The sequence below is a fragment of the Syngnathoides biaculeatus genome, chromosome 7, assembly GCF_019802595.1.
Source record: "Syngnathoides biaculeatus isolate LvHL_M chromosome 7, ASM1980259v1, whole genome shotgun sequence".
In the NCBI taxonomy this organism is placed as follows: domain Eukaryota; kingdom Metazoa; phylum Chordata; class Actinopteri; order Syngnathiformes; family Syngnathidae; genus Syngnathoides; species Syngnathoides biaculeatus.
Window position 1 is genome coordinate 32,453,372 of NC_084646.1, and position 72,089 is coordinate 32,525,460.

Sequence of the window (72,089 nt, forward strand, 5' to 3'; positions counted from 1 at the left end):
TACGATGAAAACTTTCAGGCCCCTCCACTTCTAAGTGGGAGAACAATATAGCAGGGTGTTCAAATGCTTATTTTCCTCACTGTATGTAGAAGCCACATATTCAACCATTGGTAACAGAAACACATCAACAGCAAAAATGTACACCTTTGTTCTGGCAATAATTCAAACTTGCATATCACAATAAATTGTGTGAACCGTTTGGCTTTACCGTCAGGATGCTAGCCTGTGGCTAGTCCAAACTGCAGCTTCCCTAATGCCGCCCAACGTTGCTGCTTTCTGCTGTGAAGGTGGAATGTTTGTTGCATGGTTTGAATTTGTGCCCGGCCAGCTACCTACAAGCTACACCTAATGCGGCTAAAGACGATGCAGAGCCACAAAGACAAACGGAGCTTAAAACAATGCTGAACTGCAGACATCAAAGAAAGTGTGCATAGGATCTCCTGTCAAGACTTATAACTCACTAATCATCACCTCAATGACAGTTTATAGACAATGTTTTGGCATTTATTGTTATCACAAAGGACAACGTTCATGAGATTGGAGAAAAATAGTGGGAAGCCAATTGATAAGCTCTAATGACTTGGAGTCACAAAATACCAAAATAAGTGATTGGCTGGTACAGTACATTTGTCACATCAGTCTTCCTGGAATGGGAGCGCAGCTCTAGGGTGCCACTTTCAAACCAAGATACAGGATGTTTACGTTCGTTGGAATTTGGGGGTAGAAAATCAAGCAACTATTTTTCCCTTTAGTGTCGTGAATTTTCTTTGTAACTAGAGACAATATTTTTGCGAGGAGGTGTTTCGTAACCTGAATTTTACGTTTCTAGAAACCTACGTATGTAGTCACTGTACAGACTTCCCTCACTACAATGCCGTTAACTTTGTGGCCTTGCAATTACTCAGATTTTCATTTTGTTATTTTTTTACAGTATAGCAGTTTGTTTTTTTTTTTTTTTACATCGTATGATACATTATGTTCTGTATCCTAATTCACTCATGGTAACCCTGGATTGTGTGTCTGTGTCCCGGTTTAGTAAGTACCGGGAGCGGCCGGCCGGCCCTCCGGCATTTCAGCGGAACCTGCACATTCCTTCTACGCTTTGTTGAAAGCCACAACACATTGTGACCATGTTGTGGCGCGGCATGTGTCCTTGTACTAAGGGCGGTCGATTGTGGACTGTGGAGGCACTCCTGTGGCGGCCCCCAAATCCTTCTGCCAGACGAGTGCACCCGAGCTCAGTGCAGTTCGCTAAAGTTCATTGGTAATGGTTGTCAAGCGATCAAGTGTTAGTGCATGCTCCTCCTCTTTCTCAACAATTCTGCCCGCTTCTCCCTTTTCAGCACAAAAGAGCATCACTATCATCTAACAATGATGTAAATTGTGGCTGCGATTCAGTTCTCAAACATAATTGAAGGAAGCATATCTGTTTATAACCATATTCTCACCCAGAAGATAAAAGAGCGCCAATAACAACCCGTAGCGATGTTTTTCACTCTCAAAAAGACACCTGTTCCAAGGACGCAATGGGGGAGGTGCGCCAACCGGTCAGAGGAACTGTAAAATACGCCTGCAGCGCGATTAGTAATTTATTGTGTCCCACCTCATATGTAGTGATCATTAAAATTTTATCAGATTTTTAAAAATATAACGTTTTTTACTTTTTATAGGAAAATGCTTCTACCGGGTCCTGGAAAAAGCAGAACAAAATGTATGGAGATGTTTATATACAGTATTTATTTCTCAAATAAATGTTTTGCCGTCAAAAAGGATTTAAGCTTTGGTTTCATTCTAGAATACTGTATGTACTTCTTTTTTTTCATCTACCAAGGTTCGAATGAGAGAAATGTGAGAAAATATTATAAAGTGTGGGTTTATAAACAGAGGTTAAGCGTGAAAATCTTATATACTGGAAATGAAAAAACATACTATAAATGAAAAAACAAAGCTGGAAACAAAAAAACGTTGCCTGTAAATGAAAAAAAAAACCATCCTGTAAATGAAAAAAATATATAATGAATGATAAAACAAAAAACTACTTTACACAGATTTCCAGTTAGGGGTCGCCACAGCTCCCTCTTGTGCATCCTCTTCTCTAACACCCACTGTCCTCATGTCCTCCCTCACAACATCCATCAGCCTTTTCTTTGGTCTTCCTCTCGCTCTTTTGCCTGGCAGCTCCATCCTCAGCATCCTTCTACCAATATATTCACTCTCTCGCCTCTGGACATGTCAAAACCATTGAAGTCTGCTCTCTCAAGCCTTGTCTCCAAAAAATAAATTTTTGGCTGTCCCTCTAATGAGTTCATTTCTAATCCTATTACACTTGCTCAATCCGAGTGAGAACATCAACATCTTCATTTCTGCTACCTCAAGTTCTGCTTCCTGTGATTTTTTTCAGTGCCATCGTCTCTAATCCGTACATCATGGCCGGCCTCACCACTGTTTTATAGACTTTGCCGTTCATCCTAGCGGAGACTCTTCTATCACATAGAATACCAGAAACCTTCTGCCAACTGTTCCACTATGCTTGGACCCGTTTCTTCACTTCCTTACCACACTCTCCATTGCTCTGTATTGTTGACCCCAAGTATTTGAAGTCATCCACCCTTGCTATTTCTTCTCCCTGGACCGTTCTCAAACATGCCTAGCAGCTCCATCCGCAACACCCTTCTTCCAATATAATCACTCTCTCATCTCTGAACATGTCCAAACCATCTAGGTCTGCTCTCTCTAACTTTGTCTCCAAAACATCAAACTTTGGCTTTCCGTCGGTACATCATGGCCGGCCTCACCACTGTTTTATAAACTTTGCCCTTCATCCTATCAGAGACTCTTCTGTCACATATAATACCAGACACCTTCCACCAACTGTTCCATCCCGCTTGTACCAGTTTCTTCACGTCCTTACCCCAGTCTCCATTGCTCTCTATTGTTGACCCCAAGTATTTGAAGTCATCCACCCTCGCTATCTCTTCTCCCTGAAGCTTCACTCCTCCTCCTCTGCCCCTCACATTCATGCACATATACTCTGTTTTACTTTGCCTAATCTTCATTCCTCTCCTTTCCAGTGCGTGACTCCATCTTTGTAATTGTTCATCCTTCTGCTCCCTGCTTTCACTGCAGATCACAATATCATCTGCGAACATCATGGTCCAAGGGGATTCTAGTCTAACTTCGTCTGTCAGCTTATCCATTACTACTGCAAACAGGAAGGAGCTCAGCCAGATCCACCTCCACCTTAAATTCTTCTGATACACCTACGGCACATTTCACTGCTTTTCTGCTGCCCTCATACATGTCCTGTAATATTCTAACATATTTCTCCGCCACACCAGACTTGCACATGCAGTACCACAGTTCATCTCTTCCTCTCTGTCAGAGGCTTTTTTTATGTCTACAAAAACACAATGTAGCTCCTTCTGACCTTCTCTGTACTTTTACACAAGTATCCTCAAGGCAAATAATGCATCTGTGGTACTCTTTCTAGGTATGATACCATGCTGTTCCTCACAGATATATACTTCTCTCCTGAGTCTAGCCTCCACTACTCTTTCCCATAACTTCATTGTGCGGCTCATCTTTATTATTCCTCTGGAGTTTCCACAGTTCTGGATGTCAACTTTGTTCTTAAAAATGGGGACGAGCACACTTTTCCTCCATTCTTCTGGAATCTTCTCTCCCGCTAGTATTCTATTGAATAAGTTGATAAAAAAACTCCACAGCCACCTCACCTAATTGCTTCCATACCTCCACTAGTATGTCATTGGGACCAACTGTCTTTCTATTTTTCATTCTGTTCAGTGCCTTTCTAACTTCTCCCTTACTAATCAAAGCCAATTGCCGGTCATTCATGCTTGCCTCTTCTACTCTACAGTCTCTCCCATTTTCTTCATTCATTAACTTGTCAAAGTACTCTTTCCATCTACTTAGTACACTCCTGCCACCTGTCAACATATTTCCATCGCTATCCTTAATCACCTTTACTTGCTGCACGTCCTTCCCATCTCTATACCTCTGTCTGGCCAACCTGTAGAGCTCCTTTTCTCCTTCTTTCGTATCCAACCTGGTGTACAGGTCGTCATATGCCTCTTGTTTAGCCTTCGCCACCTCTACCTTTGTCCTACAACGCATCTCACTATATTCTTTACACCTCTCCTCAGTCCTCTCCGTGTTCCACTTTTTCTTCGGTAATCTCTTACCTTGGATGACTTCTTTTATTTTGGAGTTCGACCACCAAGTCTCCTTCTCCCCTTTACTACCATAAGACACCCCAAGTACTCTCCTGCCTGCCTCTCTGAATACCTTGGCAGTCGTATTCCAGTCTTCTGGGAGTTCTTCCTGTCCATTTCGAGCCTGTCTCACGTCTTTCTAGAAGGCCACACAACATTCTTCCTTTCTCAACTTCCACCACCTGATTCTCTGCTCTACCTTTGTCTTCTTAGTCTTCCTACCCACTGCCAGAGCCATCCTACACACCACCATCCTATGCCGTCGAGCTCCACTCTCCCCACCACAACCTTCGAGTCAGTAACCTTCAGATTACACCGTCTGCACAAAATATAATCCACCTTTGTGCTTCTACCTCCGCTCTTGTAAATCACTCTATGTTCCACTCTCTTCTGGAAATAAGTGTTCACCACTGCCAATTCCATCCTTTTTGCGAAGTCCACCGCCATCTGCCCCTCAAGTTCCTTTGCTGAATGCCTCCACTACTCTTTCCCATAACTTCATTGTGTGGCTCATCATTTTCATTCCTCTGTAGTTTCCGCAGTTCTGAATATCACCTTTGTTCTTATCCTCCATTCTTCCTCCATTCTTCTGGCATCAGATTTCACTTAATGTGGGTATTTTTTGGAATGTAACTACATATACATTGTATAGAAATTCAGACAAATTGTTCTCGAACTGTATATCTATATGTTGGCACCTTTGCAGTAAATCAAAAGAAACAAACAACCTGTAAACAAAACATCATGCAATGTAAATAAAAAATATACTGTAAATGGCAAAAATACAGTATATATCCATCCATCCATCCATCCATTTTCTTAGCCACTTATCCTCAAGAGGAGTTCCAAGAGGAAACCCACGCAGGCACAAGGAGAACAAAAAGTCCACACAGGCAGGTCTGAGATCGAACCGGGACCTCAGAACTATGAGGCAAACGCTTTCCAGCTGATCCCCTGTGCCAGCAAAAATATATACTGAATGGAAAAACAAAAAATGACAAAAAAAAATCAACTTCTACGACGCAGATTTCACCTAATGCGTGTATTTTTGGGGAACGTAATCCCTGTGTTAAATGAGGAAATGCTGCTTAGAAATTCAGACAAATTGTTCTGGAAGTGGCAGCTCTGCAGTCATAGCTACAAATACAATTTTACCAATGATTTGAATTTTTTAAATTGGTGAGTTGGAGTTACATATCTTCTTTTTCTTTTAGCTTGTCCCGTTAGGGGTTGCGACAGCGTGTCATCTTTTTACATCTAAGCCTATCTCGTGCATCCTGCTCTGTAGCACCCACTGTCCTTATGTCCTCCCTCACAACATCCATATATATATATATATATATATATTATATATATATATATATATATATATATAGTGAAGAGAATAAGCCTGCTATATTGCAAGTTTTCCCACTTAGAAATCAAGGAGGGGTCTGAAATGTTAATTGTCGGTGCATGTCCACTGTGAGAGAGATAATCCAAAAAGAAAAATCAAGAAATCACAATGTATGATTTTTTTGAACGATTTATTTCTGTGAAATGAATATTTGCAAATGAAAATGCAAATGAATATTTGAACACCTGTTCATCAGCTAGAATTCTGACCATCAAAGACCTGTTAGTCCGCCTTTAAAAGTCCACCTCCACTCCATGTATTATCCTGAATCAGATGCACCTGTCTTAGGTCGTTCGCTGCATAAAGACACCTGTCCACCCCATACAATCCGTAAGAGTCAAACTTGTAACATGGCTAAGACCAAAGAGCTGTCCAAAGACACCAGAGAAAAAAATTGTACAACTCCACACGGCGAAAAAGGGCCACGGAGAAATTGACAAGCAGCTTGGTGAATAAAGGTCCACTTTTGGAGCAATCATTAGAAAATGAAAGAAGCTAAAAATGACGGTCAATCTCAATCGGAGCATAGCCCCATGCAAGATATAACCTCGTGGCGTCTCAATGATCCTTAGAAAGGCGAGGAATCAGCCCAGGACTACACGACAGGACTTGGCCAATGATCTGACAAGACCTGGAATCACAGTTTCCAAGGTGACTGTTGGGAATTCACGAACACGTCATGGTTTGAAATCATGCATGGCACGGAAGGTTCCCCTGCTTAAACCAGAACATGTCAAGGCCCGTCTCAAGTTTGCCAATGACCATTTGGATGATACAGAGGAGTCATGGGAGAATGTTTTGTGGTCAGATGAGACAAAAATGGAACTCTTTGGTCATAATTCCACTAACTGTGTTTGGAGCAGGATGAATGATGAGTTCCATCCCAAGAACACCATCCCTACTGTGAACCATGAAGGTGGTAGCATCATGCTTTGGGGGAGTCTTTCTGCACATGGGACTGGACGACTGCACTGTATTAAGGAGAGGATGACCGCGGCCATGTATTGTGAGATTTTGGGGAAAAACCTCCTTCCCTCAGTCAGAGAACTGAAGATGGGTTGTGGCTGGTTCTTTCAATATGACAATGACCCGAATCACACAGCCTGGAAAACCAAGGAGTGGCTCCGTAGGAAGCATATCAAGGTTCTGGCGTGGGTTAGCCAGTCTCCAGACCTAAACCCAATAGAAAATCTTTGGAGGGAGCTGGAACTCCGTGTTTCTCAGGGACAGCCCAGAAACCTGTCTGATCTAGAGAAGATCTGTGTGAAGGAGTGGGCCAAAATCTCTCCTGTCGTGTGTGCAAACCTGGTGAACAATTACAGGAAACGTTCGACCTCTGTAATTGCAAACAAAGGCTCCTGTACCAAATATTAACATTGGTTTTCTCAGCTGTTCAAATACTTATTTGCAGCTGTATCACACAAATAAATTGTTAAAAATTCATACATTGTGATTTCTGGATTTTTCTTTTTAAAGTATCTCACAGTGGACATGCACCTACGATGATTTCTAAGTGGGAGAACTTGCAATATAGCAGGGTGTTCAAATACTCATTTTCTTCACTGTGTGTGTGTGTGTGTGTGTGTGTGTGTGTGTGTGTGTGTGTGTGTGTGTGTGTGTGTGTAAAATGATTAAAAAGTTGTCAATGCAGGTTGTAACAAAGACTTTACCTGTGTTTGCTCACTGGGACAAAATTCGGTTGTCATCTGTTGTTTTTCGTTCAAACAGATTTTTATTAGAGTTTAACTGATCTAAAGTATGTATGAATGAGATTATGTTTGAATGCAAAAAAAAAAAAGTGCGAAAACACCTGAGCTTTCAAATCGCTGTACAATTAAAACTGATTCTTATCCCACAGCATTAATGACTTAACTGTGCTGGCCGCAGTTCTCAGATAACCCAAAGCCACCTCCTGAATCTGGTCTTTTTGGTACGGGATGTGTGGCTACCTCAACTTTAAGCTCGCCTTGTGGCCTGCTAAAAGACTACTGCTGATCCTTTGCCTTGCTAATGTCCATTTTGCTTACACTGATGGAAGTGCACTCACAGTGAATAACCACAATGAAGATCCTGACTGAAAAAAAATCTCTCGCTTTAGGCTGCAGACACTCCCCTTCCCCTGACAACAATGAACGGACCACAGCAGAGCTTCTTAAAGTGCCGTTTCAATGCGGACTGCTTTGCTCTGCATTTTCGGGCCCAGCTCTTGCTTATTTGATTAAAAAAAAAAAAAAAAATGAAATGATGACTGAGTGCACCTAAACTCTAAATACCTTGATACGATATCCTTTCATTTTATCCTCACCAGCAGATTTCATGAGGCACTTGGATTGGTAGTTAAACTCAGCATATTGTTGAAAAAAAATCCAATATAATTTTTTTATTTCTTTAGTTTTGCCATTTGTCATTTAAGTTGGAAAAACCTTAACATTGAAGTTGTTGACATTTATGGAAACAATGTAACTAAGTAGAGTTGTGGAGAAACTAATTTGATTTAAAGCTTAATCGTTTACATAATGTATGCAATTGTAGACCATGAGATTATTGAGAGAAAATATACATTATAGTTGCTTTTGGAAATTTGCATGTTTACAATTGTAGGTCTGTCATTAAAAAGGTTTGCAAAAAGTAAGATTTGTTGCATCTCACTTCATCCTTCTAATGCCAACATTTGTGATGGACTGTCTTCGGTCAGGCGGCACGGTGGATCAGCTGGTAAAGCGTTGGTCTCACAGTTCTGAGGTCCTGGGTTCAATCCCAGACCCACCTGTGTGTAGTTTGCATGTTCTTCTCCAGGCACTCCAGTTTCCTCCCACATCCCAAAAAGCATGCAATATTACAATAATTGGACACTCTAAATTGCCCCGAGGTGGCATTGTGAGTGTGGCCGTTTGTCTCTACAGTATGTGCCCTGCGACTGGTTGGCAACCAGTTCAGGGTGTACCCCGCCCGTTGACACCTGGGATAGGCTCTAGCACTCCCCGCGACCCTCGTGAGGATAAGTGGCTAAGAAAATGGATGGATTGATATCTCTGGTCATGTGCCATTCTTCTGCTGTCTCAAACATGGTATATTTCCAAATATTACCATTAGTTTGTCTAACATTATTAAAAGGTTGACTGAAAGTTGAAAACATACAAGAACATTGCCATTTCAATCATTTCCTTCCTCGAACTTTTTATGGAATGTTTTCTGATCTGGTTTGTAAGATAAAGCAATATTGACTACAATATGTGCTTTTGTCATGATATATGGTCATGGTTTTCCACATGCTGTGCACAAACACTTTTCTTGTATATTAACTTTTCATTATATGTTGTTATCAGTTTATTGTTTATGCAAGGAATAAATATTTCCTAAATAATGGTCTCTCCTTTTAAGTCAATGTTTTTAAAGGAACCATCAAATGGTCCATTGATATCATTCAAAATTAAGTAATCAAAATGTAATCAAATGTAGTTCTTTGGAGAAAGTAACAGACACACTGACACTAATTTTCATTTTCAAATGGGTAACTTGAAATGATAACCATTGCCAAAGTAATCTTCCTAACACTGTTAATTAACACAACCAAGCAAGTAAGATCCTCCCCTTTTTGTCTTTTGCTTGATAACAGTTTGCTGAGTTGTTTATATCTTTAAATTATGGTTCAGTTTAACTGACGACAATTCTGGGAACTCTTACTTCTTTGTTATGAAATGCAGGAAACCGAACTATCACCAAAGCAAAACGTAAAACATTCATTCCAATTGCCCAACTAACAGTTTTTGTTTGTTGCCTTGAAATTGTTGTCCATTCAGATATTTTCTTTTGTTTTTGTTTGTTTTTCAGCTGCAGCTGTTAAAGTCTTTCGTGTCCACATCAGCCCAGTTGAAACTTAGTGCCACCTGTTTTACTCCCTGACATCTCCTTTATTTCGCCCACATTTAGCAACCCATGTCGATGTGAGCTGATGTGACTCTCGGGATCGGGCGCTGTTAAAAAGACAATAGAGGTCGGGTGCTGCCCTGTCCCAGTCGAAATTCTGCTCCCCTTGTGCTTATCAGCAGTATCGACCTCTACTCCGCGCCTCCAGCGCCCCCAGAGTGCAGACGCACGCCGGGGGATCTTAACAATACTCGATCCTTGCAGATGAGGATGTCATTTGTGGTTAATTGCGAAGAAAAACCCTTAGACCACCACCGAGACTATCCAATCATACTTAACCCAATGCTCAACCACTGTGCGGGATCGCAGAAATGCGAATTGATTTTAGCTGAGGAGAGGGCGGCTTTAAATCGATCAGTGATTGATAGATTGGATGCTTGATCCTCGGGGAAAATGCATTCATTCTCAAGATAGAATAAGGTCGTCGTCCCAAAGCTAATAAACAGAGGATGTTTCTGTCCCATATTATAATCGCCACCTTCAATTAACATTTCATTTTTTAAATTCCGCCCTATATTTTCAGACGACCCATATTTGCTAGTTTTTCGGTACACGACTCGGTTCGGTTTTAAATAAATTGCTGTTGAAATCACCAGCTTGACATAGCCTCCAAAATGTCCATTATTACAATTAAAAACACCTTTCTCTGGCAGATTAAAAAATGCGAATATTATCACCTTGACAATTTAATCTTTTATTATTGATATATAAGGATTTTCGTTATAGATTTTTTATAGACTCCGTCTATCTTAATTTCATTTGTCGTGGTGGGAGTTGCGAAATTATTATCATATGACGTGATAATGAAGTTTAGACAGTAATTGTGCGAGAACCATCAGTTTATTGGCGAAAGACACGAACTCTCTGACTGAACGAAAATGTGTAGAAAATGGCATCTTTATTCAGAATGTCTTTCCATTGTATATCAATGACCAGTGCGTGTTCTAAAATCTGGCAAATCAAATATTTGGATTCGTCACAATTTGTCCCGTGAAATACTTAATGAGCAATCTTTGTCAGATTTTTCCCCGTACGATTAGAACACCCTCGTAACTACAATTTCAAAGCGCTTCTCCCCTTTTTTTTTTTTTTTTTTTTGGGGGGGGGGGGGGCATGCAGTAGCACCTGCTCGGTCACTAGAGGGGGGGGGGTGTCTGCTGCACCTGTTCCCTCTGTCGGTTCAGGCGCTCTCTCGACAATGTTCGGCTGTGCTCGGCCCCTGTCCGTCGAAGTAAATGCTTCATTCAAGGCCAATGCAAAGAAACGTCTGCGGTCCCCTCCCATTGGCCAGTCACACCTCTCGTATGGGAGGATCTCGCTGCCTTTATAAGTGCACATTGGCTTTCAGCACCTCAGTGTGTCAGTGCGCGTTGGCACCGGGAAAAACACAAAGCGTTAGGGGAGCAAAAACAAAGGGGAATTTGTCACGTCCTGCATTCAGTCTCCACGTTAGTGGGATCGAAGCCGTAAGTACAACACTACCTGCATGAAATAGACGGGACCAGACTCTCCTGTCCCACCAAGCAGGAAAAGTCCTCTGAACATCAGACTGAGCCCAAACTTTGGTTGCCTTTACGCGATGGACTTTTCGGGCGCACGTCTACATGAGCGCCACCCGTGCAGTGATTGAACTGTGAGAAAGAAACTTTGATTGCAGTGACTTTGTTCGCGACCAAACACTCACAAACTGCAAAGAACATTTGGCGAAGAAGGATATCTGGGAAATGAATCAAGCGAAGGATTGAGAGGACTGTAAATTGGAAAGAGACAGCGAGGTGAAGCAAGGACACGACAGACTCCAAATTCATCGGCTTCCAGTTTCACCCACCGGGGGGCTCTTGGTATTCAAGTGCGCATTTGACCTGGGATAAGTTTTCAGCGAGTAGCAGCAGCAGACGCAAACTGGCAGGTGGACAAGTTCATTTATATGCATGCGTATATTGACACCGCTATATATAAAAGTTGGGAGAGGGGAGTTTCTCCACCCATCAGCCGGCCCGTACAATAGCAGCTTCGTACGCCGAGCCGCGCTTGCAATATATATATTGGCTATCTATATACCCTTCAAGTATATTTATTTCTCTTCCCAATCTGCATTGGAGAGGCGTGCCTGCAGTCGGTTTGGCTGTGAGGACGGAAGCCGTCGCATGGACTGACATGGCCAGCGACCTCGCCATGAGCGCAGAGCTGCCCAACAGCCCTTTGGCCATCGAATATGTCAACGACTTCGACTTAATGAAGTTCGAGGTCAAAAAGGAGCCCCCGGAGGCTGAACGCTACTGCCACCGCCTCCCGTCTGGCTCCCTCTCCTCCACCCCCATCAGCACACCCTGCTCCTCAGTGCCTTCTTCGCCCAGCTTCTGCGCCCCGAGCCCCGGTGCGCAGCCCAACCAGAGTCTCTCCAGCGGGGTCCCAAGCACCGGCAGCAGCAGCAGCAGCGGCAACGGCAACCACAACGGGGGGAAGGCTCAGCTGGAGGACCTGTACTGGATCCCCAGCTACCAGCACCACATCAGCCCCGAGGCGCTCAATTTGACCCCAGAGGACGCAGTGGAAGCTCTCATCGGGAACGCGCATCATCATCACCACCACCTTCACCACCATCAGTCCTACGAGAGCTTCCGTGGCCAGCAGTACGTAGGAGAAGACCTGTCCACGGCCTCGGCCGGTCACCACCACCAGCCCCATCACCACCACCATCACCACCACAACCACCACACCCGTCTGGAGGAGCGCTTCTCTGACGAGCAGCTGGTGAGCATGACCGTCCGAGAGCTTAACCGGCAGCTGCGCGGCTTCAGCAAGGAGGAGGTGATCCGCCTCAAGCAGAAGAGGCGCACCCTGAAGAACCGAGGCTACGCACAGTCCTGTCGCTTCAAGCGCGTCCAGCAGAGGCACATGCTGGAGACCGAGAAGTGCAGCCTTCAGAACCAGGTGGAACAGCTGAAGCAGGACGTGGCGCGCCTTGCGAAGGAGAGGGATCTTTACAAGGAAAAGTACGAGAAGCTGGCCACCCGGACCTTTAGTGCGCCCGGTGTCCCCCCGAAGTCCAGAGATCCGTCCGGGAAACAGGCGGAGTTCTTTATGTGAGAGACGCATTTATACATAAAAACATATACATATAAGCCTATTCATCGATTCGATTAGATTTTGATGATAGGAGAATTAACCCCGGAACTAGCACTTGATGCACTATACGCTGGAATCCATGAGCCCATTTTGAGTCTTAATACTTTATTATTTAAGCCTACAACTCGTCACTTTTATGTTTTTGTGGGAACACGACACTTATCTGGTCTAATCTGGTCTATTGGTCCAGTTGAATCAAAGTTACATTTAGCATCATCCTAAACGTATATAGAAAGGGTGAGTGACTAATTAAATAAAATTTTAATACTGCGATCTGTTCTCTCATTTTGCAACCCAGCATGCAGGACATGTATGGTAATCTCCTGTTACCCAGACTACTTTCATATGTATGGACAGCATGGTTCTATCAGCCTCGTCCTCCTCTTCCTCCCCCTCCTCATCCCTTGATTTGTAAGGCGTGGGCATGATCTCATGTTTACCTACATCCAACCCGAGTGGAACAAGGACTAAAATGCAACGCAATCTTCTCATTGCAAAAAAAAAAACAAAAAAAAAAACCAAAAAACATAAGATAAAATAAAGAGGGATGCGTATTTAACGGCTATTTTCAATCAGTTTTTCTAAAGAGATTTGCTGAGCCAGATTTTAGACTGTATTTATTTCCAAGTGTACATAAGATGTAGATAAAATAGCAACATGTACTTATTTTACATTTTCCCTTTTTAGAAAGAAATTGCGTTTGTTGTTTGATTAAAATATGTCTTAATTACAAATGTTTGTATGTTACAGCATGCAAATCGTCGTTGTCCACCGTACTGTAATACAGACAAAACGTGTCATATCAAAGACCGCCTACTGCACCGAGAGGAGCCTCATGTTTTCTGTCATAAAACTTCTGAGCCCAAAAAATAGAGTCATTTAATCAATTAACGAGTTTATGTGTGATGATAGTTGATGCTTTCGCGGGTAAAACTCTATCATTAATTCATGATTTGTTTTTCCTTAAATATTTTGTAAACGAAAAAAAGTCTAGTAATTTATCCTGCTGCCTGGTTGTATCAATAAGATTTAGTGTCTGATAATCGGCTTGACCATGACTTTCCGTCAGTTTCGGCGTTTACTGATCTTGGAACAAGTCCACAAATGATTGTGCTAACAATAAAACAATTGTTCGTGTGTTTCATCTGCCTTGATAAATGTATGTGCAATTGTGTAGAAATGTTCGATTGGCTAGGAAAATAAAAGGGTTGGTGTTGGAAAATATTGGGTCAATTAAACGTATAAGATGAAAAAAAAACACGAATTCATTTCAAAAGAATATATTCCTATTTTTCGGATGATTCCCCCCATCCCCCCATTTAATTTATCCAATCAACAACCGCCCTTTCCTTAATTCTTTTCAGGTCTTTTTAATTAGCAATCAAAGTCTTAAAAATCTGAGTCCAAATCCTGACTTGATCAATATTGGAGCGATTGATCGAAAAAGTCAAGAAATCAAAGTTCTGCACAGTGCTGGTAATGTATATCTGTACATATTTTATATATTTATTCAATAAACATGTGCTCTTTTACTGTCGAGAAGTGAAAAGGCAACAAAGTGGAACGTTGTTGAGAATCATGTTTTCATATCTGAGTCCAAATCCTGACTTGATCAATATTGGAGCGATTGATTGAAAAAGTCAAGAAATCAAAGTTCTGCACAGTGCTGGTAATGTATATCTGTACATATTTTATATATTTATTCAATAAACGTGCTCTTTACTGTCGAGAAGTGAAAAGGCAACAAAGTGGAACGTTGTTGGGAATCATGTTTTCATAATATTTAATAAAAAGACGTGTTCCAATTCTATCAGACTGCTGCTGTCGTCATTGTAAAAAAAAAAAAAACTTCAATAGGCTATATATTGCAAATTTAATTGTTTAGGACATTTCTAAATACACTTGAACTATTCAATGTATTGTACCTTGAATTTTATTTTTGTTAAGGCTACATATTATTTAAACAGAATATCCAAACTAATTTCGTTGCATTGCGCTTCTCAGTTATCACGAGGAAATTAAGTCTCTCTACACAAATGCACAAAAATATGACGTATGATCTCGAATTACATTTTTAAAAACAGTAAACATGCTATTAATACAAGACTCGTTTATGAACTCTCTGACACGATCGGTTATAGACAATAAACATTTCTTTCATCAGTAAGGTAATTATGGAATGATTTTAAAAAGCAAAGAATTGTGTTGCTTTCCTTTGGGCTCTTCGGTTATTTTCAAGTGAAAAGAGAAAGTTTTGACGTGGGAAAAGCTTAACGTGGCTGCTACGAGTCGTTTCAATGTTTGTCTTCTCTTTAATCTTTTGGTGATTGCGCTGCTCAGGGATGCTGGCACAAGGCTGTTCTCATTCCCCTGACGCCATCGTTTCAATTTGTTCCACTTGTGCGAAAGAGCCTCCCGTGCTTCACCTGCACTTGAGGTGGACTCAGGCGTTCTCCGGGCGTCCTTCTCCCCGGTTCTCCTCGCCTGTCCACCTTGGATCTGCGATGCCCATCTCACACTGCTCGTTGCTTATTCCTGCCCGCATCAAACGCCGAGGGAGTGCGAGTGAGAAAGCCTTGTCACTGGCGGGCAGTGCGGGGGCCTCCTCCATCGTGGCAGTATCCAGATGCGCATGCCACGGTTGCGCTGGAGCCGACGTTAAATGTTGACACTTCGGCCCTCTAGCTGCGTACTGGCGGCTCATTTTCTCCAACTTTTCATGTGGGTGCTCGGGAAAACGTGTTTACGGACACTCATCCGCAGTGCAGCAATGCATTGGATGCATTGCAACTGCGTTCATATGTATCTTTACTGCAGAATCTAAGAGTAAAAATAAAAGTAGCAAAACTACTACCTGCCTCCTTTGATATTCTTACATAAATAGATTTAGTTCGACGTCCACAATTTTTCAGTTGAATGTCGACTCGCTACCAAATTTCTTAGCCATTTTTGCATACTTGTGGGCATCCCGAACAGATAAAAGTAGTAATGAATTAGTACTGAATTCTCAACATTCTCAACACTCATCAAACTCAGAACAATTGCATTGCTGATTTGTGAAACTTATTTTTTGGTATGTTTTTAATTCTACCCCCAGTTCAATTTTAACTTTAGATCATTTTTTTTGTGTGTCTGGCAACGTCTTCATTACTCTCAGTGTGGCAAATTATGAGCGGTGTGACAGCCGGACACGACTCAAAGGAAATGCTTGTATGGGAAAAATGCGTTTTATTGTTTTATGCGTACTGCATACAAAGTATAATGCGTCTGTGTTTGAGAAACAGTAAATCAGGTCCAATGTGTCTCACAGGGGGTGGGACAATGTCTTCTCTGTCTGTCTGAAGGAGTCACCGAAGGCAGTGTCTTTTTACCTCTGCATATATGGGTTGTTTTCATGTACTTTGATCAATCATAGTGAAGATATGGCCCTAGAATTTCCTTTTGAAAATAGATGAATTTTATTTATATGAGTATTTAAATTATTAGCTTTTGTTATCCATCAAGATGTAATTTTTAAAAGAAGAAAATACAGTAATATTAAGTACAGTATTATTGTTTAGATTTTTAATGTGAAAATAAATGAGCCGTTAGCGTGCCCCTATCTTTCTTTTTACCTCTGCATATATGGGTTGTTTTCATGTACTTTGATCAATCATAGTGAAGATATGGCCCTAGAATTTCCTTTTGAAAATAGATGAATTTTATTTATATGAGTATTTAAATTATTAGCTTTTGTTATCCATCAAGATGTAATTTTTAAAAGAAGAAAATACAGTAATATTAAGTACAGTATTATTGTTTAGATTTTTAATGTGAAAATAAATGAGCCGTTAGGCATGATTAAATCCATTTTCATGATTTGTTTTCTGTAGATGGTAATGACATTTTTGGATGCATAGAACTCTCCCCTATTATCTAATACTGTAGGCTTTTCCCATGAAAAAAAACATCAGTTTTTATTATTTCCAGTTATTCTTTTTTTTGGTGGGGGGTGGAATAGGGTGTTGTTTTACAAACGTTCCTTCTCTGTCACACAAGCACCAAATGAAGAAAGCTAAATTTTGTTGTTGCAATACACCAGAGGGATCGGTGATGTTATTTCTGAGACGTGAATATGTATGAATTTATGAAAGTGTTCCAAATTTTGAAATTGCATGAAGGGAAAATTGTAATGGGTATCATAAGTAGTTAGGATACTTTCTTCATTTTTACATGCAGTTTGACGGGCAACTCGTGCAAATAGTTCAACTCACATGATTTTTTAAAGCTGTTTAAGCTGTTACGCACTTACCATTATGCAAGAATTGTACAGTATTTTCCACCACAATTTTATCTTTCAATAAAAATAATAAAATACGACTTCAAGTGTGGCTTTTGCAGCATGGGAGATATTTAATCATCTTAAAAAAGCCAAATGTATTTGCTTTTTACAAGTGCCTCTTCTGTTAGTGATCAAATTATTTCCAGATGAACCATCTACACAGACACACGTGCGTATCAATTACACCATCCCTTAAAATTTGTTACAATTGGTCTAATTCATGTACTTTGAAAACCGAAAGACTCTATGATGAGACAATAGTGCTGTATTTTAATATTTAACCTCCATCAGTTTGACATGTTTAATGCTTGGTTTGAATGTACTAGCATCGGTGTTGAAATGTTACATTGGCCTGATTTCTGTGCATGCAGTGTGGGTTCAGCTCCCACTTGGTGGCGGTGTGAATGGTCGTCTCATTATGTGACCTGAAAAACTATGGCAACCTGTCCAAAATGTAGTCTATCTTTTAATCCCAAAATCTTTTTCCGAGAGTCAGATATGATAGATTCCATTTTCTGATGACCCTTGACAGGATAAACGGTCCAGAAAATAGATGGATGGATTGACTACTAATACAATTAGCCCATTAACATCCTAGATTAACATTGTTCACCATTGCCTATTTTTTTCATTTTATAATGATCCTCTTTCGAACAGACAACATTTTTTTATATACTGTACATCAGGGCTCAGCAACCTTTTTGAGGCTGAGGGCTACTTCGTGAGCACCGATCGTATGAAGGGCTACATGACCTGTTTGCGGCAAATTTCAGACTCAGTTCGTTCCACGTACATGAAATATTTTAGTTTTAATTTATTGTAGTAAATGACATTACAGGTATTTTAAAATTTTAATTCACATAAGCAAGTCGGATTCAGGATTTAAAGCACGAATAATAGTAACAATTTGTGCCCTATGGTATTTTTAGAACATACTGGCACCTAATATGGTCCTCGTGGGCTAACATTCGCCCGCGGGCACTGCGTTGGTGACCCCTGCTGTACATTGTTACATTGTCATTGTAGCTGTCAGAAAATGTTTTATCAATTAATATTATTTCCTAACTGTCTCATGCTTTATTTTTGAATATTATTATTTTTTTAAGTTGAAGAAGTGCAAATCCTTTACTCTGTGATCTGGTTCTAGGGTGCTCATGGGCGGAGAGTAGGGAATTGCATGTGGAGGCAGTGAGTGAGATCGAGTGGATGTGAAGAAATGTCTCTTTCACAGAAATGTATCTAAAATTGGACTAATCACTCCTGAATGTTTGATCAGAAGGCGATATAAGAAGATTTGCTGATTGCTGTGACAATAAATAATAAATAAAGGATCAGTTGGAGCGTAGACCAGTTACAGTCATCAACTTCTTACCCTTTTATTGAAATCTACTTCTCCCAAATTGAAAATGGCCCATTCACTAGATTTGCAAAAAAACAGTACTGTGGAGTGGGTTATGAATAACAACAGTTTTGATGATGAGATTCCAGAATGTTAGAAATGAAAACGACAGCAGGCTAATTCATGAATAACAAGAACGGGAATAAGGCTATTGTGAGGGCATGGTTGTTTCTCATTAGGAAGATGGCTCTTGCATTTTGGATCCAAAATCCAAAGGAGCCCTGGTTTGTTGGTATCCATGTGGTCATCCATCCATCTTCTGAGCCGCTAATCCTCATAAAGGTTATGGAATTACTGGAGACTATCCCAGCTATCATCAGGCAGCAGGCGGGGTAGACCCTGAACTGATTCCCAGCCGGTCACACAGAGGCCACATAGAGACAAACAACAGTCACACTCACAATCTCACCTCAGCACAATTTGGAATCTCCAATGAATGCATGTTTTTAGGATGTGGGAGGAAACCGGAGTGCCTTGAGAAAACCCACACAGGAATGAGGGGAACATACAAACTCGACACAGGTGGGACCAGGATTTGAACCCTGACCCTCAGAACTGGGAGGCCAATGCACAAATGACCATGCTGCCCTATTTCGGACAACATTCACTAATTGTCTCACGTCTTGCAGTGCTCAGAGGTCCCATGAGTTCTGATGACATGCTGCATGTTGCTGTGTCCGTTGAAAGAGGTGTCTGTGTGAAAGATGTCCTCTATTTCAGACTTTATATCGTCTTTTGTGTGTCTGGGCCGCAACGGTGGATATAGGGGAGTTGCGTGATTGTGGAACGTATCTCCCTTTGTTGACATGAGGGGGGCTGCTGGTTCTCTCGGATGTGCTGCAGACACTCATTGGAGTAGCACTAATCTGTCTTGAGAAATAGCATTTTCACAACTGCATGCGACTTGGAGTCAAAGACTGAAATGAGGGTTTCAGCGTGCCCCTATCTTTCTGGTGTAGATCCTCTATGTCTAAAAGATTTCACAGAAAATTGTGTGGATTTATCTTTACCATATAGATATTTCTCCGGGCACTCCGGTTTCCTCCCACATCCCAAAAACATGCATTAATTGGAGACTCTAAATTGCCCCAAGGTTGATTTTGAGTGCGACTGTTATCTTCTCCATGTGCCCTACAATTGGCTGGCAACCAGTTAAGGGTGCACCCAGCCTCCAGTCCGATGATAGCTGGGATAGGCTCCAGCACTCCTGTAACCCTCATGAGGATAAGCGGCTCAGAAAATGGATAAATTAATATTAAATGCATGAAAATTCAACTCACCATAACGATAACCGTTATGTGTTATCCTCTCAAGTAACTGTGCTTCGATGTCGCCAGCTATTTCATTTATTCTTATTATTGTGTTGCCGAAAGCATAATGTTTTTTCAACCTGTTTTACTCCAACCTATTGGTGCAGTCGTCTCGCGTGGAATAACTTTCGTTATTTTATCTTTTGACCAGAGGATGAAACACTGCTCACTTCAGTTACCATGGAACCAGAAAAAGGAAGAACTTTATTCACACACATTCTACACAGAACACTGCAGTGACGTATGTTATCACACATCAACACCCCTACTTGATCTCGTGCTATACAGACTGTTCGACTTATCTTCTATACAACTTATATGCTGACATACATTTTAACCAATGTCTGAGTGTTGCTCAAAACCTTCAGGTTGTTCAATATACAGTTCACAGTCAATAAGACCATGTAGATGTGCTGTATTAATGTCCATCTGATGTATTTTAAGCTCATGTTGTGCTGCCACTTGCATCAAAGCATGAATCGAAGTCAGATTTGCACTTGGAGAGAATGTTTCCTTGTAATCTACTCCCATAACTTGGTTATGACCTTTAGCTGTCATGATCCTGCCGCTCCAGCACGAGCTGTGTGGGTGCCTACGCGGGTGCGCTGATTGAGGCGCACACCTGCGTCTCAGGCGGGCTGATTAGTCTGTGTATTTATATCACCCCGATGACGATTGGTCCCCGCCAGTTCGTTGAGCTTCATGTCCCGTTCGAGTGCTCCGGTATTCCTGATCGTCAACCTGTGTGTACCGACCTTCGCCTGTTCTCCGACCAACCTTGTAAGCCTGACTCCTTCGTGACTTCTGCCTGCTTTGATTGTTCTCCTGTGTACCGACTCCTGCCTGCCCGCTCACCTGCTCTCTTAGCCCGACGTCCCAACTACCGCTGCTGCACCGGACTGCCTGCTCGATCCCCGACCTCGGCATATAATAAACGTTTCTCCTTGAACTACCTTGCATCGTCCGAGTCCTGCATTTGGGTCCTACCACCGATCCGATGGGACGTGACAGAACGAACTGGCCAACACAGGACCCAGCAGGAAAGACCCGGCGTCGCCGGGACCGACGCAAGGTAGACCGTCTGCCGATCCGGGTAGGCTCCCTGACGTCCTCCGCTTCCGTGTCTTATGCTCCGCCAGCGAGGTATAAATACGTTCCAAACACGACCCGTCCGGCTCCTCATATTCTTCTGGACTCTGACTTTTCGGAAAATGAGGAGGACCGTGATTTGTATGACCGGCTACCGGAGTACGACTCCGATTATTCTGATTATGAATCTACTCGTCCGATCTTTCATCCCAGTCAGTTTGTTTCACCTCCCCGCGTTTCCAGCACCCGAGCGTCTTCGCCTGGTAGGTTAAAGTACACCAATCCGTATGAGGGAACCCGCTTGGCCATCTACCCGGGACCTCCGCGTGGCGGCCAGAGGAGACGCCCCGGCCGGGCGCTCCCCGGTGCCTCCGGAAAGCACTGGTGGCGAATCTTCCAGCCCAGAGGGAGGAGGAGCCGCCAAATCACGAGGCGTTCTGCCACGAAATGCGGGCGCAGATAGAGTGGGAACGGACTCGCCACCTCGCCAAGCGCACGTAGCTGTGGAAACTGACCCACCTCCTCGCCATTCCCACGTCGAGGTTTTGGCTGTTCCGAGCAGAGTTCACGCGGCAGTTGGAACTGACCCGCCCACGTGTCAGTTTCGACTGACTCTCTGCCGACTCTCGTTCACGTTGCCCTGGAAACGGATTCGCCACTGCTCCACGCCCACGTTGCTGTTTCAACGGATGCACTGCAAGCTCACGTGGCAGTGGGGACCGACCCGATGCCGCCTCACGTTGCTGTCCAGGAGGTGGCGACATCTCCTCAGCCGCTTTTCGTCCGTGCTCTGGAGTACCAGTGGCGACCGGCCCGCGGACGCTTTACACTCCTGCTTCGTCGGGACCGGCCCGCGGTCGCTCTCTGTTCCTGCTCTGTTGGTGACCTGCACGCGGTTGCTCCCCGTTCCTGCTCTGTCGGCAACGGGCACGCCCATACGTTCCCGTCCAGGAGGTGGCGATGGTGACACTGACGCTGCCTTCTCACGTTCCTGTCCAGGAGGTGGTGATGGTTCCCCAACCGCCTCACGTTCCCGCCCAGGAGGAGGTGGAGTTGGTGATGCTGCCTCCGCCTTCTCACGTTCCTGTCCAGGAGGTGGCGGCAGTTCCCCAGCCGCCTCACGGTCCCGTCCAGGAGGAGGTGGAGTTGATGATGCTGCCTCCGCCTTCTCATGTCCCTGTCCAGGAGGTGGCGATGGCGATGGTGTCGCCGCCTTCTCACATTGCTGTCCAGGAGGTGGTGATGGCGATGGTGTCGCCCCCTTCTCTGGTTCCTGTCCAGGAGGAGCTGGGGAGTTCTGTGGAGCCACCCTGGAGCTGGAGAGACTTCGGGATGGCTGTGATGGTGGCGGTCATGGCTCTGGTCCTGCGCTCCATCATCCTCTTCGCTCCTGAGGGCGCCCAGCCGCTTCAGGACCTGGCCTCGTTGGTGACCAATCCACGGCTGCCTCCTGACCAAGCCTCGGTTGCGACCAGTCCCTGGTCGTCTCGCAACCACGGCGTGGGAGGTTCTCGTCCAGAGCAGTTGCCTGCCTCGGCCTGGTTCCTGCTTCGTCGTTTGGTTCCTCACAGAGGTCGTCCGCCCGAAGCGCTCCGTGGGGACCCTGGTGCTTGGCGTCCGGGTTGTCCTCCTGACCTGTCCACCTGGATGCCTTGCGTTTGGTGGCATGGATGGCGACCAGACTGGGGTTCGGGGGGGGGGGGAACCTTTATCTCATCTGCATTAGTTTTGAGGGTATAGACCCACCTACCCCCCAACTGTATGTTTACCTTCTGGTAGACGAGTTTAAGAGAATCCATCTCCTCTTTCATACTTTTAGTCCAAACGTCTGAGTTGGGTGAACTAATAGATTCTTTGAAAGTTTGGGGTACATCGTACATTCTGTAAAAATAGCCTATATTATCTGTCACTTATTTCGGATACATAGTCAGAGAGGTAAAAACTCTTTTATGGTATCGAGACTCACAACCTCCTCCCTCAATCTGAATATGCTGGTCATCAGAAGTTTCTGTCTGAGCAATTTCTCTCTCTTTTCCACTCTGGTCTGTCATATCCATACCTGACATGGAAGACTCATCTCTCCTTATATCAACATCATCATCACAAGTTATTGTCTGATCAGTCTGGGTTTCATGTTCAACAACATTCTTTGTAACAAACGTGACCAAGTCTATTCTTCATGACCTTCTTTGTGTCTGGGTAATAGACTAAATATGATGGATTTTTGTCATATCCCAGAAAAATTATTTTATCACATCGCAAGTAATTTCTTTTGTCATGTCTGTATGCAAAGCATGTTGACCCAAATATTCTCATCCTGGAAAGGTTAGGTTTCTTTCCTGTTAACATAAAGTAAGGGGTTTGTTTCTTCCTGTAATTGAAACACTTGTTGCGTATTACTGCAGCAGTCATTACAGGGTGAGTCCATAACTCTTTTGGTAGGTTGCTTTTTATGAGCATGCACCTTGCCATGTCAAATAAGATTCGCCAATTTCTCTCCACCGTGCCATTTTGATGAGGCGAATATGATGCGGAGGACTTTTGTCTTATGCTGTTTTTGTTAAGCAAACTTTGGAACTCTTTTCCTGTGAATTCTTTGCCATTGTCAGTTCTAAGACACTTCACACGTCCATAAGGAGCAACATCAGCGAAAAATCTTTCTGTCGCTTTTACAGTGTCGCTTTTAGCTTTCAGGAAATACACAAATAGATATAATAATACAATTATTACAATATATACAATTGTATTGCAATAATACAATTTGAATAGTCGTCAGTAAATGCTAGCGTGTATCTGAATCCATCTTTAGCAACTGGATCAACAGGGCCAGCTAGATCGGCATGGACGAGCTCAAGTGGTGATTTTCTGCATGTATCTGGCTCCCTATTCCTGGTTTGAACAAATTTTCCTTGTGTGCAGATGTCACAACCCAGTTTGGATTTATCCACTTTACTCTTAATCTGCATTCCCTCTACAACATCTTTGAATTTACAAACATCTTCTTAATTAGTGTCCCGGGATTCTGTGCCATGTCTGGATATCGTTACAACTGTTACAACTGTCATCTGTCAGATCATTTATAGTGTTCAAATAATCGTCTGTTGTACTCTTTAATGTGCTTACGGCCATGCTACCCTGAGAAAGCCCGATCTCGTCAGATCTCAGTAGCTAAGTGGGTTTTGCCCTGGTTAGTACTTGGGTGAGAGACCGCCTGGGAATACCAGGTGCTGTAAGCTTCTCTCCCCAGCTAAATACAGAGGGGTTGCGTCAGGAAGGGCATCCATCGTAAAACTGTGCCAAACAAATATGCGTGTATTAAATATGCGCTGTGGTGACCCCTGATGGGACAAGCCGAATGGAAAAGAAGAAGAAATTGTACTCTTTAATGTCAAACCTGGTCCCACTTTTGTGGATGAGTTCACTGCGACCTCTGAAGTTGACTGAAGTGCCATTGGTCGTCGCCACCTTCACTGAGAAGATGTCCTGTGGATACGTAGGAACGCAGTGTGCCTTCTTCAGCATGGGTTTGATCCTCTTCCCCTCACGATCTACCAGTGTCACCTCGGCATCGCCCCTCTTCAGCGCCTCACCATTTGTTCTTGTGCCATCAACCTGTTCAATAGTGTGATCTTTGGGTTGGAATGAGTCATCAAACCTTCAGAACTTCTCTATTGCCGTTAACATATGCGAAGTTGCTCCAGTGTCGACCATGAGTCCCCTGTGCTTCAGGCTAACAAGTTGAGATTCACTCACTTTGAATGCATGTTTCTCGTAGTTGTCATCTGCTCCTTGTTTCACATTGTCCCTCTGTTTGCGTCGACAGGATGCCTCTTTGTGTATCGAACTTTTACAATATCCACAAAACTGTGTCAGCCTTCTCTGGTGATCATTTGGACACACACGACCCTTATATCCCTTTTCGCCACATGTGTAACAAATAATATCTTGACGTGCTTTTTTCTCTGCTTCTCCAATCTGAGATTGGTGCAGCCACTTTCATGATATTGTCCTCAGAACCAGTGTGAAACTTTTCTGTGTCCTCAAAACTTCTTAGTTTTGTCTTGAAGTCGGCAAAAGTTAAATTATCATCTCCTTGAGTGACATGGATGAAAAATGGCTTATAAGCCTCGAGTACTCCTTTCAACACCATGGCAATTAAAAGTCCATCACTGAGTGTTTCGTTAACATTTCTTAGTGCTGTTATTGCCATCTCAGCCCGAATAATATAGTCCGTGACTCAGCTTTCTGCAGGGACGTTAACTCAGTGTACAGGTTTATAATACGGGGCTTTCCCTTACCGGCGTAATGGTCCCTTAATATCTTTAGGGCTTTCTCCCGTCGTCAGGTTAATCTCTCATAATAAGGGATCAACTTTTATCATCCAAAAACTGAATCACTTCAGCATAAGCCTCCTCGTTCTTTGGAGTAACCGCCTCCACGTTGTCCATGGCGGGTTCCATGAGAATAGTTTGTTTTCGCCCCAACAGCCGCATGTGAGCTAACAGCTTCGTCTCCCACTGCTTGTAGTTTCGCTCGTCTCCGTCAAAACACAGTCTCTCCCACCGATTACTGACATCTCGCCTGGGGCCATAACCTGTTGGCACAGCCATCTCATGTGGAATAACATTTATTTTATCTTTTGAATGGCGGAAGAAACACACTGCTCACTTCAGTTACCATGGAACCGGAAAAAAGGAAGAACTTTATTGACACACACATTTACACAGAACAGTGCAGTGACATATTAGATCACATGTCAAGACAACCTCTCCGAAAAGTTTGCTGCAAATGTCCTTTGTTGTATGCAAATTCAGTTCTTCCCAGTAGTAGTGGACTTCTTAGCTTGAGCAATGCGATCCGCGACCAGGAATAATGGTTTTAGTCCGAATAAATTTGTTCAAGTAGTTGCCTTCAGTAACTGTTTCTGTCCTTCATGTTCTTCTTTTAACATGTTTTAGGAACTTTTCTTTCAATGCTGGGTGTTTTCTTTCTCCATGTGGCGGCACAATTTTGATGGCTTCATAGCTTCATTAGCAAATCGGTCACCGCATATTACAAAGAGCGTGTGTAGGGCTTCTGAACTACCTGCACAGATAGGAACCTTGGTACTTTCTTTTAAATGCAGTTGTCCTTTTGGAAGCTGTCTGTGACCCCTCTGATGCCTCAAACGTTGTCTTGTCTTTCCAGTGAACTGTTTCTGGTTCATTTTACAAGGGTTAGCTGGGATTGCTGATGCAAGAAAAACAGTCATGGATGGAAATTAAGTGAGAGCAGAAGTGGTTATCTTTCAAAATAAGACACCCTAAAAAAACATTATTTAATAATTTATAATTCATTCTTTACGCCCTGGTACAAAATGATCTGGTGCAACATGCAAATATGCAACTTTTCATGGGTCGTGCTTTTACAAAATTCGCCTTGCACACAACATCATTCAACACAGGAACTATATCTGCTGGTAACGTCTTAGCTACAATGGCTTTACAGGCAGGAAGCATTAATTTCTCTGCCACAGTGTATGACTTTTTAAATTTGGCTACAAGTTCAGCAACGTGACAGCCAGCTTTAAGGGCTTTCTCGTTTATTTGTGTCTTTTCTCATCAACATTGCCCGTTCATCCACGTGTGCACAAAGGCGAAAAAAATGCAACGGAGTCATAATCTTTGGATTCCCGGTGAGAGTAAATCCAAATGAAAGATAGCTTACACTATATTGTCTCACGCCAGAAACTTGCTGCAAGCAACCCGTCCTTGGTTTCTTTTGACCTACACTCATACTTGGATGTTCATCTGAGTCAGAATTTGGTCCAGAGTTAAATTCTGAGTTAGTATCCTTCCTTTTTGAAAACTTCTCCATCACTGTCACTTTATAGCTCCATAGCAAAATGCCATTTTCACCACCAAATGACGCATCACTAATCATAGTAATTAATTACCTGTTGCCACCTGCTGATATAGAAGCGTATTACATGATTACACTGCCTATCATTGGACAAGATGGACAATCGGCGACATTATCTGCTGGTTCATTTTTGCCGATTAGGTGAAATGATGATTTCCCATGGCACACCAGACTCTATGCCACGGCACAGTAGTGTGTTACAGCACAGTGGTTGAAAAACACTGAAATCAGACAGACAGACAGACAGACAGACAGACAGACAGACAGATAGATAGATAGACAGATAGATAGATAGATAGATAGATATAGATAGATAGATAGATAGATAGATAGATAGATAGATAGATAGATAGATAGATAGATAGATAGATAGATAGATAGATAGATAGATAGATAGATAGATAGATAGATAGATAGATAGATAGATGGAACATTCTCGTCGTTGATAACCTATCTTTTGTAAAAGTCAATTTATTTCCACTTCCCCTCAAAAACCTAATTCTACTATTTGCCATTCAGCGCTTGCTCTTTTCTCGGTGAGCAGCACCTCATTTTACCGTTTCTCATTTCTCATTTATACATTTGTTTGTTTGTTACCATGCTCACTTTTCAAAAATGGGACTCAGTTATTTATTTATTTATTTGTTTTGCTTGCTTGAGCATATTTTTCTCTGCAAAAGCATGTTTGAATTTGCCTACGCAGCATGCAGCATGTCAGACTGTGTGTGTGCATACCACATTGTGTGTGACAGTATGGAGCCATTGAAAGCAAACACGTGCTGAGGGGTCACAACAGCGCGCCACCTGTGCCAGATTGCTTTTCTGGGTGTATGGGGCGGGAAACAATACCCCCGTTCACAACCTCCCACAACCGCAAGCTCCCACTCCTACACCCATTCAGGTCCTTATGTGCTACAGGGGTGTGTCGCCCTGGGTCAATAACTCAATCATCAGAGGAGGCGTAGAAATTATTAATAACCCATGACCATTAACAGCAAGCAGGTGATTTATCAAAAATGTCAATAATGTTATGAGCACTTTTTACAGCTTAACATTCTTGGAGATTGAGCCTGTAACACCACCTTCAGATGATCTTGTTTGGATTATACGTATCAAGGTTGGTGTTCGCGTTACTATGCCAACGTTAGGAACACTTGCACAGCATCATAAATCCCAATAGAAAACACTGTTAAAGGGGTATTATTTTAACAAAATTAAATTGTAGTTGTTTCTTGCAGTAATGTAGAACTTTATTGCATCCAATTGAGAGCTGTGTCTAATATGTTGATTATCACAGTTAGTTACATGAGAGAGCCTAAAATACAGTGCTGTGAAAAAGTATTTGCCCCTCCTAATTTATTTTTTTGAGCATATCTATCACACACAAAGGTTTTAAAACATCAAACCAATTTGAACATCAATCAGAGACAACCAAATGAAATACAAAATGCAGTTTCAAATGACAATTCAATTTATGAAGGCACTCTAAAAAACCCAAAACTAAACAAACAAAAAAAAACCTTTCTGACACTCTAAAAAAGTAATTACCCCCTGAACCTCCTACCACATTGGAGGGTTTTCTAGCATGAACTGCTCGCTTAAAGTCACCACAGCATCTGAATTAGATTTAAAACTGGACTTTGACTTGGCCACTCCAAAATCTTATATATATATATATATTTTTTTTTTTAATTATTTTTTTTTTTAACCATTCAGAGGTGGACTTGCTGGTATGTTTCGGATCGTTGTCCTACTGTATGATCCTCCAATAGCGCTTGGGTTTGAAGGCACGAACTGATGGCCGGATGTTCTCCTACAGGATTTTCTGATATACACCAGAATTCATTGTTGCATTAATCACAGTAAATTGTCCTATGTTGACCTTAGGTGGCGCCTTTGAGTTATGTTAAGAAGATTGAGAGGGTGACTGTTGTTTATGAAGCACGAGTAAAAGGAAGTTGTGTTCAACTTACCTAAAGTGTCTGGAGAAAACTTTTATAACGATAAACACCTTTACATGGTGTCAGAAGTGGGATCAATTTACTGTGGATATAAAGTAGATCCTATGCAGTATTAGCAGAAAAAGAAAAACGTCTGAGATCGCCCTATGGATACCGTTTTCCTGGCCACGTTAAAGCTAAAGCTTCACAGTATACGAAGCAGACCCGTACCGGAGCCCGGATATTCTCTGTCGCATCTCCTGGTAACTTCAACTATGAGGAAACCAGCTCATGGCTGCAGTGGCTAAGGCGGTTTGAGAGGTTCAGACTTGCATCAGGACTTAATGGAAAAGAAGAAGAATATCAAGTCAACTCCCTCCTGTATGTAATGGACGACAAACACGACAACATTCTCAGTACATTACCATTCACGTACCAGCAAAAAGCAGCCTATGCAGAGGTGACAAAAGCCTTCAATGAACATTTTGTTGGTAAACACAATGTTATATATGAACATGCTAAGTTTAAAAGCAGACAGCAGCAACAAGCCAAGTGTGCAGAGAACTTTATTACAGAGGTACATAAACAGAGAGCACTGCAGATTTGTTGCATTAAAGGAGAAAATGATAAGAGACTCCAGGCTGTCAGAGAGACTGCTGCTACACCCAGACCTGACGCTGGCAAACACAATTACCCTGGTCGGCCAGCAGAAAGAAATTTGGAAACAACAGCAACTTCTACGAGGGGCACATACAGAAATTAAAGGTGCTAATGTGGATGCCATAAACACAAAGAGGGAGGGAGGACAATAGAGACAGTCTGCCACATCATGGGGAGAAATTTAAAAGATGTGATAAATCACCACAACACCCGTGGAAACAGTGCCCAGCCAAAGAGGCAAAGAGTCGCAAATGCAAAAAGAAAGGACATTCGCTGCGACCTGCAGATCATCTCAAAGAGTTGAAACAACAGTGTACAGCGACACAGAAAATGACAACTTTCATGGGGATGGTTGACTCAGGAGGAACTGAAGAGGAATGGCTAAAAGAATTCACCCTCAATGGTGAGAGGGTGACATTTAAACTGGACACAGGAGCCTCAGTCACAGCTATTCCATCTTCTATTTACTCTAGACCACAGGTCCCCAACCACAAGATTGCTGACTGGTACCGGTCCATGGATCAATTGGTACCAGGCCCCTGAAGTTATAATTAATTAGTTCCATTGTATTTATTATCCGAGTCTGAAAAATCTTTTATTTTGAAAAATGACTAGATTCTCCGGGTTACATCTTGGTCACTTGAAAGCCAAATTTACCCCCACAAGCTAGAAAAAACACGTCTTTTGAAAATTTATTTTCGACGGGGAAAAGGCCCAGTGAAGAGATTGAAGAAGAGCCTACAACTTTCAAGAAAAATAAAGTTATTAACCACATCAAAACATGCCCTTAACTTGCGCCTTTTTGAGGAGCTTTGTGAAGAGATGGACGCGGACCCTTCTCTTATACACAGAAATAAAATGGTTATCCAGAGGGAAATCGCTCACAAGAGGAAGAAATCATTGCAGTAATTTAAATAAATTACTGCAATGATTTCTTTCAGAAAGTCACCGCCACTGGCACCACATTTCAGTGACGCAGAATGGGTTGCAAAACTGACTTACATGAGCGACATATTCAGCCTCCTCAATGGAAAATGACAATGGTCTTCATGTTGACAGATAAAGTAGCTGGATTTAAAGCCAAACTGGATTTTTGGGGACGTATTTGATGTGTTTCAAACATTAGCGGGGATTTTGTGTGAGACTGAGCCTTCATTCTTCCTGCTGGTGCATGATCACCTGTCTTTGCTATTAAAAGAGTTTGAGCGCTACATCCCAACCAAAATGGATCCACAACACATTTATCAACAAACCAAGTGAATCCAGCATGTCTGTGCAACAAGAAAATCAACTGCTGGAGGTCAACGGTGGCTTTAAAAGTATTTTCGAGACAACAACTTGGCCAATGTTGTGGATTAATATCATGGCAGAATAGGAGATCGCCACCAACGCACTGAAAACCCTGTTGCCATTTTTGACATATCTGTAAACCGGGGTTTTCTGGAGTGGCAGGAACCGAAACAAAACTACGTAACAGACTGGACATAAGCAACACACTTCGGGTGTCATTGTCTCTCATTACCCCCAGAAAGAACCATCTTGTTGCAGAGAAACAAGCTCAGGGCTTCCATTGATTTAGCATTATGGTGAGTTAAAATTTTCATGCACTTTAAATTCATTCCATTTGTATTTTATTTTGAAAGCTTTTTTAAACGTTACTCTAGTGACCAGTTAAGAGAGTGCTAGGGTTGTGGAGATGGTTCAAACTAACAAATTTATTTCTGCTGTTGAAAAATAATAATATATGCAGTTTAATAATAATAATAAAAAAAGTTGATATGTTGTGTAGGTATATTTAGATAAAAGAGAAAGAAATGTGGAATGGCTGGTTCTTGTTCTTTATTTTTTCATGTGTATTTTTTATGCTTTATATATTTTATTATTTATTGTTATTTTATTTTTATTATTCATTATCATGTTTATTGTATTTGATATTAATTACAAATGATTTTCAATACAAACTACGTAACTCCCCCCCGGTCCACGGTAACAATTGCCATGCACTGACCGGTCCGCAGTGATAAAAAGGTTGGGGACCACTGCTCTAGAGCACGAGATGGTAGGCTGATGATACCACCTAAGGAGATTAAAGGTCCAGATAACTGTCCATTAGAGGTTTAAGGCGTCATGAGTGCACACATCATAACTGACAAAACAGAAACAAGGAAAAATGTTTATGTGGTGTCAAACCTAGTAATGCCATTAATGGGATGCCCTGCTTTAATAAAACTGAACCTGATTCAGCAAGTAGCGTCAGTTTATGAAGAGAAACATGTGTAGAGCCATCAATATAGAACGTTGTTCCCAAAAGTGTTTTCAGGGCTTGGAAAGCAACAAGGAAACTCAGATAAAACTGAAAATATGGCGCTGTTCCTTATGCTCTCTTAGTTCCACGCTGAGTCCCTTTACCAATGAAAGAACAAGTTCAAGAAGAGTTAGACAGGATGGAAACAATGGGGTGTCCTGGTGCCAAGTGCACATGTGGACACCCTTTTGCTTGAACATGGTGTTTGTTATGGACAATCAGTGATGAGCACAGAAGTCCAATAACAGAACACCACTTGGTTGGGTTTTTATCGGGCGTGGGGGCGTTCTTTCCAATCATGCCCTTGCAGGTTTTGGCCTTCAGCAGTCCCTCTAAGGACTCCAGTAAGGGTGTATACTTTGAAATACTCTTTGGTGCATAGGCACAAACAACAGTCAGGACCGTCTGCAACCAGCTTTTAGAATGATAAAAGAGACTGCACTCATTTTCTGTGACACAAATCTTTGTTCTTTTCATGTCCAAAAAAAATGCTTAAACTGTAAATCTCTTCTGTATATTTTACTGCTCAGGTTGACAGTGTTTCAATACCATATAGGAACAAAGTGAAAAAAAACCAACTGTACACAGATTGAGCTCACCTAGACGTATTAAGAAGAATGCTTAGGTTCTCCTTCACTACAGGCCTTCAAATGATTTTTAGTACGTTGTTAACTAAAAATCAGAGAAAGGAGCTTTTCCCCCACTTACCACCGGTGTCTGGACACCCCTGACGTACTTCACCTAGCATGGGTCCCCCTGAGGACGCCACATATACTTTTCTTTTCCTTTAATCGAACAATTATGGACCAGTCATTTTGAATATTTGATTGGGTTACTTGTCCTCCTCGTCTATCTGTCAGGGAGTCTGTTGCCAGTTAGAAGTGATCGTCATATCGTTTAATATGGCTCAAAATGATAGGGTAATATGGTCCAGGTCACTTCACTTGATTCTGAGATGTTCTCTTCTTCAAAAAGATCTTCAGTCTCAGGAGGGTCATCAGAAAAATCTGAAAATCTCTCTTGTTCATCTGCTATAGCAGGCTGCACAGCGTGTTTTCTATGGCGACTGTTCCAGTGTGACATCTGCAAATGACGTCATAGGAAATATGGCCGCCACAAGGATGTCGAGTTAGTCTTTTTCAACTTTGCGCTTTAATAAAACGCTCTCCACTCATTTTTTCGGACTCGTATTATCATCAAAATGAATAATATTATGTGTAGTTTTGAAAACAATACCTATTTTAAAATGTATATTTTGGTGTCAGTTGCTATTTAATGTCAAAAAATGAGCTCTAGTTAACACAGAAAGAAAAAAATATATAAATTGCACACTGTAAAACATTACATCCACTAGGATGTAATGTTTTGATCCCCTTTTCTCCATGTGATCTATATACGAAACTGATAAAGAAAACATTCCTTTGTTGAACACATTTAAATGAATTCATTTAAATTACCATGCGGCAGCTAACAGATGGGTTTCTCACCGTTGCTCCACGTTTTACGGTGGAACAGTGCACTGGAATGTAATGGTGCTCAGGATGGAAGGGGGTGTTCCCTGTTCGTCACAGTGTTAACGGACTAACTTCTGTTCTTTGTACGATCAATTAACCGGCTCAGCGTGTTGTTAACTGGCATTAACTTCACTTCCTCATGTGTTCACTTTGCCTTCTCAACGTGCTGTTAGCTGCAGTTAGTTTCAGTCGCTCAGGCAACCACTCACAGCTCCAGCAGTGTTTGACTGATGAAACATCTCCCCTTTTGTGTCGCCTCTCAATTCGGTTCTCCAGTGGTGCTGACTCGTTTTTTCCCCTTCTTCTTCATTGTATTTGATTGTGGACATTTCTTAATCTCTTCTTCATAACAGGTTGCTGCCATTTTTCCTTTTGCTCAAACCGGAAAAACTGAGAACTGTGTGGCCGAGCTTGGCGTTCCCACTATCGCACTCAGCGGTGCCTCTCATCGGTTTTTGGAGGCGAGGTGCCTCACGCGAGACGTTGTTGAGTGTTACGTTCAAGTTCAATTCAGATCTTACCAACATAGATACCTAAACAATGTCATGTCATGTCATGTTCCAACCTGCTTATCCTCACAAGGGTTGGGAGAAAGCTGGAGGCTATCCCAGCTAGTTTCAGGCAAAAGGCAAACTACACCCTGAAGTGATCACCAGTCAGTCACAGGGTACATATCGACACCATCACTGAGTGGGAATCGATTCCACTCTCCCCGCACCAAAAGTAGGTGTGTGTACCACGACACCATCAGTGACTCTTTCTAAATAAAGTAACAAAATTTATTATACTATGAGTCACAATGTATTTATTTATTTATTTTTCCCCTGGTTACACGTCCCCCAACCTGAAGGCAGAGGGACGCTACCCTCTCATCTACCAGGTTCAACTCCAATGTACGGGCGTCGAGCTAAAGAGGCAATGAGTATGCCCACTCCTCTTGGCGCCTCTCACCGTTGGGAACTCCAGAGTGGAAGAGACTCCAACCCCTCTCGAGAGGACCACTACCAGAGAACAAGCGGTGCGTAGACGTCCAACTATATTTAGTCGTAACCTCTCGACCTTATGCAGCAACTCGGTTTCTTTCCCTTGCAGAGAGGTGAAATTACATGTCTCTGGAGCTAGTATCTCTAGCAAGGGATCAGATGGCAAAGGTCTCCGGCTACCGCCCAGCTCACATTGCAACCGACCCCTATGGCCCCTCTCACAGGTGGGGGGCCCATGGGAAGGGGGACCCGTGTTACCCTTTTGGACTGTGCCTGGCTGAGCCCCATGGGTGCAGGCCTGGCCACCAGGCGCTCACCTCTGAGCCTCCGGCATGGGTCCAGAGGGGGGCCCAGTGACCCGCATCCGGGCAAGGGAAACATGAATCTATTATTTTTACTCATCAGAAAGGTTTATGGAGCCGTACTTTGTCTGGTCCCTCACCTAGAACCTGTTTGCCATGGGTGACCCATCCAGGGTCGTGAAGCCCCGGACAACTTAGCTCCCAGGATCATCGGGACACACAAACCCCTCAACCACGATAAGCTGATTGCTCAAGGAGGGGTTTTGTTTTAATAGCTCCTTTGTCATCAATCTGAAGAAAATATTATTTTTTAAATGTAATAGGTAAGATGGAGTGTGCTGGTGTATTGCTTACCACATTTGACTAACAGTTCACAAATCAGGTTTAAAATATTTGCTCAGCCTTGTAGCAATTGAATGTTCTCCCTCTGCTTGCATGTTTGAATGAAGGTGAGTGTGAATGGCATTTGACCAGCCCAAATTCAGCTGAAACAGGCATCAGTTTGCCCATAAACCAACTGAGGACAATCTGTATAGAAAATGGACAAATGGATAATACTAAATTTAAAGGTAGGGAAAACATGCTTTTTTCCTGTCTTAACTGCAACTTCTCTCCACCCTCCCATCTCCTTCTCTGAGAGGGGACCTGGTGTCAAATGAGGCTGTCGCCATTGCTCTGCAGAATTCTGTATTCACCAAGTGAGACAAGAGCTGAGGAGAAACATTTCCCCAGAGGTGTTTACCTGTGGGGCATTAATGGTAAGAATAACATTAGAAGCATTTATCATATTGTGACTAATGTTGCCCACTTGGCATCCATTACTGTCCGGTCATCCTGGATGGGGATCCCTTTATCTGTGATCTCAATGTTTTGGGCTTTCTTTGTCCTAATGCAAGGGTGGACTGGCGGCGATGACGGTCCATTAAAATATGTCTTCATGACATCAGTCCATTGTGCAAAAAGATTGGGGCTTGCCCAATAGAACTGCACCAAACTAACTGATGTTCTTTAAGTCAGGGGTGGGGAATTAATTTTTTGGTGAAGATCTGCCGCCAGAAAAGCTACTGTCCAAAGTCACTGCACCCTGTGCACAGTCAATCACACGATTCGTCACTTAACAAGCTTTACACAATGTGGGACGTTGACACACTTATCTCTTACCGGTTTAATTGAAGAAGACTACATCTTGCAGATCTATGACTTTTATAAGGAATAATTTCTATAAACAGAAAAGTCTCTTATTACTTTGTTGTCTTTGTTCTGAATGTTGTACTTGGGCACCACCGGCTGGCAAAGAGAAATTCCTTGTGTGTTTTTACACTCTTGACCGATAAAACTAATTCTGATTCTGATTGATTGGAGACTCTAAATTGCCCTTAGGCGTGTTTGTTCTTCCTTTCAGCTTGTCCCGTAAGGGGTTGCCAAAGTGTGTCATCTCAGATGAACACATTTTTTTGGCACAGTTTTATGCTGGGTGCCCTTCCTGACCCAACCCCTCTGCATTCTAGCCGGGGAGAGAAACTCTACAGCACCTGGTATTCCTAGGCGGTCTCCCATCCAAGTACTAACCAGGGCCAAACCCATTTAACTTCCGAGTTCATACGAGATCGGGCGTTCTCAGGGTAGCATGCCCGGAAGCTCCTTGGGCGTGATTGTGAGTGTGAATGTTGCATGTCTCTATGTGCCCTGCGATTGGCTGGCAACTAGTTCAGGGTGTACAACGCCTCCCGCCCGATGATAGCTGGGATAGGCTCCAGCACCCCCATGACCCTTGTGAGGATGCAAAAAAAAATGGATGGATGGATAATTGATAACTTAAACATAATTGGCTAACGGGGGGCACTGCAATCCAATGCTTTAGGTCTTGTATTAGACAAGGATCAACTGTACCTGTCACACATTTAATAGGAGTTAACGCCAGATGTTACACTTTAAACCATAAGTGATGTCATGAAATGAGATAACAGTGATAAACCACTTTTATTAATAATTAACTGTATACTATTGATCCTAATCGAAAAAATAGATATCAGAATCAAAATCAGAATCAGATTTATTGGCCAAGTGTGTAACAACACACAAGAAATTTGACTCTGGTAGTCGGTGTCACCCTGGTACGACATTCAGAACAAAGAACAGACAAAATAACAAGAACAGAGAACAAGAGACATTCAGTTACAGATGTGCAAGATGCAGTCTTTCATTTAGAACAATTGGGAGTGCGTTAATGTCCCCCATTATGTTAATGTGATCAATAATTTAATGACTTAAATGTTTGAATACCTGCTAGTTTTGACTTGCATTGATCGACAGTCCCTACCTGATGGAAGGAGCTGGAAGAGCAGGATGTGGAGGGTCCAAAAGGATTCTGCCTGCTCTGGACCGAGTAGAGTGATGGTCTTCAATAGTGGGTAGAGTTGTACCGACAATCCGTTCAGCGATTTTGATTGTCCGTGCATTGCATAATCCATCCATTTTCTCACAAGGGTCACAGGAGCCTGTCCTAGTTGTCACTGGGCAGAAGGAAGGGTGCACCCTGAACTGGTTGCCAGCCAATCGCAGGGCACATGCAGCCGCACTCATAGTCACATCTCGGGGAAATTTAGAATCTCCAATTAATGTTGTGTCATGCTCCTGGCATCCTCCCCAGGTTGGGTGTGGTCAGCCAATTAGTCGGCACACACCTGCACCCTGGTTTGGGCTGAGTACACCCGGTACTTATAGGACACGGGGGACAACTAGTCCGCCGCCAGATCGTTGAGCTTCATGTCCCGTTCCAGCAGTCTCGTATCCCTGATCGACAACTTGTGTGTACCGACCTTCCCCGGTTCTCCGACTCACCCCGTAAGCCTGACTCCCTCGATATTTCTGCCTGCTTTGAACGTTCTCCTGTCTACCTGACCTGCCGTGTACCGACCCTCGCCTGCCCCCGCACCATCCAAGTAAGCCTGCCTCTTCTGCTCTTACGGACTTACTGATCATAGACGCCGGACTGAATAAAGGCTTTTGTACTGTACCTGCTTGCCTCTGGAGTCGTGCATTTGGGTCCGCCCTCGAGCCTCGTCGTGACATGTTGCATGTTTTTGGAATGTGGAAGGAAACCGGAGTGCATGGAGAAAATTCACGCATGCACAGGGAGAACGTGCAAACTGCATGCAGGAAGGGCTGGGATTGAACCCAGGTCCTCAGAACTGGGAGGCCAAGACAATACAGCTGCTCCACCGTGCTGCTGTATAATATTTTCGTTTTCTGTCATTTCATTCACTTCCTCTTGGTCAGCTTCCACTGTTCCTATCTTTATCCTCCCCCAGTGTCCTTACTTGGTTTCTTTTCTGCTCCTGCTTTGGCACAGTATGCCATAAGTAACTAAAAAACAAGCTGTAACAGGAGACACCTTTAAAACAAATTCATCATGAATAAATTCTTATTAAAAAACAACAATACTGACTCCAATGTATACTGTCCTTAACATATCCATCCATCCATCCATCAATCCATTTTGTGTGCCGCTTGTCCTTACTAGGATTGTGGGAAGCTCACTGGAGGCAGGAGGTAGGGTACACCTTGCCAGACAATCACAGAGAACATATAATCAATCATTCAGTCACACATTCACACCTACGGGCAATTTAGAATTTTCAATCAATCTACCCTGCACATATTTTGGGATGTGAGTGGAAACCGGAGTATCCAGAGTCAACCCATGCAGACACGGGGAGGACATAGAAAGTCCACACAAACGAAGTGGTCTTCAGAATATCATAAAGCAGATGTGCTTAAACAGTTGCCCACCATTACGTGCTAGGCATATATATCAACCTCAAACACTTTGGATCATAAAAACCACAATTTAATGTTTTGTTTGCACTTTTGTCAAGGTTCAGCAAGTGTGTCTCAGAATATAGTCTTAGGGTAGTACTGTTACAGGACATCAAACGGTATGACAAAGTGTATTTTTTAAATGAACTGATATGTGCGTGCTAACCAGACCAGATTTTCTCAATGGCTCTTCGTTATCTAGTCTGGTGCCAAATAGACTCTTGGAAATGACAGTGGAGTGCTTAGTTGCACACTGCCTGTTTTCACACAGTCTGTCTGTGCCTCCAAAACACCAGATACACACTCATGGGGCAGGGTTCATAAAGCTGTAAAGTCAATGTGACTGGATGTGTCACTGAACTTGACACGCACACTGAAGACCTGGACCCAGAGGGAGATATGCCTCTGTCTGTGCTGATCTGCTTATATAAAAGGTGGCATTAGAGCGTCAGTGTGTTTGTCAATGGTAGTTGTCTTTTGTCTGTTGGCAATGAACTGAGGCGTAACTGTAAAATATGCATATAACAGAAAAAAAGTACTTTCATCTTCATGGGCCCACATGCTACAAATGGATACTTCAACTGCCCTAGGGGAGAGAAACAAATTTGCATGGTTGGGTTACCTTCAGGCAGCAAGGGGATTGATTGGTAAGCACGTATGCCTCGCACTTCTGAGGACAAGGGTTCAAATCCGCCTGTGCGGCATTTTATGTGGGTTTTCTCCTGACACTCCAGTTTCTTCCCAAATCCCAGGAAACATGCTTTAATTGGAGACAGAAATTGCCCTTATATGCAATTGTGAGTCCAAATGGTTATTTGTTTATATGTGCCCTGGTTGAACTGGTTGCCAGTTCAGAGGGTACTCCACCTCCTACTTGGATGTAACTAGGATAGGTAGGCTCCAGTACTCTCGCGACCGTTGTGAGAATAAGGGGCTCAGGAAATGGATGGATGGATTATTTTCACCTGGAAGGTTTGGGACTTATTTGTCTGATTGGACATGTGCATAGATTTTGCTGCATATTCTTAACTTCCAAGAGTACACAGAGTACACAGAAAGGCAAAAGCTCATGCAGATTCAAATGCAAAAAATACTGGGCCCTTGTGCTGCCATCTAAGCCTTCATCCGATTTGATTTATTAGTTTACAATAAAGGTCACTGATGGTAGAGTGCTACATATGGCTGAGTTTGGTGTGGGAACCGTCGGATCAATTCCTACTTAGTGATGCTGTCGATATGTGCCCTGCAACTGTGTGGCAACAGGTTCAGTCTGGTTTTTGCCCGATGTTAGCTGGGATAGGCTACAGTACTCACCCAACCCTTGTGAGTATAAGTGGCAGAGTCAACAATGGATGTGGACATTGTACAATTCGTGAGTGTCCCAATTTTTTTTTTTTTTTTTTTTAACATATTGAATCTCCGTAACTCCCAAAAGATGTATTCTGTCAAAGAGCCAATTTGGTACTACTTTCGATCACGGTAATGAGAAAAAGATGTGACATCCTTCAAAATTTGGACTTCAATTGGTGTATGTTGACAGCGTGTTGCTAAAAAGAGCATGTCATTCATCCTGTTTGATACAGAATACAACATGGTAGGTGGAGAAATAAAAAGAGACAAAGAACATGAATCAGTGTTTGTGGTGAAAGAGTGCAGAATCAGTACTTCTATTAGCTTACAGTTGGAAAAGTTGTAAAACTGTCATGGGAACTCTCACTTCGCGACACAATGGTATGATATGTGTGATGAAAAAGAGAGACGAAGAAGGTGATGGAGTAACTAAATAAAGTTGGCAGACGAGGAGCTGCTTATCTAAAATGTTGCTTTTCAATCTGAGGTATTTTTTGTGGTTAGAAGTGTTGGCAGTTTGGGGCCACCAATTCTATTCTTTCTCCGCTTTTACGGTCTTTTATCTAATAGGTAATAGTCTTGCTGTTCTTGTTTTGTTGGGAGTGCAACACTAGTAAACCAGTAATGTTTACTTTCCAAAGTGTTTGATACAATGTTTTGCAGTAAATAAGTGCATGGTGCTTATGCTTGTGCAGCATTGATAGACGAAATTTCCTACTCAAAAAATGACTACAAAATATAGTGTGACATTCTATACATGATTCAAGTGCTTCTGCAATATATGTTGTATGCTGCATACCCTGTTTTGTCCAGATGCGACTATAATGGACAACAATATTTTAGAGAACAAATTCTATTTGTAAATACCAAATTTATTTGATAAATTTCCTCATCCATCCAACCATCCATTTTCTCTTTGCATTTCATTTTCTTAGCCTCAGTAGGATTGCAGGCGTGCTGGAGCCTGTCCCGCTATCTTCGGGTGAGAGGCAGGGTATGTCCTGAATTAATTGTTCACTGGCCAATTGCAGTGCACATACAAACAAACACCATTCACGCTCTCGTGCACACCTATGGGCAATTTAAAGGCTGCAATCAACTTACGGTATCATGCATGTCTTTCAGTGGGAATAAAATTATACAGCCCCAACAGCCACAGGGAGAACATGCAAATGGAACACATGTGAGGCTTGGATTTGAACATCAGTTCTCAGAACTGTGAGACAGATGTGCTAACTAGTGGGTCACCATGCTTCCATGACCATCTTTCATACAACTAAAAAAAGACCATGTAGAGCTTTATTTTATTTTAAATTACATGTAATTTAGAGAGAAACACATCACATTGCCTAATATAACATATCTTCAACTTAATGTGTTGTTTATCAGGATGTGTATTCTATAGGCCTCCCAGTGATGCGAATGAGCACCCTTAACGTACAGAGCCTGATTTCTCTGATGCAGTTAGCTCAAGTGTGAACATCTTAACCAGGGGTATCAAAGTCAAACTCACAGTGGGCCAAAATTAAAAACTGGCATAAATTCAACATGTATTGAAAATTGGGATTGTATGTTTTCATTTCCTTCCAAATATGTAATGTTAAACCTTTTTGTATGAAAACACAGTTAAGTGAATTTGACATAAGCAAACTTGAATATGACAAACGCATGGGAAACCACATTTTCAATACAAGCCACATAATTGGTATTTGTTTCTTATTTAAATTGATAAAAATCTGTTGATCTGAAAGTTAATGCCTTGCACTTGTCTTGAAAAGCCATTTGAGTGAAAATGAAACAAAGACAAGGGTATTGATGAAACGCCAACCAAAAGCACTTACATAACATTATACAAATATCATAAATAGTAAGTATTCTCCATGTGTCTATCTGTGCGTGAGAGTGCATGCACAGATAAACCGAAAATGTTATCCATTCATCCATTTTCTGAGCCGTGCATCCTCATAAGGGTCGTGGGAGTGCTGGAACCTATCCCAGTTGTCAGGCATGGGGGGGGGGTCCACCCTGAACTGGCTGCCAGCTAATCACCGAAAACTTTTCTCACTGCAGTTTAGTTACTTTGGACCTGTGTGTAATTTCATTCTGGAGTGCCTCTTTGATGTAATGTCTGAATAAAGAAATCTGCATCTGTTTCTAACTCAGCAAACAGCAGCGTGTTGTTCAGAAACTTGTTACAGAATGTTGACCTTCAGACAAATGTTTTTTACTGGGTCAATATTGTTTTTGCTCTAGGTCAGGGGTGTCAAACATACGCCCCGCGGGCCAGATCTGGCCCGTCTGGTGGTTTGGTACGGCCCGGGGAAGAAAGCTGCATTGTGTAAAAAAAATATGATTTTTTTTTAAATTTTTAGTTCTTGTATTATCCGCTAGGGGGCGCAGTGTTTTAGTACGTGCAGACAACATGAAAGCAACACTACGGCGGAACTAGGACCACCTTGACCTGGTAAAATTGAACGTCTGTACAGCGTTTATTGGCGAGATTTGCATTATCTACTTTTCCGTTTGCCTCGCACCCTCATCAGCAAAATGTCTTTGTCAAAAAGGAGAAAAGTAGACACAGAGTGTCGGACTTTTCAAGAAAAATGGACATGTTCTTATATGTTCACGGAGGTGAATGGGAAACCCGTGTGCCTGGTGTGCCAGCAGCAAGTTTCGGTGCTTAAAGAATACAATATTCGGCGCCATTACGAAACTCAGCATGGTGAAAAATACAACAGTTTGCATGGAGAATAGAGAAAACAGAAGGTAAATGAAATGATGGCGCGTCTGAAGAAACAGCAATCTGTTTTCACCCGGAGCCGAGAAGCCAGTGATGCTGCGGTGAAAGCCAGCTACCTAATTGCGAGCCAAATAGCATTGGCATCAAAGCCGTACAGTGATGGAGAGTTCATCAAAAACTGCTTGCTGACGGCTGCTGAAATTGTGTGTCCTGAGAAGCGACATGCTTTCGCCAATATAAGCTTGACAAGAAATACCGTGGCAGACAGGATTTCGGAACTCTCTGCAGATTTGGACCACCAACTAAAGCGCAAAGTGGGGTCATTTGTGGCATTTTCTGTTGCGATTGATGAGCGTATTGATATCACGGACGTCGCTCAACTGGCCATATTCATTCGTGGAGTTGACAAGATTTTGAATGTCACAGAGGAGTTTCTCGAGCTGGTACCGATGATCGACACCACAACAGCTGAGGACATTTTCAGCTCCGTCGTTGGAGCGCTCGACAGAGTCGGAGCGGACTGGTCACGCGTCGTAAGCCTGACTACTGATGGTGCGCCGTCAATGATCGGTAAAAAGGTAGGTGTTGTGACAAAGTTCAGAGATAAAGTACAAGCCGCAAATGGGGGAGGTAATTTTTGGACATTTCATTGCATTTTGCATCAGGAGGCATTATGCAGCAAATCGCTAAGAATGGATCACGTCATGGAGGTGGTTGTCCGAACTGTTAATTTCATCCGAGCCAGAGGTCTCAATCATCGTCAATTTGACAGCTTTCTCAGTAACTGTAACATTATCCATGGTGTGCCTTATCACATGAACGTACGATGGTTAAGCAGAGGTGCTGTGCTAAAGCGCTTCTTTGATTTACGTGATGAAATCGGACAATTCATGGATAAAAAAGGTAAACCTGTTATGGAATTACAGTGCCATCTGTGGCTGCAGGACCTTGCGTTTATGGTTGACATCACTGAGCACTTGAATATTCTTAACAAAATGTTGCAGGGACGCAAAAAAATCATAACACAGTATTATGACAGCATACGTGCATTCAAGTTAAAGCTCGGGATATGGGAGACGCAGGTGGCAAGCGGTGACCCTGCTCATTTTCCCTGTTGAAAAGATATGTGCACAGCAAGCGTTAATTCTGACGTGAAACGGTACAAAGAGAAGATTTCAGGCCTGTTGATGGAGTTTGAGAAAAGATTTCAGGTTTTTAGCGAACTCGAAACAGATTTTGCAGTTTTTCGCTCACCATTCACAGTCAAAGCTTCTGATTTGCCCGTTGCCATGCAACTTGAAATCATCGATTTGCAGTGTGATGTAGAACTGAAGGACAGATTTGCCTCTGTAAGCTTGGACACATTTTACAAGTACCTCCTACCAGGCTATCCCGCATTGACAGCACTAGCTGCTAAAACATTGTCCATGTTTGGGACAACCTACCTTTGTGAGCAAGTTTTCTCACTAATGAACATTAATAAAACAAAGCTGCGCTCAAAGCTCACACATAAGCATTTGAATGACATTCTGAAATTGGCTGCTTCTCAGGACATGATGCCTCATATTGATGCACTTGTGCAGGATAAACGATGTCAAGTTCCAAGGGCAAATTCCAAGCAAGACGAATAATTGCTGTGAAAGTTATTCATTTGTTCAAATTGCTTTCCAGATGTTGAAAAACAGTGTTTTTAAGTTCCACAAGGCTGGTACTAAATGTTTTTGGAACATTGTTACTATTTCTGTGATCAGTTTTATGTACAACACACTTAAATATATGTTTAACTGTGTAAAAGTGTTGTTAAAATTGCACATACTTTATTTATGTTCTTATGTTATTCTCTTGTTCATAATATATTGTTCATAATGTAAAAGGAAAATTCTGTTAATAAACATTTTGATAATTTACTCATTCTTTGCACTAATTATTACTATTAGTGACTAATACAAAGGAAAAAAGTGGGCTTATTGTTAGTTCTATGTAATTTTGCAATGAGTTTACTGGTCCGGCCCGCTTGATCTCAAATTAAGCTGTATTCGGCCCGCAGACCAAAGGGAGTTTGACACCCCTGCTCTAGGTGAACCAGGACCAAATGCATGACACAAAAGATGTCATTCTGGACCAGAGTCTGAAATTACAAATGCACTTGTATGACTCCTGAAGCTAATTGGTCCTTTTATATGTTAAATTTAAATACACTGTAAATGTTTGTCTCACACTCATTGGCATATACTATACAGAACATTATTTGGGTTCATATGCTATTCGTTTGGTTTTCATACTGTACATTCACACTGAGGAAGTGCCTCATATCAAATGCTTTCAGTGTACTGTGAGTAGATTACCTGCTATTCTCTATGGAGTAGATCAGCAGTTGAGCATGGTGACATTCACATGCAATCAGTGTGGCAAGCTGTTGGGCACATGTGTCCCTCATACTAGGTCTCAGGTCAGATACTTAGGCCCATGAATAAGTCATTCTACACAGTCCACTCAGTTGGCCTTTTTCCAGGTATTAAATTTGCATGGCTTTTATTGTTTTGAGACCGACATTTGCTTTGAAATGCTTGACATCGCTTCTACATCTTTTGAATGAAAAAGAAATAAAATGTTTTATGCAGAATACCCTCAAAATCACTTCCTGATTTCCAATAAAGATCTAATAAATATCTAAAATCACAATGAAAAGAGTCAGTCAGTGTCAGAAAGTAGTTATCATCTTAAGAAAATGGGGGGTGTCTGTTTATTATAAACTTTTGACTAGAGGTGGTTTCTGAGCCCTCTACACTCTCCCCTGCTTTAAGAGATGTCTCCGGACATCTAGAAATACGCTAAAAATAAGCAGTCAGTCAAATACTGTAATTTCTCGAGTATAATGTGCCCTGAAGTACAATGCGCACCATCAATTTACTGCTACCCATATGCTCAAAATACTAGGAATTATCTGTATTTCTATTTTACTAGGTTTGTACTTTTTTTGTTTGTACTTGTATTGTTTTTCAAAAAATTGTGAGTTCAACAATCATTAATAATAATCTTTGTCCATGTGCTGATGTAGCACTAATATATATCTCAGGACAGGCCACAGGACACACTTATCCTGGTCCCTGTAATTGTCAGAACAGAATCCCTCAACCAACTAAAATAAATCCTCAATGATGGCATAACATTTTATTAATACTGTTGATAACACATATTACAATCACAAATAAATTAACTTACACTGTTTAACTTTACATTTGTGCATAGTGCAGTTTATCGACTACATTACACATCCTTGGCCAAGACTTTAAAAGAAAATTCTGACTCATCTCCAATCTGAAAAATATCCATCATAGCTACCTTTGGTGCATCATTTTTGAACTCATCGATGACTTGGTCCAGTTGGTCCTGTATTGCATCATGAACATCCCATCTTGCTCCCACAGCATGTCATCCTCTGTGCCATACATGGCGATTGTGAGGAAACATTTTTGAATCCAAAGAGTTTGGGTTCCGCAACACAGCCTTTCGCCCTTCATTCGGCTCTAATCTGTAGCAGCTTTCACTATGGTGTCTAGTGGCTATCAAAACAATGTGATGTCAAACTACATAGAAAGAAGCATAATGGGCACATTTAAAAAAAAACCCAAGCATTTCAATTGAGTGCGCCCTCCCGTGTTTTTTAAAATGTGCCCATTACGCACGTACTACGTAGTTTGAGCTCACGTTGTTTTGATACCAACCTGAAGCCATTGAGCCCTCGTTGTTTTGAAGTGCTCTTCACTTCTTTCAGGTCATGGACCAAGTCCTGTCATGTAGTCCTGGGCTGATTCCTCACCTTTATAAGGATCTATTAAACCCCATGAGGTGATATCTTGCATGGGGCTCCACTTCGATTGAGGTTGACCGTCATGTTAAGCTTCTTCCATTTTCTAATGATTTCTCCAACAGTGGACCTTTTCTCACCAAGCTGCTTGGCAATTTCTCCCTAGCCCTTTCCAGCCGTGTGGAGTTGTATAATTTTGTCTCTGGTGTCTTTGAACAGCACATTGGCCTTAGCCATGTTACAAGTTTGAGTCTTACTGATTGTATTAGGTGGACAGGTGTCTTTATGCCTGCTAACGACCTCACACAGGTGCATCTGATTCAGGATAATAAATGGAGTGGAGGTGGACTTTTAAAACCAGACTAACAGTTCTTTGAGGGTCAGAATTCTACCTGATAGACAGGTGTCAAAGTAAATTGTTTAAAAAAATCATACATTGTGATTTCTGGATTTTTCTTTTTAGACTATCCCTCTCACGGTGGACATGCACCTACGATAAAATTTCAGACACTTCCATAATTTTCAAGCGGGAGAAATTGCAATATGGCAGTCTTTAAATACTTGTTTTCTTTTCTGTAATGTACTCGTTAAGAATCAACGAACACATCAGCTCGACAACGGCATCATTTGAACTATGCCGTACCTACAGACCAAAACAACAAACAGAGTCCCTGATGACTCATCCAGTGCCCCACCGACCCTACTGCTGGGGCTAGAATGTGGTCACTGACTACTTCTCAAACTTTCCTGAACTTGGAGTACTGCAGTCGACATTGAGCAAAGCATTTGTCAGCTACCTAAAGACTGTTTTTGCCAGAAACGGAGTCCCGTGTGAAGTGTTTTCAGACAATGGGCCTCAATGTTTGAGCTGTCAGTTTGTTGCTTTTGCCAATGAATGGGGATTTAAGCACACCACATCAACTCCAGCATATTCCAAATCTAACGGTTTGGCAGAAAGCTCTGTGAAGATGGTAAAAAAACTGTTAAAAAAAAGTCACGGACCATTGATGGCTTCCAGAAGAGTCTACTGATTTACCGGAGTGCACCTTTGCAAAATGGGCTTTCACCACCCCAAATGCTAATGGATAGGCACAGCCGCTTGAACCTGCCAGTAAATGAAGACCTGCTAAGACCCAAAGGCGCATTCAGAATCAGGAGGGCAAAGGAGGACCAAAAGGCGAACCAGATACAGTGGCCTGATCAAACAGCGAAACATCTGCCCATGCTAAAGCCTGGAGATGTTGTGTGTCTCAGAGACACAGGCACAGGCACATGGAAGCAAACTGGACACATGCAGGAGGAAATTTCTCCACGTTCCTACCAAGTCCAGATGGACAGTGGACCAACGCTGAGAAGGAACTGAACGGACCTTCAGCGGCAGGAGAGTCAGGAGGACACTGTGGCCCAGGAAACAGTTCAGCAGGACACATCTGGGTCTACTGTGGTAGCTGGCATTGGGCCTGACTTTCCTGACATTGGTCTGACGGAGGTGCCTGCATCACCTGCTATTAAGGGACAGTCGAGACCTAAGACACATGTTCAGCCATCTAAAAGACTGATCGAAAGCTGTTGAACATTGTGTGGAGTATTCTGAGTTACTGTTCAGATGAAATGTAAAAATAATAAAAAAAAAAAAATTAAAAAAAGGATTGTTGACATGTTGACCAGCTGTTGTCCGGATGCCTTGAGAACTGTTAGCTGTACTTTTTCTTTCTCAATGAAATGTTTCGTAGATTGTGGTTTTGTTGTTTGCAATCCGTTAAAATGGTAAGACGTAAACAGGAACCATATGTTAATTTTTGTTTTATGTTTATAGGGGGGAAGATGTCGTGTTATAGATTAGATAGTCCAACAACTACATTACCTGGCATGCTCAGTAGCCAGATATAGAGTATATAGAGGATATGGAAGTTGCCTGAAAGTGTGAACGGTACATGTTCGACAACTTGTGCGTAAATATTGGAATCATTGAAATACGTCTCGTCTTTTTGTTATATAAAATAACAAGACAACACAGCTCTATGTCTCACTTGTCCACATATGAAACAGTGAAGGCAATTCTTAATGTTCTTCTGCACACAGTCCTGACCTCTGGTTCTGTTTTCAGTTGGCATCTGCAGTCGACTTGAGGGTCGTGAGGAGGGGAGATTCACATTCGTCACAGGCTCTGGGGATTTGACAACGTGGGCCAAGTGTTGGGCCATTGAAGTCACCTGTGCTGTCAGTTGAAGAATAGCAGCACAGCTAGTTTATAATTCCCAGTCAATTTAAGTCTTTTTAGTCTGCCCAGTTGGTTTGGTCTGGTCAGTCTGAGCTGCATTTCAACCGGTCATTCTTCTCACTAGTTGACTTGGTGATCTGTTCTAGGAGAAGGTCATCATTAACCTGAAAGTCTAAGAGGAAAGGTTTCAAATCACACCATACATGGTTATTTTTCTCATTTAACCATTGGTAAAGAGTGTGGAGGAATGTACCTTAGACAAGCCTTTCTCAACAAAAATTTGCACCTAGATGGTGTGACTAAAAAATAACGCTTTGTTTTAGACCAATGAGTCGGTAAAAGAATTGGTGTGCACCCTCTTTGTCTTGCTGTCTGGTATTGCTAAGCTCCTGAAAGAGCTCAGAGCTGGTTTTGTCTCTAATGTTGGAATGGAAAAACCTTTTCAATTCAATCATGGTAAGGTCACCTTTACTAGTCAACATCTCCCTGAATGTACCAGGTTTAGTTATTTTAAGAACAGTGATACAGAGATACTGTTAATCTGACATTGAGTACATGTCCGTTAAATACCAGATCAAACTGTAGCCATCATCATAGATGTCCCACCAGCATGTCAAATGTACAACAAGAAGTCGAAAGACTTTAGACCAGGGGTTTCAAACTCAATTTACCTTGGGGCTGCTGGAGGCAGAGTCTGGCTGAGGCTCGGCAAACATGGACATATGTGGAATTTATATTAGAAATTGAAAATAATCCATTTTTTAAAAAAACTAAATAAGATGAAGAAGTACGATGGTGTTTACTACTTGTGTACAAAACTAAAAAAAAAAAAAAACCCTCTCCTTGGCACTGCTGTTTTAACTTTCTCTCATTGAAAATTGTTTCTCTGATTCCATCAAGCCTGTTCGATGTCACACCCCCGATGGCCGTGTTGACACACACATGTACACATTGTTTCCAACTATGTTTTGCTTGCCTGTCTCCTTTTTGTAACATCTATGTAAATAAGGGGCGTTTTGAAACTAAATAAATAGAGGTGCAGAGGAGAGGATAATCAGAGAGTGCAGTGGTGAAGTGTACGAGACAGTTCCTCTACTCTCTCCTTGCGAGCTGTTAAACTTGAATTGGTGTCTTTGCTTCCTTTTTGTCCAGTTTAATGAATGTCTAATTGGTAAACCTGACATTTTCGTGGTCCTTAGAGCCAGATCTGAAACCTGAGGTTTACAGGGGCTGAGTCGACGTCAAGGCAAAGACCGTGGCCACGGTACTTGAAATCCTTTCCAGGACTGGGCCTCGGCTTTGCGTCTGGAGGCTGAGGGTTGACGGGAAGCCGAAAGAAGTAAAGAGATCTCTGGTGAGTAGGAAACACACACATTCATGAGGAATGAGTGAATTTGTGCATCTGACTGCGGCAGAACAAAACCTCGAGAATACTAGTCCCTATCGAGTAGACAAATTAGTCTATAAAACAGAGAAAAGGGTAACATGTGTCCTGTCAGTACTTGAGCTCAGTGAAACGTGTGGATGTGTAGAAGTGTGAGTGGATGTTCGCTACCTCATTTGAACAGGAAAATGAGTGACAATTGTTTGGGTATGCAGATTTTTAAAAATAGCAAAAAGGAATACTTGAGTTAATTTGTCGATTATGAGAAGGTTATTGATTTTGAAACCATTGTTAATACTAAAAACTTATTTGTTTTTATTGGCCACTTAAACATACCTGCTCTCATTCCCACTGCCAAGGTCGCTGTTGTCCAGTTACACAGGGGGTAGTGGTATTTAGAACCCTTCCATCTCAACCCGGTGAAGAAAACAACCCGACCGAGGCATTTACGGGAGTGAGACTGCTGTCATCATGGCGAATAAACAGTTTAATTTTTCTTTTGGGTGTTGGATGAAAATGCTATCCGTTATTTAATTTTTTTCTGTTCGAGTGGCCCCTGTGGGAACCACCCAAGGTCTCAGAAAACTAATAGGAAAACTACATACAAATAACTGAATTTAAATCCATTAAAAATAAACAGTAGATCCGTAAATGGAAAACCACATTCTTGTGACAATAATCAGGCCATGAAAGTTGCAAGTGTTACAGTATGTGTTCCTACAAATGGAACTAGGGCTTATGTGTCTTCCAAAAATCCCAAATTCCATGTATAGATGTGTGCGGGTCACAAACTGCAATAACCTGCCTTTAAAACAGTTTTGAGGTTAAAGGGAGTGACTGCTTATTTAAACACTAAATTAGATGTCAAAAAATAGTTTCAAATCACAACAGGCACTGGCCACTGTGGCCTCCACTCCCCGAGAGGGGTTGCGTCAGGAAGGGCATCCGGTTTAAAAACTGTGCCAAACAAATATGAGCCTTCATCTGAGATGTCACGCTGTGGCGACGCCTCACGGGACAAGCCAAAAGAAACTTCTTCTTCTTCTTATAGTAAAACAAACATCAAAAACATGCTCAAAAGATTGTGATGTCTGCACGGGTCCACAGATTATACCAGTGCTATTACTTGATAACAAAAGCAAAAAATTAAATAAAATAAAAAATGAAAAAACAGGGGGATTCTGAGTATCCATTAACTTCTTTTGAAAAACAAAAAACATTGTTTTCTAATGACGTGTCACCAGGAAATTTCACATGCATCAAATTGATAAGAACCGGAAAAAAAATTAGGAAATTTACCAGCATTGATTTGTAAAACCATTTTTGTGATTGACAATTAATTTAAGCCATTGTCACATAGCGACATTTGATGGTGGTGTGGCGGTAAATGTCTTGTTAATAGATTGAGAAAAACATGTAACATGTTTTTGTGCTTTAATAACTTTATAATTGCCATTTGTCTAGTCCTCATATGCCCGTTTATGAATTAACATCTACTGTTCATGCAGTTTTACCTGAACACTGGCATAGACTGAGGAGGAGCTGATGACATGGACAAAATAGCATAAAGAAATAAGTGGATCCACATTACACACTGTAAAAAAGTCATCTCAGCTGAGTCACCCAAAGGGAAAGGTGTGCAAAGTCCAGCATAAGGTGGGTGCAGATTTATAGTATCTGAAAATACCCGAAGGTCTGGTGAAGATTTAAAAGACACTGGACTCATTTAGGAGTGACTTGGTTGACATGACTTCAAAATGGTAAAATAATATGATAGCATTTTGGGCTGCAACGTTGACAATCGTAATGATATTTTTGTTCATATGGTACCTTTGGGCACCTGTAAAGCTGACAAAAACACATTACAGAACTGATAATTATACTCAGTCAACTATGCCTACCACACCTATTATAGAGGCGCAACATCATTTCAAATAACATTGATGAACAACAATGCGGCAGTCACCAAAGCATGGGGGGACGACTCCATGTGTGCCTCCCAATGAATCAGTTAAGCACTATTTTAATTCCATGGCAGAGTCTAGTTGCTGGGGATTCCATCTATGGGTTTATGCTAAAGGAAACCCTCATTTTCTTCTCTCCATTTGCCCATTTAATGCTACCCTAAACCCGAATGCCATACAAAAGAGTCTGTATACGATGGAGGGAGTTGAAGTATTTTAACCGAAAAAGCGTGAGGAACATTTTTTTATAGCTGTGGCAGGTATTTCACAAATGGGAAACAACTGCTTGTTATCAATGTACAATTCAGCTAATATGGTAAACTATAGTTGCATCACCTGATGGGGCCCAGGCCACTACTCCGTGTCATTCCAGCAGAAATCCCAACACAGTGTACACTGGAGGTAATGACTAAAACAACTCCTAACACCACTTGTCAGAAATAGAAGTGTTTATCCAACAACTCAGGCAGTCAATGATAAACTGATATTTTCTACTAATGTTGCATTGGCTATCTTCTCCTGTGTTAGCTTTACAAGGACAGGTGTTAAGGTGCGAAGTCTCAACAAAATATGGTGTCATGATATCCATAGGTAAACTGCCCAACTGCTCCCATGCAGCGATGTGTGGTGGTGGTGTGTTGGTCAAAGTTTGGATGACACACTGATAAATGCATCAGCAACGTGTGCACTGGTATCACTGCTCTTACCTGTGACTGTGTTTCCATCCACAGCAGAGGATATACAATTGGCTGCATCAATTTTTGGACCTCCCTTCTGTTCCGACATACATTGATGCAATTGGCATCCCACCAAACGTACCAGATGAGTATAAATTGGCTCACCAGATTGCTGCAGGATGGGAATCCATGTAGTTATGAATAACCCCGAATAAAAACGTTGACAGAATCAACTACATTCATTACAATGTACAGAAACTAGGCAACTATACAGAAGCAGGCTTTTTTGCCGTAAGAAAACTAGCTGAAACCTCACTCATGGCGTTCCAGAACCCCGTAGTGGTCGACATGCTCCTGATCAAGAAGGGTGACATCTGCTCAATGTTTGGTGACCAGTGTTGTACGTTTATTTCAAATTGCACAGCACTGGATGGGTCACTCACAAGGGCCATTCACGGCCTCCACACCCCGAACCACAAGATGAAGGAGCACTCTGGTGTGAACCCATCAGCCTAGTCTGAGTGGTGGGGAAAAAAAGGTTGGCAAATCAAAAAACTTTGTGGTCTCTGCCCTAGTTTCTATACCTGTGTTTGTAGCTATACTTACATTGTGTGGATGTTGTTGTATTCCCTGCATAAGGGCATCACTTAACCGACTTATAACCATTGCTATTGCCTTGACAAATTCAAAATTGGCAGAAATATATCCACTATTGGCACAACAGGGTAATGACAGTGATATTGTTGACCACGATGATGACGTTATGACTTCTCTTCTTGACCTGTTCTCTGATCCAGAAGGTCATAAGTGATTAGTGCTATATTTTTCTCTGAGTGTAACTTTGATCTGCTCCAATTGAGAAACTGTTTCTGCCTGCAATGAGGAATGCTTTACTCTGTTCCAATTAAAAAATAGATTCTATGTGCAATGAAGAATGCTTTACTTTGCTCCAATTAAAAAAGGTATCTGCCTGCAATGAAGAATGGCTTGCTCTGTTCCAGTTAAGTAACTGTTCCTGCCTGCAATGAAGAATGCTTTGCTCTACTCAAATTAAGAAACTGTTTCTGCCTGAAATGAAGAATGCTTTGCTCTGCTCTAGATAACGTGGTAGCGAATGTACGATAAATGGGGGAAATGTAGGAATAATTGTGAATATAATTATCATACATCTGCTTCCAATAAAGAAATGCTTTGCTCTGCTCTTGATAACGTGGCAGGTGCCAAGCAGGAGATAGCACAAGAAAAAAAACATCTAATCATCAGAACAGTTAGAACCCGGAGCACCTGTTGTCTGTTAAAGAAACGATGACCACACATGTGCTCAGCAATCTTCCACACACACACACACACACACACACACACACCACACACACACACACACACACACACACACACACACACACACACATACACGAACAAACAAATACACTTTTTTTCCAACAATGTTTTGCTTGCCCGTCTCTTTTTTGTAACATCTGTGTAAATAAGGAGAGGTTTGAAAATAAATAAATAAATAAATAAATAGAGGTCCTAAGGAGAGGCTAATCAGAGTGTGCAGTGGTGAATTGTACGAGACAGTTCCTCTCGTCTCTCCTCGCTAGCTGTCAAACTTGAACTGGTGTCTTTGCTTCCTTTTTGTCCTGTTTAATGAATGTCTAATTGGTAAACCTGACACCAATAGAACCACATCATCTGCAAAGAGCAGATATGCGATGCAGAGGCCACAAAACTGGACACCCTCTACGCCTCGGCTGCACCGAGATTCAACTCCCACCGGAAACGAGTCTGACTTATTGCTGGTAATGTGGCCCAAACTCTTGACAGCGGTCATACAGGGACCGAACAATTCGTATCAACGGGTTCGGTACCCCATTATCGCGAAGAACCCTCCACAGCACTCCCAGGGGTACACGGTCGAACGCCTTCTCCAAGTCCACAAAACACATGTAGACTAGTTGGGCAAACTCCCATCCACTCTCAAGGATCCTGCCGAGGGTGTAGCGCAGGTCCACTGTTCGCCGGCCAGAATGAAAACTACATTGCTCCTCCTGAATCCGAGATTCGACTTCCTGACAGAACCCTGCTCTCCAGTACCCCTGAATAGACCTTACCAGGGACGCTGTGACGGAACCCTGCTCTCCAGTACCCCTGAATAGAACTTACCAGGGAGGCTGAGGAGTGTGATCTCGCTATAATTGGAACACACCCTCCGGTCACCCTTCTTAAAAGGGTCACCTCCACCCCAGTCTTCCAATCCGGAGGCACTGTTCAGGATGTGCACGCGATGTTGGAGAGGCATGTTAACCAGGACAGCCCCACAACATCCAGAGCCTTTAGGAACTCCAGGCGAATCTCATCCACTCCCGGGGCCCTGCCACCAAGGAGCTTTTAACCACCTCGGTGACCTTAACCACAGAGGTAGAAGAGCCTGCCTCAGAGCACCCTGACTCAGCTTCCTCATGGGAAGGCGTGTTAGTGGAATTGAGGAGGTCTTCAAAGTATTCTCCCCACTGACTCACAACATGATCTCAACTCGGGATCACCAGCGCCCCATCCACACTATACCCAGTGTTGACTGTGCACTGCTTCCCCTTCCTGAGATTTCCTGAGGGTATTCCTATTCGTTGGATTGTTGCTCCTGTGGTTATCAAGAGTTTGATCAAAATGTTCACGTTAGTTGGGCTGCCAGAAGTTGTCCAGTCTGATCACGGCTAAAATTTTATGTCCGAGGTGTTTCAACAAGCAATGTATCAGTTCGGCATAGAACAGGTCAAGTCTACTGCTTATCATAGAGAGTCACAGGGAGAGATTTTATCAAACTTAAAAAAAATATGATCAAGACTTATTGTTTTGAGAGAGAGAAAGATTGGGAAGAGGGTGTGCATTTGTTGTTGTTTGTTGTCAGGGAATCAATCCAGGAAGGTTTTTGGCTTCAGTCCCTTTGAGCTTGTTTTTGGTCACAATGTACATCGGCCACCATTTGAAAGAGCAATAGCTCAGTCGCAATCCTGAGGTCAACCTTTTGTACTATGTTTCTACCTTTTCTAAACTTATTCTTTATTCTCTTCATTTTCATTTCTTACATACTTTATTGCTTATGTACTTCATTAGGTTATTATGATGCAGATCTTTAGTTATGTTCTGAGAGAAGGGGACTCTATTATGTTGTCAGACGGAGATTTCTGGAACGTTCCAAGAAGTCCCTATTTAAGGAGGAGGATGGCTTTCGATGGCGCTTCTTACTACCACCGCTACTTTCAGACAAGTACATGGACCCCACACTACCTTCTGTCTTTCATCTTTTGGCCATTTCTGGAACATTCGCCTACTTGGAACATTTGCTGGACTGAACATTCACCCATTAGGATCATTTGACTTTGGTGACTATACGTCATTTGGCTAGACTAAACTTTGTCTTTGTACTTCTATTTTGTGTAAGTTTGTGATTGTCTTGTGTTGTGTTGTATTGTGTGTGATTACACTGTCTTAAATGCAAAACAGCTGCTTTGTTATGTTTTGCTGGTTTGACCAAGGGGATGGACTAAATTCACACGTAACACCAGTTACTGGTTCTACTGTTGATGATGATGTAAATGTCAATGGTAATGTTGATGATGTTGTTAGCAATGGGAAGTTTGATGATTTGAGTGATAATGCTTCACCAAAGTTGGGCAATTGTGATGTGGTAGCTCACCTTGATGAGAAATTGACACATTTGTCTGCTGAATAGAAAGTTGAAATATCACATTTTATTTTTGAGTTCTCTCCCCTATTTCCTGATGTGCCTGGCTGCACAGGTATGATTGGTCATGATATAAATATGGGTGATGCTGTGCCTGTGAAACAACACTCATATCCAATGAATCCTGCGAAAAGTAAAATTCTGTGGAAGAAGGTGAAATACATACTGGACAATGACAAAATTGAACCCAGTGACAGGCCATGCAGTTCACCTTGTGCCTAAAAGTGGTGGTGTTAGCGCAGCTGCTTAATTTTTTTGTCTTATGTACTTTCATTTTGTCATCTGACACGGACCTTTTGTTTGCAGACCTTTCTGAGAGAAGGGGACTCAATTACGTCATCGGACGCCGGGGATCTTTATAGAACCTTCGAGAAGTGTCTGTTCAAAGCCCTGATCTAAAAAAAAAAAAAAGAAAGACTTGATAGCGCATTCACATCGAGTGGTATGTTGATTGGTTGAAGCCAGTTGGCCGCCAGCTTGGTACTCCCAAAACGTGTGTAGGACATGGTTTAAAGGTTGGATTATGGCGGGGTTTTTACTCAAAGTTTGGTATGTAGAGTTAAAACTGGTCGTGTTTTTGAGTTCTGGTAACATGAAGGATTTTTAATTCGACTTGGTAAGCCGAAAAAGGCCAAGTCCAAAGGAAAGACATATAACACCATGACTACCGAGAAACCTCGCAAATTACCTAGGCCCCAATTTCCGTGACATCTTAACTTTTCCCAAAATACGCTGTGAAGCACTATCATCATAACATAGCAAAAAACTAAGCATTTTTTTGTCATGAAAACATTACATTTTAAGTCAATCACATCGATATATGTTTGGAAATAAGGACTCGCAATGGGAAAATACATGCTAAACGCATTGTTCATTTATTGTCTCTGAGACGTCCCATTTCAGACAGAAAATTTAAACTTGTTTCTTCACATTTGAAAATCAAATTCAATTTGCAGAGTTCTGTATAATGAAATTCATCAAAAATTTCACAGAAAAACACGCAGTTAATCGCTGTTGCTGCACAGGTCGCCATAGTTGTTTTGAGAGTATCAATATAGCACATGGCGACTTCAGTTTTGGTGGCCAACCAGCCATTTAGCCTTTTTTTAGATCAGTGATTCAAGGACGAGGATGGTTTTCGACGGGGCTTCTTACAACCACCGCTCCTTCGGACAAGTAACGACTCACTTTCTGCCACACTGCCCTCTCCCTCTCGTGTTTTGGACTTTTATGGAACATTTGCTGGAAATAACGTTCGCCTTCCTCGACATTCGTTGGGCTGGTGATTATACGTCATTTGGCTTGTTCGCTAGTGTTACATTTAACAAAACTGTCTTTGTACCTCTCTTTTATGTTACTTTGTTATTGTATTGGGTTGTATTGTATTGTGTGTGATTAAATTGTCTCAAACGCAACACAAGTGCTTTGTTATATTTTTCTGGTTTGACCAAGAGGATTTATTCTAAATTCACACTTAACAATATTTTTGTGTTGTTTAAGTCTTTGTCTAAATGTTGATGTGTATGTTTGCATATGAAATAAACATCCACCACAGAACTAAAATCATAGCATTTTTATTGAACTGTATGCTTACATAGTGTATAAATAGTTTCCCTCATAACATTTGCATACAATGTTTATTTGGTCTTTCAATATAAGCATCTAGAGGCCACCTGAGGTTGAAATACATGTTGCAGTATCCTTTTTTCCCTTCCGCTGTTGGAAAGACATGTGTTCCTTTCTCATGAACAGGCACTTCTTCAGTCTGACAAATTGTGGAATGTACCAAAGATGGAGATTCAGCATCTGCTGGTTCGATGTCGACCTCTTGTGCAGAAGGTGCTTCCTGCAACATCTGTAATTAATATAGAAAAATAAGGTTCAAAGTTTATAAAACAAGACAATATAAAGATAAAGCACAGGTTTATTTCAATCAATTTCATGGTTTACAAATGATTTTTGATAAAATGAAACAAGTCTCCTGGAGAGCAAAAATTCATTTCAATCAGCCCTTGCTTCGTACTTTGGATGAGGTTTGAAAGCTCCACAAGTCGATAAAATCTCCATATGACGATGTAGTAACAAAGGAAAGAGTTAAATTCACTGATGGAATTCAAAGTATTACAAATACTGTTTTCTCCCACTTGAAACCACACAGTGCCAGTAATTTTCAGTTTTTGCTAACTTGGCAACGAAGTTTCCCAAGGAAGTATACAATTAAATTTACGAGTGATGTCATGTGATTGACCAAAACTGCCTTGCGATCGACTAATCACAAGGCAGTTTTGGTTGATCGCGTGAATAAAAAAAAAACAAAAAACAAAATTACTAATTTTTTAAACTACTTTTTTTACGATTAAATTACTACATCGTTTTATTCATGTGATCAATCAAAACTGCCTTGAAATTGACTGGGGACGCCACCATTTTACTGGGGGACTTCAATGCCCACATGGGCAATGAGAGTTAGACCTGGAAGGGCGTGATTAGGAAGAACGGCCCCTCCGATCAGAACCCGAGTGGTGTTCTGTTACTGGACTTCTGTGGTCATCACGGATTTTCCATAACGAATACCATGTTCAAGTATAAGGGTGTCCACATGTGCACCTGGCACCAGTACACTCTAGGTCGCAGTTCGATGATTGACTTTGAACTGAAAGTCATAAATTAGATGTTTTGGAGACAAGGTTTGAGAGAGGAGACTTCGATGGTTTTGTGAGAGAGTGAGTATATTGGCAGAAGGGTGCTGAGGATGGAGTTGCCTGGCAATAGAGCAAGAGGAAAACCAAGGAGAAGTTTGATGGATGTTGTGAGAGAAGACAGGGAAATTGATGTTTGAGAGGAAGATGCAGGAGATAGGCTCACATCGAAAAGATGACGTTCTGTGGCGACCCCTAACGGGACAAGCCAAAAGGAAGTACAGTGTTGTACGTGTTCGCAGCTTTAATAACATATTACCAACCTGAACATGAATTATTCAGCGGTGCAGGTTGCGGCCTGCTAGCTGCATGCTGGCATTGGGAATGGTCAGGTGAAGCCAGGTATCCATTATGCAGCATGAACACAGTGGTTATCCTCAATTTAGAATTCCAACTCATCCATTTTTTTTTTTTTTTGGTGATGGAGCTGGTGTTTGAGAGCCACTGCCTTGGAAGAGGTGGTCTGTGTCAGCTGTTCTTTAGTCTTAGCAGGTGGCCGGACCAACGGCTCCACTTCTTCTTCCTCTCCTTCCTCCACCGGCTACACTTTGCTGGCCCGATAAATATCCACAGCGAGCCCAGAGGTCTGACTAGCTCATCTGGAATTTTGTGTGTGTCGTGAAAGTCACTTGAAACTGCTACTTTGTGTTGGTATCCAAAGTTTAAAAGTTCCTGGCAGTACTAGCAGTGTAGCACCGAGGCGTACATGAACAAAGTGCCTCCGCAAAAAAAATCAAAGACAATATATGATAACAATGATTGAACCATAAGCCGCTTAGTCCTTGCGCACCACAATAGAATGTGTATGTACGTACAAAAGTAAAAAGTCCCAGACAACAAGTAATAATCTGACCTTTCAAACCATGCATACACACACCTGTAGCAAGTCTTACCTCGAGGAAATCTTTCCTTGGGTTGGTAAGTGGTAATTGTGCACTTGGAGAACAGCACACAGGAATCCATCTCTTATACCCCCTCTTCTTCTTCTTTTCCTTTCGGCTTGTCCCGTTAGGGGTCGCCACAGCGTGTCATCTTTTGCCATCTTAGCCTATCTCCTGCATCTTCCTCTCTAACCCCAACTGCCCTCATGTCTTCCCTCACCACATCCATAAACCTTCTCTTTGGTCTTCCTCTCGCTCTTTTGCCTGGGAGCTCCATCCTCAGCATCCTTCTACCAATATACTCACTCTCTCGCCTCTGAACATGTCCAAACCATCGAAGTCTACTCTCTCGAATCTTGTCTCCAAAACATCCAGCTTTGGCTGTCCCTCGAATGAGCTCATTTCTAATCCTATCCAACCTGGTCACTCCGAGCGAGAACCTCAACATCTTCATTTCTGCCACCTCCAGTTCTGCTTCCTGTTGTTTCTTCAGTGCCACCGTCTCTAATCCGTACATCATGGCCGGCCTCACCACTGTTTTGTAAACTTTGCCCTTCATCCTAGCAGAGACTCTTCTGTCACATAACACACCAGACACCTTTCGCCAGCTGTTCCAACCTGCTTGGACCCGTTTCTTCACTACCTGACCACACTCTCCATTGCTCTGTATTGTTGACCCCAAGTATTTGAAGTCGTCCACCCTCGCTATCTCTTCTCCCTGTAGCCTCACTCTTCCCCCTCTACTTTTCTCATTCACGCACATATATTCTGTTTTACTTCTGCTAATCTTCATTCCTCTCCTTTCCAGTGCACGTCTCCATCTTTCCAATTGTTCCTCTGCATGCTCCCTGCTTTCACTGCATATGACAATATCATCTGCGAACATCATGGTCCAAGGGGATTCCAGTCTAACCTCATCTGTCAGCCTATCCATTACCACTGCAAACAGGAAGGGGCTCAGAGCTGATCCCTGATGCAGTCCCACCTCCACCTTAAATTCCTCTGTCACACCTAAGGCACACCTCACCATTGTTCTGCTGCCATCATACATGTCCTGTACTATTTTAACATACTTCTCTGCCACACCAGACTTACGCATGCAGTACCACAGTTCCTCTCTTGGTACTCTGTCATAGGCTTTCTCTAGATCCACAAAGACACAATGTAGCTCCTTCTGACCTTCTCTGTACTTTTCCACGAGCATCCTCAAGGCAAATAATGCATCTGTGGTACTCTTTCTAGGCATGAAACCATACTGTTGCTCGCAGATACTTACTTCTGTCCTGAGTCTAGCCTCCACTACTCTTTCCCATAACTTCATTGTGTGGCTCATCAACTTTATTCCTCTATAGTTCCCACACCTCTGAACATCCCCTTTGTTCTTAAAAATGGGAACTACAACACTTTTCCTCCATTCTTCAGGCATCTTTTCGCCCGCTAGTATTCTGTTGAATAAGTTGGTCAAAAACTCCACAGCCATCTCTCCAAATTGCTTCCATACCTCTACCGGTATGTCATCAGGACCAACTGCCTTCCCATTTTTCATCCTTTGTAATGCCTTTCTGACTTCCCCCTTAGTAATCATTTCCACTTCCTGGTCCTTCACTCTTGCCTCTTCAACTCTTCCTTCTCTGTCATTTTCTTCATTCATCAACTTCTCAAAGTATTCTTTCCATCTATTTAGCACACTACCGGCACCAGTCAACACATTTCCATCTCTATCCTTAATCACCCTAACCTTCTGCACATCCTTCCCATCTCTATCCCTCTGTCTGGCCAACCTGTAGAGATCCTTTTCTCCTTCTTTCGTGTCCAACCTGGTGTACATGTCTTCATATGCCTCTTGTTTAGCCTTTGCCACCTCTACCTTTGTCCTACGTCGCATCTCGATGTACTCCTTTCGCCTCTCCTCAGTCCTCTCAGTATCCCACTTCTTCTTCGCTAATCTCTTTCCTTGTATGACTCCCTGTATTTTGGGGTTCCACCACCAAGTCTCCTTCTCCCCTTTCCTACCAGATGACACACCAAGTACTCTCCTGCCTGTCTCTCTGATCACCTTGGCTGTCGTCGTCCAGTCTTCCGGGAGCTTCGGTTGTCCATCGAGAGCCTGTCTCACCTCTTTCCGGAAGGCCGCACAACATTCTTCCTTTCTCAGCTTCCACCACATGGTTCTCTGCTCTACCTTTGTCTTCTTAATCTTCCTACCCACCACCAGAATCATCCTACATACTACCATCCTATGCTGTCGAGCTACACTCTCCCCTACCACTACTTTACAGTCAGTAACCTCCTTCAGATTACATCGTCTGCACAAAATATAATCTACCTGCGTGGTTCTACCTCCGCTCTTGTAGGTCACTATATGCTCCTCCCTCTTCTGGAAATAAGTGTTCACTACAGCCATCTCCATCCTTTTTGCAAAGTCCACCACCATCTGCCCTTCAAAGTTCCTTTCCTGGATGCCGTACTTACCCATCACTTCTTCATCGCCCCTGTTTCCTTTACCAATATGTCCATTACAATCTGCACCAATCACAACTCTCTCGCTGTCTGGGATGCTCAGAACTACTTCATCTAGTTCCTTCCAGAATTTCTCTTTCAACTCTAGGTCACATCCTACCTGTGGTGCATAGCCGCTAACCACATTGTACATAACACCCTCAATTTCAAATTTTAGTCTCATCACTCGATCTGATACTCTTTTCACCTCCAAGACATTCTTAGCCAGCTCTTCCTTTAAAATAACCCCTACTCCATTTCTCTTCCCATCTACTCCGTGGTAGAATAATTTAAACCCTGCTCCCAAACTTCTAGCCTTACTACCTTTCCACCTGCTCTCTTGGATGCACAGAATATCAACCTTTCTCCTAATCATCATGTCAACCAACTCCTGAGCTTTTCCTGTCATAGTCCCAACATTCAAAGTCCCTACACTCAGTTGTAGGCTCTGTGCATTCCTCTTTTTCTTCTGACGCTGGATCCGGTTTCCTCCTCTTCTTTGTCTTCGACCCACAGTAGCTGAATTTCCACCGACGCCCTGCAGGTTAGCAGTGCCGGGGGCGGGCGTTGTTAACCCGGGCCACGACCGATCCGGTATGGGATTCTTTAGATGAACGCCCATATTTGTTTGGCACAGTTTTTACGCCGGATGCCCTTGCTGACGCAACCCTCTGCATTTATCCGGGCTTGGGACCGGCCTACAGATTGCACTGGTTTGTGCCCCCCATAGGGCTGCATTCTCTTATACCCCCTCTACATGCCTTAAATTTAACCATATGTAGTGTATGCAAATGGCCAAAGATACTCTATATGAAGGAGCTGTTTTGATCATTCCTATGTAAAGGGGGGAATCATGGCAATGAATGAAACAAAGGAATAAAAAATATTTCTCAGATATTGACATCGATGATTAAACGATTAAGGTCATATTGTTTCGTGGCCTCAGCAGCAGCACGACGAAAGAAAATGCAGTGAGTGGCAGGAAGTCACTGCTGCGGAGAGTTTGACTGGAATGTGAGAAAAAAATAAAAATGCTCTAACTTAACACTTTATGCCAAAAAATGAATTGCTTCCCATTGACACATATTTGCTGCTACTGGTGTGTGAAGCCTTAGGTTTTGTATTATTGCACATCCAGGCTCACACAGAGGGACTAACAACAATAATTCATCCTCTTGGATGGAAATATTGCTGATGTAAAGTTTCAGATGGAGGAGGATTAAATTGGCCATGAGCCAGGAATTCTTTGTGGATCCTAAACTTTTCAACTTTTAAATTCCTAATTGAAATTGACCGTTAGTGCATGTGTGCACTGAGGCTGCGGGCCAGCCTCAGCCGGTCGGTGCCTCCAGCGGCCTCGAAGTAAATTGAGTTTGAGACCCCTGATTTACAGGATATGCTTACAAGTTGGTAGCACGGTAGCTGACTGGTTAGCACATTTTCCTCACAGTTCTGTGTGGAGTCTGAATGTTCTCCCTGTGCCTGCGTGGGTTATCTCCAGGTATTCCGGTTTCCTTCCACATTCTCAAAACATGCATTGTAGGTTAATTTAAGACTGAATTCACCATAGGTGTGTGTGAGAGAGTGAATAGTCTTTTGTTATTGATGTGATTGGCTCGCGACCAGTTCAAAGTGTACCACCCCTCTTGCCTGGAGTCAAGTGGCATTGGCTCCAGCACAGCTGCAACCCGAGTGAGGATAAGTGGTACAGAAAATGGAGGGATGGATGCTTGGATGGAAAGTCGACTGATTGTTTCACATATTGGTATTGTGATTGTGTCAGTCAGATCAAACAATCAATGACTTTTAGTATGGACTCAGAATTTTCATAGATTCCATAGAAATGGCAGCCTTTTATACAGAATAAAATTAAAATACAAATTCATCCTCACCCTGCAGCAACCTACTAAAGATTGATGTCTGCATGAAGAAGCTAAGCTAGATTGCAAATGTGAGCGCTTATGTCAGTGTAAACCTGAACAGAAAAGAGGAGTTGGATAGACCTTTTGTCAGCAGATTGGTTAAAAAACACACACAAACAGCAACATGGGCACATTAATTGGCATGTACTCAAAGAGTGGCCGAGCAAACATCTCCTGCACTAAATCAGGTGTAATCAAACTCAGGTGTAAAAATTGCTGAGCAGGGTATACATGGCTCTCATGATAAAAGGAATCTTGAGCAATCTCCCCCGCTCCCCCACAAAAAACAGAAGCAGCCATTGAGGAAAAGGGAAGAATAAAATGATGATTTTCAATTTTTTTTTGCCTGAGGAATATCAGTTTGTGTTTCACAATGTTTTGTTTGAACCATCGCTGAACCATGGCTTGTTTTCTTATTGACAGCAACTCCTTCATCACCCTGCTAGGCTCGGGGGCTATGTTGAAGTGAGGCACGACACTCCTGAGCTGGACAACAGGGTAGTTTGACAAAGGCCACCCTATTACAAACTTGATGAGGCAGTGGAAGTGCTGATGGTTATTTGGTCTTGCTTTCTGAAACCCATGCTGTGAAATTTTGTGTTTGCCTCCCACTTAGCAACAATAGACACATTAGTCCTGTGAAGACGACATGGTGAGGCAGCTGTAGAGTGTTGGCCTCACAGTTCTGAGGATTGGGGTTCAAATCCCACCTGTGTGGAGTTTGTATGTTCTCCCTGTGCCTACGTGGCTTTTCTCGGGGTACTCTGGTTTCCTACTACATCCCAAAAACATGCATTGATTGGAGACTCAAAATTGCCCCTAAATGTGATTGTGAGTGCCACTGTGGTCTGTCTCCATGTGCCCTGTGATTGACTGGCAACCTTTTCAGGTGTCTCCTGCCCAAAGACAGCATGAATTGGGTCCAGTAGTCCCGTGACCCTCGTGAGTATAAGTGCTTCACAAAATGGATTGATGGATGGATGGATGGATGGATGGATCAGCCTTCACCCCTCAACATCTCAACACAGTTTAAGCCCTTCTTCCTGGTAAACTCTTAAAAACAAATTAATTTCATTTTTTCATTTTGATAGTAAACATTGTTCCTCTTGGATGGAATTAACTTGTGAACTGAGGTTGCTGGGTATTCGACCTTTTTGTGAATGCCCTCTATTTTGGGAATCTCTGTTTTAAATGATCAGTTCTTGCATAGTTACTTTGTACAGTAATTCCTCATTTTTTATGGTCGACAGGGACCAGAACCCCCCGCGAAATGTGAAAAACCGTGAAGTAGGACTCCTCCTCCATCCCCTCACACACTAATGCACTAGGAATTTTCACGTATATGCATTTGGGTACTAGAATGATCGGTAAAGGGAGGGGAGACGCCATGCTGGCGGGAACAATAATGGTACGAAACACTGGATTGCTACTCGAATGACTTTATCAGATCCTTTAAGCACTCAGAAGCCACATGTCCTCTCTTAAACACTACTCCTCCTCAGTCGCCCTCGCTAAACTTCTAAACAGTACAAAATAGCAACTGTTCGCGCTGTGTTTCTATCCCTTCTTCACTCTCACTGCTCCACATGCCTGCACAGTCCCCTATCTCTCTCTCATGCACGCACGCACACACCCACACATGCACACATGTATGCACGCACAGATAAATTTTCTACAATACATAGCAATACAGATGACTATGTTCATTAAATTTAGTGTTTATTTTAGGATTTGGTTTGTGTGTGTGTGTGTGTGTGTGTGTGTGCGTGCGTGTGTGCGCATGTGCATGTGCTCATGCGTGTGTCAATGTATAAGGGTGTTGGTGTATGAATAATATGTTGTAAATCCATTTTTCCAACACCTCATGAGTGAAAAATGGTTAGGGTTGCGTTTTGCAGTAGACCATGAGATTAGTAATTAATGATGAGTCGAATGAAGCGAGAGAAAAAAAATTTTAATAGTCCAACCATCCAACAGTCAAGAACTGCGCGGGACCATACATCGTGGATATGTACTGTACGTTGTAAAATTAGACATTCACACAGAAATACTTTGTTTATTTACATACAGTGAAAGAAATAAGTATTTAAACACCCTGCTATATTGCAAGTTCTCCAATTTAGAAATCATGGAGGGGTCTGAAATTTTCATTGTAGGCGCATGTCCACTGTGAGAGCGATAATCTAAAAAGAAAAATCCAGAAATCATAATGTATGATTTTTTTTAACGATTTATTTGAGTGATACAGCTGCAAATAAGTATTTGAACACCTGTCTATCAGATAAAATTCTGACGCTCAACGACCTGTTTGCCCACCTTTAAAAATCCACCTGCACTACATGTGCTATCCCTGAATCAGATGCACCTGTGTGAGGTCGTTAGCTGCATAAAGACACCTGTCCACCCCATACAATCAGTAAGACTTAAACTTGTAACATGGCCAAGACGAAAGAGCTGTCCAAAGACACCAGAGACAAAATTGTACAACTCCCTCCTGCGGTGTGTGCAACCTGGTGAACAACTACAGGAAAAGTTTGACCTCTGTATTGCAAACAAAGGCTACTGGACCAAATATTAACACTGGTTTTCTCAGGTGTTCAAAGTCGTTCTCAATGTAATTTTCATCTGGAGTTACCACTGAAGTTGTGCTGCTTGGCTCACTTAGGACTCCAGCCTTTTAATCCATTGATGATGGTTGTTTCTTTCCTCCACATTTTTAAGAGCCACTGGCAGGCCTCAGAAAAGAATAACCTTTGCATGCGGTCAGTATTTTTCAAATTAATTAAATAATAAAATATATGTGTGTTGTGCTGGATTTTGCTATCAGCGCACCCAAAACAATTACCGTTATCTTCTTCTACGCACGTGTAGCGCCTCTCAGGTATATAATACTTTGACGAGAGGTGGCTAACCTAAGTTCTTTCCTCAATCAAAATTAGGAACTAATCAATTAACACAATGATAATTATTCTAAACTTCTATTACAACTTCACTCTTTACCTCACTTATTCCCTCTCAAAAGGTCTCTGAAATAATATTTCCCCTTATGAGTTAATGCTAACTTAAGGGCCCATAAATATATAAACATAGCCGGCAAAACAAAAGAAATTCAAACCCCTATGTCCATGCAGGCCTCGTTGTCTTTGCTTGTCGCGAGCATCTTCGTCTTCTTCCACGTGGTCCAACACAGGCCTCGCGAGCTGGTTTTAGCTTGTTGCTAGCATCCTTGCAAAGATCCATGCATCCACTTATCCTCTGTATTAGCGGCTAACTCCACCACGTTAAGGCGTGATTTGAGTAGTCCACTCAAACGACACACTATCGCAATTTAACTGTCAACAGTCCTTGTCGAACACGTTGATCAATGTTGATAAATGTCCGCCTTAAACTTTTGTTTTCTTCAAACAATCACTCATACTTCACACTCCATCCTGCTTTTGCTCTTTTTTTCTCGTGTCTCTTCTCAACACATCACTTCCTGTCCCATTTATTTTAACTTTTAACTGTAGCAATTTTTTAACTGCGTTACACACGCTTGAGGTAAATTCTTCTTATATGCGCAATTGAGGTAGATTCTTCTATGTGCGCTCCACTGATGTAAAAAAAGATAGTGCAAACACATCGAGCGGTATGTTAGTTGTTTGAAGCCAGTTGGCTGCCATCTTGGTACTCCCAAAACGTGTGGAGGACATGGTTTACAGGTTGGATTATGGTGGGGTTTTTTTGCATGTCCATTAAATGGACCTTTTTACATCTTGAGGGAGCTAACTGTTGTTACCGTCACAGCTATTTGCATCCCACCAGGCGCTAAGACTATGGCTGCACTCCTCTCTCCTGTTGATGCTCATTAATGAACAGCAGCAAAACCATCCCTAATGCATTCACATTATAGCTGGGGACTTTTACAAGACCAATCTAAAGACTGTACTCCTGAAGTTTCAACAACATGTTAAACGTCCAACAAGAAGTGGAAAAACTTTGGACCAGTTTTCCCCAAACATTTTCCTGTGAGGGACACATCACTTTTCGCTTCTCTGATGGGGGACCAGGGTCAGTTTGTAACAGAAAATGTGTGACTGCAGGAGTACCTATACGTAAAAATGTATTGTTTTCCAGAAACCCACACAAAATTAAATAACCTTTTCTGGAGTCTTTACAGAACAAAGTCAGGAAATAAATAATAACACCATGAATGAAATAAATAATAACTAAATAACCCTCCCCTGGATCTTCACAGAAAAAAGGCAGAAATAAATGACACTATTTATGAAATAAATATTAATCAAATAACCCTCTGGGTTTTTACAGGAAAAAAAAGGAACATAGACTTTCTGTTGTGCCATGCACAATCTTAACAGGTTCAATTTTAGCTTATTTGTTAGAGCAGAATCTTTTATTCAAATGATTCATATAAGCAGTCTCTCAAAGTTACTGTGTTCCTTCCTTATAATTCTCTGGTAGGCTTGCAGACAATTCTGTTTGCAGCTCTCTCATCAACTTCCCAATGAAAACCACAAAGCAAGCATGCTGAGAAACTGAACCCAATAATAGAGCACCTACACAGCACAACCAGTACCACTCCCATTATGGTTGTGGTAATGGATTTTTTCCCAACAGATCTTATTTTGATTATATCTATATATGTTCCGAATGACTCATTCATGTCAGAAAAGGGAGCTTACCTTTGTATGTTCATCAAAGTGAACTGTGTGCTTGCATCTGGCTGGTGAGAAGTTGAATGTCAGGTTCCATGTCACTGCCAGTCTCAAACACTGATGCAAACATTCATCTGTCAATCTTGATCTCATTGGGCTTTTCAGCAGTTTCATGCGTGAAAAGGTTTGCTTGCAGATATACGTGCTGCCAAAAAGTGTGGACATCTTTATCGTGTGTTTTCTGATGCTAGGGTACGTGTCGTTTGGGAGGTCGGCATAGAAGTCAATGAGACTGCTGGGCTTGAATCCGTCTTTCAGAACATTACAGTTCTTCAACTCGGGCAACTCAAACTGATAACTAATCAATTTCAGCAACAAAGGGTTTCTGGAAAAGATGTATTTCTTTCGCATAAACATGTAGTTCACAGAATCTCATCCTGAACTTCCACACACTTTTCAGCTGGAAACAGGGCTACTGGGTTTTCTGCAGAGAAGTTTTGTATAGCAGGGAGATGAATGAAGCTGGTCTTTTTTACTTGTCTGAAAAGCATCTTAACTTTCACATCAAATGCATTTATGTGGAAATACGTGTTGCAAATGAGTTTACCCTGGCCTTGTAGCTGCAAGATAAAGATGTTTAGCATTTCTGTCATGTCTGTTACAAATGTGAGGTGCCATTTCCATTCTGGGTTGATAAGCTCTGGCACCATTTTGTTTTGTGAATGAAGAAAATGCATTAATTTCAGGGAGCAGCTCGGAAAAACACCTCAAATCTCTTCCACAGCTCAACCATCGGACCTTTCCGTAGTACGGCACATCGCCATGCGCAGACTGCAGTTCAGACAGGAACTCTTGGAACTGCCTGTGTTTAAGTCCTGAAGTTTGTCTTATGTCCATATTTAGTCATGACTCCATAATTTCCTCATGTCCTCAGTGGGACTTTGTTCTGAAGCCAGATGTGTCCTTGAGCACATCTCTGCACGTAGGCTAACCTTGATGAACTTCATACTGGACACTTTGTTATAATCCATTGCCAGGTAGAACCGGTTGAAACAGAAACCCTTCGTCTAAGTGGAAAGCCCCGCTCTCACGCCACAGGTTTGATACCACCCATAGTCCACCCATCTGACAAGATAAAGGATGTGTGCTTTCTCTGTATCTTCACACTGCTCTCTACAGCCATTCTCTGTAACTCATAAGTGCCCAGAATATTCTGTAAGTAAATTCTTCAAAGAAAATGTTATTCATCTCCAGCTTTTATTTGGATAACCAACATTCTCACTACCCGAAATTAAACAAACACACGAAGGAAAAAAAGCGTCCTCCAACAATTGGTGACCCCGACGTGATTTTGGACTGCGGTGTTGGTTGACAGACAGAACATCGGCCTGCCAACAATTGATAAGGTAAGAGGATATTTATCCTCCAAAAGTGATCTTCTGTCTGTTAACTGGGGCTGAGGTCAATGTTGCGTCTGAATTTGTGACATTGAGAAATTCTAGTTTTTGGCTGGATGAACAGTAGGGGAAATTGAACATTAATAAGTCCTGGGTTCGAGGCCCTGGTGGGTAACTGTCGCGACCTAAATGGTTGAAAAGCCATAGAGTGTGTGGCATACCACTCTAAAAAGTGTTTAGAAGTGCCGTGTGTTCGGAGGTTGTGCCGACACAAAAAGGTTGTAAATCCCAGGGCTGGCAGAAGACATCGATAAGGTTGAGGCCAGCCCAAAACTTTCTGGACCGCGAGGTTTTCTAGTTCTTTTCAGAGAATCCTAGAGATGAGAATTCCTCATTCGAAATCAAAGGACAAAGAGCGATAAGTCCTGGGTTCGAAGCCATGGTGGGTAAACGTCGTGTCCCACCTAAATGGTTGAAAAGCCATAGTGTGTGTGGCCGTACCACTCTAAAAAAGGGTTTAGAAGTGCCCTGTGTTCGGAGGTTGTGCCGACATAAAAAGGTTGTAAATCCCGGGGCTGGCAGAACACACCGATAAGGTTGAGGCCAGCCCAAAACTTTCTGATGATGACGACTTTATAGACTTTGGGATTTGTATTTACAGGATGTTTTTTTAAAATATATTTACAGTGCATGGTTTTTGTTTACAGGTTTTATTTTTTTCATTTGCAGTGTTTTGCATTTACAGTATGTTTTTCATTTAGAATTTTTTTTCATTTCTTATACATCTTTTAGAGCTGTTAAACAACAAACCACACATTTTATAAATATTTCTCAGACAGGCATTAATAGTTTCTCACATTTGTCTTGTTTAATGACACAAAGTTCAAACCTTCGTGGATTAAAAAAGTACACTACTCTATTTTAGAATTAAATCAAATGTCAAAACCTGTTTGAGGCCAAAATATATGACAAATTCTTCTTTTCCTTCAGGCTTGTCCCATTAGGGCTTGCCACAGTGTGTCATCTTTTTCCATATATGCCTATCTCCTGCATTTTCTAACACCAACTGCCCTCGTGTCTTCCCTCACAACATCCATCAATCTTCTCTTTTGCCTCCCTCTCACTCTTTTGCCTGGCATCCATCCTCAGCTCCCTTCTACCAATGTACTCACTCTCTCGCCTTTGGACATGTCCAAACCACCGAAGTCTGCTCTCTCGAACCTTGGCTCCAAACCATCCAACTTTGGCTGTCCCTCTAATAAGCTAATTTGTGATCCTATCCAACCTGCACATTCCAAGAGAGAACCTCATCATTTTCATTTCTGTTACCTCCAGCTCTGCTTCCTGTTGTTTTATCAGTGCCATCGTCTCTAATCTGTACATCATAACCAACCTCACCACTGTTTTATAAACTTTGCCCTTCATCCTAGCAGACACTCTTCTGTCACATAACACACCAGACACCTTCCGCCAGCTGTTCCAACTGGTTGGACCCGTTTCTTCACTCTCTTACCACACTCACCATTGCTCTGGATTGTTGACCCCAAATATTTGAAGCCGTCCACCCTCACTATCTCTTCTCCCTGGAGCCTCACTCATGCCCCTACACTCCTCTCCTTCACGCACATATATTATGTTGTACTTCAGCTAATCTTCTTTCCTCTCCTTTCCAGTCCATACCTCCATCTTTCTAATTGTTCTTTCACCTGCTTCCTGCTTTTATTGCAAATCACAATGTCATCTGCGAAAGTCATGGTTCAAGGGGATTTCAGTCTAACCTAATCGGTCAGCCTCTCCATTACCACACCAAACAGGAACGGCCTCAGAGCTGATCCCTGATACAGTCCCACCTCCACCTTAAATTCTTCTTTCACACCTGCGGCACACCTCACCACTGTTCTGCTGCCCTCATACATGTCCTGT

The 72,089-nt window shown here is 42.2% G+C and overlaps 2 protein-coding genes, 1 long non-coding RNA gene and 2 pseudogenes across 3 annotated transcripts in view; 4 read left to right on the plus strand and 1 right to left on the minus strand.

Annotated features, from left to right (window-relative positions):
* Positions 1–2,158, plus strand: part of zc3h3 (zinc finger CCCH-type containing 3) — a 118,551-nt gene extending 116,393 nt beyond the window's left edge. The window contains exon 14 of the mRNA XM_061825409.1: positions 1,037–2,158. The gene's annotated coding sequence lies outside the window, so the exon portion shown is untranslated. The remainder of the gene's footprint in view (positions 1–1,036) is intronic.
* An 8,577-nt stretch (positions 2,159–10,735) lies between these two features.
* Positions 10,736–14,300, plus strand: mafaa (MAF bZIP transcription factor Aa). The gene is made up of 2 exons (XM_061825117.1): positions 10,736–12,641; positions 13,435–14,300. The coding sequence occupies exons 1-2, from the start codon at positions 11,713–11,715 to the stop codon at positions 13,565–13,567; spliced, it is 1,062 nt and encodes a 353-aa protein (XP_061681101.1). The 5' UTR covers positions 10,736–11,712; the 3' UTR covers positions 13,568–14,300.
* Positions 14,301–23,920: 9,620 nt separating this feature from the next.
* Positions 23,921–24,039, plus strand: LOC133504181 (5S ribosomal RNA; annotated as a pseudogene).
* A 9,637-nt stretch (positions 24,040–33,676) lies between these two features.
* LOC133504086 (uncharacterized) lies at positions 33,677–37,785 on the plus strand. The gene is made up of 4 exons (XR_009795897.1): positions 33,677–33,850; positions 33,974–34,141; positions 34,216–35,166; positions 36,722–37,785. It is a non-coding gene; the product is annotated as an uncharacterized LOC133504086 (long non-coding RNA).
* LOC133504192 (5S ribosomal RNA) lies at positions 35,929–36,047 on the minus strand (annotated as a pseudogene).
* Positions 37,786–72,089: the final 34,304 nt, after the last annotated feature.

Bases quoted from the DNA above. Each gene is read 5' to 3' on its own strand.
- mafaa (XM_061825117.1), top strand. From the start codon at position 11,713: ATGGCCAGCGACCTCGCCATGAGCGCAGAGCTGCCCAACAGCCCTTTG. The intron at 12,642-13,434 runs GTGAGAGACGCA...TGTATGTTACAG, and splicing joins AAACAGGCGGAGTTCTTTAT to CATGCAAATCGTCGTTGTCC.